General features: G+C 43.5%; 1 protein-coding gene across 5 annotated transcripts; it reads right to left on the bottom strand.

Moving 5' to 3' along the window:
* Nucleotides 1–37918: 37918 nt before the first annotated feature.
* On the bottom strand, nt 37919–65798 carry TCAF2 (TRPM8 channel associated factor 2). Of its 5 annotated transcripts, none has more exons than XM_058723982.1 (8): nt 65531–65797; nt 62399–63054; nt 47919–48910; nt 47524–47621; nt 46282–46495; nt 45738–45977; nt 44557–44894; nt 37919–42226 (listed from the first exon to the last, which is right to left on the bottom strand). In XM_058723982.1, exons 2-8 carry the CDS (start codon nt 63019–63021, stop codon nt 41972–41974), a joined length of 2760 nt encoding a protein of 919 aa, XP_058579965.1. In that variant the 5' UTR covers nt 63022–63054; nt 65531–65797; the 3' UTR covers nt 37919–41971. The 5 variants fall into 5 exon arrangements, 4 of the variants coding, with proteins under 4 accessions (XP_058579965.1, XP_058579963.1, XP_058579964.1 ...); XM_058723980.1 differs by having other exon boundaries at nt 62399–63035; XM_058723981.1 differs by having other exon boundaries at nt 62399–63032.
* Between the last annotated feature and the right edge of the window lie 6013 nt (nt 65799–71811).

The raw sequence follows: 71811 nt of genomic DNA, 5'->3' as shown, positions 1-71811 counted from the left end.
TGTCCAGTAGTAAAGAAAAGGGTAGAAAATGTGCTATCTGAAAAAAAATGAAATACTGCACAGGGGATTAGAAGTAAGAGCTAGAACTAAGTATTTTTTCATGAACAAATCTCAAGATACAATGGTGAATAGAAAAAATAAATGTAGCCTGATACCTGGTATGTTAATTAAGCACCCAAAAGTGAGTACTTGAGTATAACATTAATACTGTTATTAAATGTGAGAATATGAGAAGCAGAACCATGCATGGCTGACAAATGCTGTTTTGCCACAAAGTGATTATAGCCAGGTTTGTTTTTTGCCTCCCTCCCTGAGACTTAAAGTTTTCATTCTTCCTTTCCTGAAATCAGTGGGAGTGGAAGAGTACAGTTGGCTATAGCTAACTAGCTGAAATAATGGTCGCGGCTTCCCTTAGTATCCAGTCTTCTCATGTAAGGTCTGCAGTATCACCAGTTCACATCAGAAATGCTTGTCACTGTTGTTACATTTCTGATATTGCTTTTACCGTCTTTGTTGATTTCTCACAGTAAAGACTGAACAATGCAGGGAGGAGGGCTGTACTCCAACTTCCTTGCAGTCATCTAGTGTTTCCTTACATGAAGCGATTCTGCAGAGCCTGTTGTGGATTTCCCTGTCCATACTAATACACTAACCATACTTCTCCTCCTTGACGTTTCCACCCCTTTGCTTAACTAGCAGCAAGGAGATGCTTTAAGTTTCACCAGCCCTCCTGTAAGATATCATCCACTAAACCTTTGTTTGTGTAGCATGACTGCCTACTTATTCCAGTTGCATCCATTCCCCTAGCTTCCTTTCTGCCCAGACACCTCCCAACCCTTCCCAGTACCAGTGCCTGGCTGAGCTTGAAGTGAGTTCCTACAGATGCTTGATAATAACTTGCTCATTTCATGACAAAATCTCCATAGCATCTCTGCCAACCAACCTTCTGTTTTTCTCAAGCTTCTCGTTTTCTTTTTTCTTTTTTTTTTTGGTTTTAAAGTTTATTTATACTTTTATTAACTTTTTTTAACGTTTATTATTGAGAGACAGAGCAAGACAGAGCATGAGCGGGGGAGGGGCAGAGAGAGGAAGAGACACAGAATCCGAAGCAGGCTCCAGGCTCTGAACTGTCAGTGGGGCTCTAGAACCCACCTAACTGCGAGATCATGACCTGAGCTGAAGTCGGACGCCCAACCGACTGAGCCACCCAGGCGCCCCTTGACACCCTAGATTCTTCATCCTTTCTCTTTCCAGTGGCTACTTTCTCCTTCAGACATGCCCATGTCTGCCTAAGTTATCTTGAAAACCCCCAAGTTTGGACTTTTTTCTGTATAAGATTCTATATATTTTTCTCCTTCTCATCCTTGTATATATTCTTAGGTAAGTTTTCAGTCTATTGCATGCCTCCTTCCTGCCTGAATTCTATGCTCCTGGAACTCAACTTCTATCATTTCTGAACTTGTCACAGTTGGTAATGATTCCCTAGTTACCAAAACCCTCTTCTAACTACTTATCCTCCATAGATTTTTCTAGCATTTTGCCCCTTTGAGCACCGTATCCTTGAAATTCTTTCTTCTTTCGTGTTTATGATAAGACACATTCTCAATTTTGTCACACCTTTCTGTGCACATTCGCCTGCCTCTCCCTGCCTCTTTAATGCCAGATGGTGAGCATCATGTGAGGGCACCACCTGAGCAGGTTCTGGAATCAGAGCATGCACAGGAGAAGGTCAGGGCTGGGTCAGCAGGAAGGTCAGCATTCACACTGTCAGGAAGAAATCAAGAGGGCATACAAAGGCAGAGAGAGACAGAAGGTTCATATTCCTGGTATCGGTCGATAGCTGAGATATCTGCGGTTTTAGGTGGGATGTTATGAGGGCTTACAAGCCTGATGGAGGAAGGACGGGCAGGATGTGTGCAGGTAGCAGTTGGGTGGGATGGCAGGGAAGTAGGCAGGCTGGGAGGCGGAAGAACAGATGAACAGCAGGAAAAAAAGGACAGAGAAGGAGACTGGGCTCCATTTACATGCCTCCTCCTGATGGAAGTTAATCCTGGGTTGGCCTTTTCAGAAGGGGTGATGGTAGCACGAAGCCACAGGCTGGGTGATTGTGGTACTCGGGTCGGTTTGGTTACTGACAGTGGAAGGAGAGAAGCTGACAGAAGTGCAGACCTGATAAACAAGGCACTTGCACCATCATATCCTTCCTCTTTACTCAGCACCAGTCGTCCACACATTTGATGTTTCTTGGTCGTAGAGACTTTCACGTGCGTGTAACATCACAGAGAATGTTGTAACAAGCCTTCACGATCAGTTATCCAGCTCATCAGTTACCAACATTTTGCCAATCTTGTTTCATCTGTCTTTGCCTCATGTTCTTTGGACGTTTGTTTTTGTTGCAGTGTTTTAAAGCAAATCCAGAATAGTATATTACTTCACCCACAAATAATTTAGTGCATTCACTTGTTTTATATCGAAGCACCTGCATACACTGGTGCATTTCTGCTTTTGTACCATTATTTATGTACTTCTCTAGTTTTGATATTTGAGTACCAGGTGAGTCTTCAAAAGGAGCGGTGGGTTCTGCAAATGGATATAATAACGACTCTGGTCCTGGTGCCTCTTGTTTCCTTTAATCTTTGTGGCTTTAAGATGCCCCACTAAGGACTAGGCCTTATTTCTTTTTTTTTTTTTTTTTTTAATTTTTTTTTCAACGTTTTTTATTTATTTTTGGGACAGAGAGAGACAGAGCATGAACGGGGGAGGGGCAGAGAGAGAGGGAGACACAGAATCGGAAACAGGCTCCAGGCTCCGAGCCATCAGCCCAGAGCCTGACGCGGGGCTCGAACTCACGGACCGCGAGATCGTGACCTGGCTGAAGTCGGACGCTTAACCGACTGCGCCACCCAGGCGCCCCTCATGTCTTATTCTTAATGTTTATTTTTAGAGAGAGAGACAGAGCACAAGTTGGGGAGGGACAGAGAGAGAGAGGGAGACACAGAATCCGAAGCAGGCTCCAGGCTCTGAGCGTTTATGACAGCATAGAACCCCATGTGGGGCTCGAACTTATGGACTGAGAGATCATTACCTGAGCCGAAGTCGGTTGCTTAACTGACTGAGCCACCCGGGTGCCCCTTATTTCATTATTCTAATCTATTCTCTTTCATCTTATTTTATATTCTGGAGCTTGATTTTACAGTTGATTGATTGACATTGTCATTAACTTTTTTTTTTTTTTTTTGAGAGAGGGAGAGTGAGTTGGGGAGAGGGGCAGAGAGAGAGAGAGAGAGAGAGATTGATTGATTCCCAAGTCCATTGTGGGGCTTGATATAGGACTCCATCCCACAACGCTGGGATCATGACCTGAGCCGATATCAAGAGTTGAACGCTCTACTGACTGAGGCACCCAGGCGCTCCTACATTGTCATTAACTTCTAAATTCACTAAGCTGATTGCTGTGATTTTGATATATAATTCCAAGCCTTTTAATAAGACTTGGAAATTAAAAAAAATTTTTTGTAATGTTTATTCATTTTTTGAGAAACAGACAAGAGCATGAGTTGGGGAGGGGCAGAGAGAGAGGGAGACAAAGAACCCAAAGCAGGCTCCAGGCTCTGAGCTTTCAGCACAGAGCCTGACACAGGGCTTGGACCCACGAACCGTGAGATCATGACCTGAGCCGAAGTCAGATGCTTAACTGCCTGAAGCCACCCAGGTGCCCTGAGGCTTGGAAATTTTTATACCTGGGGTTTGAGTCTATGTAGGCTTTATGGACAGTGTGGTATGCTGGAAAGAAAACAGCGTCTAGAGTCAGAAAATGTAGTTTCTAGTTCTGTCTGTGCCACTAATTCTTTACAACTTTGGACAGATTATCTATCTTGCCTGAGTATATATACATATGCAACAACAATGCCTATCTCAAAGGATTATTGTTTGTGGAGTTGAATCAGAATATTTGTTCGGTATAAACTGTAAAGTGTCTTACCAATTTTAGTCGCTACTATGAGTGATAGGTCTATGGAGAGAGGAACCCGAAATAGAAATCTCAGACCCAGAGATCAATCCCAGAGTAAGTGGGTAGTAAGTAAAGACTAAGTTCATGTCTACACAGAGGCCCAGATGTGTGGGAATGAGCTAGCGTGGAGGAAGTCAGGTAGCATCAAAGTGGGCATTTTGCAGCAAGGGGTTCCCATAGCAATTAGTAGAGATTGACTCACTGGGAATCTGGGCCTGTGGGCCACACCACAGGGTACTCTGTATGAGGTAAGAAATCCGAGTCAGCAGCCCAGGGGGTGGAGGATGAGGATACCAACTCCTGAAGCCTGGAATGCCAAGAGCAGAGCAGAAACCAACGCAAGCCTGGCAATGCCAGCCAACCAAGCAGCAAATGTTAGCCTCAGAGTCTCGAGCAGGGCATACGGAAGGACCTCCTGGAGTGAAAGGACTGCAACAGTAGTTACCACTTGAACACTTACTGCTGGTGTTAGAAAGGAGAGGGGCAGGCAAAGTGTAGGCTGCCCGTTCCACTAGAGGGCGGGTGACCTGTTCCACACAGGCGCCCAGGGGCTGAGGATTTTACTGCTGACCTCCCATACTACATACTGTACGCCCCATACCCCGTATACCGTCGGTCAGTGTGTTCACCATCACCGTGAGTGTGAACCCGAGGACAGAGTGGCTTGCTTTCCTTATTCTGTTGGATTCTCTATTATGGAGGCAGCTCTCGTTATGCTATTAATGTAGCAATGCCTGGTGGGCTCTGGGCTCAGGGAAGGCTGGATTCGAGCGCTGGCTCCGCTCCTTGGTGGCTGTGCACCCTTGGCTTGTTTCTTGGATCCCTTGAGCCCCAGTTTGTGTTCTGTTGCTCTAGGCCAGCATTGCTGTGGACTAGCGCTCACACACCATCCCACGTACAGTCTTGGGAATCCACAGCCTTTGAATCCTGGCGTGGACTTTTACTAGCTGCGTGCCATGGGGGAAATGATGAATGCTTCCGTTTCTCAGTTTCCCCGTCTGTAAAGTAGGCAAAATAACACCTCCACCTCGACCAGGGAGCTGTTACGAGGACTGAATGGAATTTAATGTGATACCCGAGACGTGGCGAGGGCCCAACCAGTGTTCTCTCTGTGCCAGTGTAGAGCGCTGTAGCGAGGGCACAAAGGGACGGTTCTGTACAATGGTGAGCACGGCACATGGCACAGATAAATCCTCACTAAGTACCGTGTTTCATTATTTTCTGACTCATCCTAATGCATTGACCACAGAACAATAGCAGTGCCCGGTCCGCATTCTTTCCCTGCAGGATCGACCCCCTGTGCTTACTCAGGGGCCTATCTCCTAAGTTTAGAAGGCCTTTCGGTAGGTTCGAATCTGAAATTCAGTCTCGTTACTGACTCCCAGATGCCGAGAGGAATTTTTGTCTTAGAGCTACTGGCCGCAGGACAGTATCTTCCCACTTTTGTCTCCAGTCTCATCTGGAGGGTTCTCCCACCCTATGCAGCTCTGTGAAGCCTTCTCAGAAGGCAGCAAAATTCCCCAGGAAGAGCTGGATGGGGCATGGCTCTGGTGGCTTCGCCATGCATGGCAAGCCAGACACTTCTCCCAGCTGTTGGCAGTATGAGTCCCTGTAAGTCTGTGCCATGAATCTTACCACATACCCTGCTTCATCCTTAAGCTCCTGGCAGGAAAATATTCTTCCTTTATAGTTGAAGTTTTATTTTGATCAGTTAAAAATAACTGTGTAAGAGGGGTACCTTGGTGGCTCGGTCCGTTGAGCATCTGACTGGCTCAGGTCATGATCTCGTGGTTCGTGGGTTTGAGCCCTGTGTCAGGCTCTCTGCTGACAGCTCAGAGCCTGGGGCCTGCGTCCGATTCTGTGTCTCTGTCTCTCTCTGCCCCTCCCCTGCTCATTCTCTCTCTCCCTCTCTTTCTCTCTCTCAAAAATAAATAAACATTAAAAAAATAAAAAAAAAATTAAGACTGAAAAAAGTACCAATCCCCTGCCTCCCTCTCACTTGTCCTCAATGTCAACTCTTTTAATTATTTCTTCTGGCAATGTACTTTAAAAAAATCTTAATCTATTGTTGGTTGATTTTTTTTTTCTTTCAGTTTCACATACTGTTTCTCAACTTTCCACTGTGGAAGATGGGAATTTGGCTTTTTTATACTCCTCCCCTATACAAACATAGAGACAAACACAAGTACTTCCCTTCCCTATATAATAGGTTACATCATAATTCTGGCATAGAATGATATTCACTGTGTACATTATTGTAATTATGTTAATATTATTCATGGATGAGCCATAGATTATACAGTTATCACCAATTATTACATTTCCTTTCTTGTAAAACTTTTGTTTCCTAGAGTCAATAATTACCTCATCTTTTTGTTGACTTAACTTTCTATGTAGCTATCACTACTTCACCCTGGAACGTCAAGCCGAGAGTATGAATCTCGGAGTGCATTTGGACATACCAGCTCTGTGTCACTTTGCCGCGGTCATGGAGACATCTCTCCTGGATCCCAGCACTGCTCCAACGTGGACTGGTTCATCTTTGCTCTTGCGCACCTGTCTTCTTGGCATCTTTCTTTAGCACCATCCTGAACTTACCTTTCATTTTCTGTTGGATCCCTGTTGCCTGGATGCTGGATCTTTCCCTCCCTGCCTCCCTCTCTCTCTCTCTCTCTCTCTCTCTCTCTCTCTCTCTCTCTCTCTCTCTCCTTTATTCTCCTACTGGTTGGCAAATACTCCCTTGGAAACTTAACTTGAAATAGGGAATGTGGGAAAATAAAGTTGCTGAAGGCTTAAATGCCTGTTAATGTCTTTATCTGTCTGAACAATGGATTACTACTGTGGGTGGATATAAAATTTTCTGCCGAAAAACCTTATTCCTTAGACTTGGGAAGGATCATGCCATTGTTACTGGCTGCCAGTGTTGCTTTGGAGAAATATGGTCTTATTTTGATTTTCAGTCCTTTTCACCTAACCTATCTTTCTTTTTCTTTCTGAAAGTGTTTAGTGTCTTTTCTTTGTCCAGAGTAACCTGAAATATCATGACACGGTGCCATGGTGTTGGGCATTTTTAAGATGAATCATGAGTGCTTTGGTGGGTCCATTCAATCTTGAAGCCCATGGTCTTCATTCTGGGAAATATTTATTCATTATGTTTTGGATAATGTTCCATTTCCTTTGTTCTTTCTTTTTGGAACCCCTATTCAAGTATTAAATTCAGGTACCTTCTAGACTGCTCTCGTGTTCTCTCTTTTTTAAACTACATACATATTTTCTCTAGTTTTCTCACCCTGTCTTTTTGCTTTAGTTATGGGAGATTTTCTTGACTGTTTTCCAGTTCTTTCATTGAATTTTTCATTTCTGCTGTCAAAGTTATGATTTTAAAGAACAGTTTTATTCTCCGGTGTTCCTTTTTTTGTGTGTGTGATGTAATATTCTATTTGTTTTTATTTGGTAGATGCAATCTTTTCTCATTTCTCTTATGAAATAAATATTTTGTAATACCTCTTATGTATATTTTGTAATATCTTTTTTTTGGGGGGTAACATCTTTTTTTTCCCCTGAGATTTCTTTTTGTATGTATGTTTTTTCTAATAGTAGAGGCTTTTAAAATGACGGGTGCTTCCTAACTTTTTGTTCGTATTTGTGATACCAGTAAAAACTGTCTAGAATCACAATATGTACGGACAAAGCTTGTTGACTGATGGGAGTCAGTAAGTGACTGAGGCCTCGGTTGCTTCAGTGGGGGACCTCTAATGTCAGGATCTGTAAGCGTGTTCTGAGGGCTTGTCAGTGTCAGGAAGGAGTTCGCTACTCTCTAGCCTGTAGGGGATAAGCCTGGCCGCCAGCATTCTGGGAATCCAATAGGGAAAGTGATCTGAGGGTGAGAGGGCAAAGAAGCGTCACTCAGTACCCCTGTTTGCAGATCACCACCCCTGTTCTGGGACACGTATGGTGTCCTTGAGTCCAGAGCAATGCCGGTTCAACCTCTGCTATCTCCTTCTACCCCTTGGGGAGAGTTGGGCAGCTCACTGACTGTAGGGATCTAACTGCTTCTGTGCAGACGTTTAAGTGAACCCTCAAACCCCACTCTTCCTAATTCTAGAGACTTCCTAGTAGTCTGCAGTATAAACCTGGGCTTCAGGGTACTGTATTTCTGGCTTAGGTTTCTGTTTCCTTGCTCTGTGAAGTTGGTTACCCATCCATGCAAAGTCTAAAATTTCCTTACTCTTATTTTCTTGATCCATGATGATGTATACCTTTTAAATCCCTTCCTTGTCATTTTAGTGAGGTTTGAGAGGAAGCAGAAGTGAACTCATGTGGTAAATGGAAGACTCTTGAGAGGTACTTGTTTACCATCTTTTGCAAGGCATTTTTTTTTTCTTTTCATATATTTTCCTCCTGACAGCAGCCATACTTGGTTTTAGTATTTAATCCTTCCATAGTCAGATGAAACTGTGGCCACAGATGCTGTACTCTCCTACTCCCAAGGGGTGGGCATGTGACCCATCTGAGCCAGTTGGATTCTTCTCTTTGGGATTCAGATCTTCAGAAGATATAAAACAAGTCTGAAGATACTTGCATCCATTCATCCCATCCATGTATCCTAACGAGGTCCCTTCATCTGTTAAACAATTCCTGCTTTTCTTGCCTTCTCAACTTCAAAAACTACCTGTTGATTTCAAATCTGATTCTGTGGGTTCCCAGTTAATTCTGTTAGCTTCGGGTAATGTTTCACCCAGTTTTACTCTCGATTGGGTCGTTAGTCTGAGACGGTAGTAATTGCCATACCTTTGGTATAGTGAGAAATCACTTCATTATTCAACCCTGCACATTCACAACTCACTAAATCCCCTCTAAATTCTTAGGAACTGATGAGTTCCTCCCTCAGTTCAGCTCTTTCAGGCAGTACCTTACCAACATAGCTGGAGACAGTCAGCTCATCTGTCAACATTCTTCTTCAAAACCTCTTTGCCATGTGCTACAGTTTCATTAGCTACAGCTTCTGTCTTACAAATTATCACAGGCAACATTTATGCTAAATGTTTTGCCTCTATATAATAATGCTGGAAGTTTTTTCCAGCTTCCAGTAACAGTCCCTTTGCAGCCCAGAGCCAGTACTGCATATTTCAAGTGTTGGCTGTGTTATGGCACTACCCTACATCTCTGTACCAGTTTGTGTTCTAGTCAGCTCTTGCTGTGTAACAAACAGCCACAAATCTCAGTGTCATGTGCAAGAGTATTCTTTCTCCATTGAATTCCCTTTATGTTTTTTTTAACTTTTTAATATTTATTTATTTGTTTATTATTAAAAACATTTTTTAATGTTTTTATTTATTTTTGAGACAGAGACAGAGCATGAGCAGGGGAGGAGCAGAGAGAGAGAGAGAGAGAAAGAGAGAGAGAGAGAGAAAGAATGAGTGGGGTCGGGGCAGAGAGAGAGGGAGACACAGAATCTGAAGCAGGCTCCAGGCTCTGAGCTGTTAGCACAGAGCCCAACATGGGGCTTGAACCCACGAACTGAGAGATCATGACCTAAGTTGAAGTCAGATGCTTAACTGACTGAGCCACCCAGGCGCCCCTCCCTTTACATGTTTGTGAAAAATCTGTTGATATTTATGCATGGGTCTCTGTATCTGTATCTGGACTCTACTCTTTTACATTGACTTATATGTCTGTGCTTTCACCAATACTGTACTCTCTGGATTAATGTAGCTTTAAGGTAAGTCTTGAACTGAGGTAGTTTAAGTCCCCTAAGTTTGTCTTTTTCAAAATTGTTTCAGCTCTTACATTTCCTTTTATTTTTCCTTAGAGAGTTTGGAATCAGCTTCTCATTTTCTACAGAAATTCCTGCTACGATATTAAGATTGCATTGAATATGTAGAACAGTTGCAGGAGAGTTGACATCATAACAACATTGAGACTTTAAACTCACGAACATGATATATCTTAAATTTTTTGAGGTCTTTGACTTTTTTTTTTTATCAGTGTTTTAGAGTTTTCAGTACACAAATCATAAAAAGATTTTGTTAAGATTTTGGTGTTAAAATAGTCCAAAATATTTTTTATTTTTTGGTGCTATTATGATGATACTACTTGAAACTTTTCAATTTCCATTGGTAATATAAAGAATGTATAGGGGCGCCTGGGTGGCTCGGTCGGTTAAGCGTCCGACTTCGGCTCAGGTCATGATCTCATGGTCTGTGAGTTCGAGCCCCGCGTCGGGCTCTGTGCTGACAGCTCAGAGCCTGGAGCCTGTTTCAGATTCTGTGTCTCCCTCTCTCTCCGCCCCTCCCCTGTTCATGCTCTGTCTCTCTGTGTCTCAAAAATAAATAAACGTTAAAAAAAAAATAAAAAAAAAAGAATATATACAGAAACACAGTTGATTTTGTATACTGAACTTATATTGGCCTTCCATCCACTGTTAAACTTACTTTTTAGTTCTAATAAATTTCTCATAGATTGGAATTTTCTAAATATGTAGTCACATCATCTGTGAAGAGAAACATTTCTATTTGTTCCATTTCAATCAGTATGTCATTATGTCTTTCTTTTTTTAATGTTTATGTATTTGTTTTGAGAAGGAGAGTGAGCACACATGTGCGAGTGGGAGAGGGGCAGAGAGAGAGGGAGAGAGTGAATCCCAAGCAGGCTCCAAGCTGTCAGCACAGAGCCCAACATGGGGCTCGATCCCATGAACTGTGAGATCATGACCTGAGCTGCAGTCAAGAGTTGGAAGCTTAACTGACTGAGACACCCCAGCACCCCTATATCTTTCATTTCTATTTCTTCTCTTATTGCAACCAAAGAACTTCTAGTGTGAAGTCACATAAGGGTAGTGGGAGTGGCCCTCCTAGCCTGGTTTCTGATCTTAGAGGTAAAACATTCAGTCTTTCACCATGAGCTATGATGTTAGCAGCCATTTTTGTAGGTGCTTTTCCTCAGCTTGAGGACGTGCCTTTCCATTATTAACCTCTTGAGAGTTTTTATTATGAATAGATGCTGGGTTTTGTCCACTGATTTTCTGCATCTCTAGGGATAAGTGTATGGTATATACTTCCACTTTTGTCTACTGATGTGGTGAATTGATTTGATCAGCTTTTGAATGTTTAACTGTCTTGCATGCCGAGGTAAACCTTACTTGGTCATGGTGTATTACCTTTTTTACACGTTGTTGGATTGCGATCACTACAGTTTCATTAAAGATTTTTGTATCTATGCTCATGAGGGATATTTGGTCTGTAGTTTTATTTTAATGTCTTTGTTTTTAATATAAGGTAATGCTAGCCTCAGAAAATGATCTTGGTAATTCCCTCTTATTTTCTGGAAAACTTTGCATAGAATTGGTATTATTTTTCTGAAATGTTTGAGAAATCTTGCCAGTGCAACCATCTGAGCCTGAAGATTCTTCTTCTTGGAAGGTTTTTAACCACAAATTCAATTTTATATATATATAAAAGATTGTATATATATAATTTTATATATATATAAAAGATCTATCTATCTATCTATCTATCTATCTATATATATATATATATATATATATATATATATATATATATATAAAGATTGTTTAAGATGTCTGTTTTTTCTTCAGTGAGTTTTGCTAGTATGTCTTTCAAAGGACCTGTCTGTTTAATCCTTATGGTTATAAATATCTTTAGGCTCTGCAATGGCATCCCCTCCTTCATTCTGAAATTTTAATTTATGTCTTCTCCCTTCTTACCATGGCCAGTAGAGCTGCTCAGTTATTAACTTATTGACGTTTTTAAAAGGACCAGCTCTTTAGTTTATTGATTCTTTCTCTCTCTCTTTTACTGCTTTTCCATTTCATTGTTTTTTGCTGTTATTTTTACTATTTCCTGGGAATTCTAGATCAGTTTCCAAGAATCCACACTCTAGGTCTTTATGTTTGAAACTTTTAAAAAAATTATGACAACATAAATACATTGTACATCATACCCCTTTTTATGCACAAAACCCCACATACATGTAATTAAACTTTCACAAAATAACACGTAACTGTATTACATGTGATATGTTTTATTGTTTTCCCCAATCCAATTCCATTCTGTTCTGGTGTGCCTATATTCCCATGTGTTAAGAAAAAGCTGTTCACAGCCTGCTAAACTATATTTACTGCCTACTAATGGTTAGTGATGTGCAATTTGATAAACGTTGCTGAAGATGATTCTGGTAACAAGTCATTTTTTACACCACTTTGTGAAACCTCATACTGTTTCTTGATCCATCTCATTGATAAAAATGCAAAACAAGACAAGGTGCATAATCCAGCCTACAGAATATCCCTAAAAATCTCTCGCCGGGTTGAAACAGAGCCCTTAACGAGCATACTCTGCGTGTGATGGTTTGTCCATTCATTCAGCAAATGCTGAACCCAGGTATCAATTTAGGCACTGTGGATACAGCAGTGGATAGAACAAATGAAGTCCTTTCTCTATGAAATTGCTACTTTTGTGGGTAAAAAGAGTGAATAAAATAAGTCTGTCTAGTGCTGGCGACAAAAAGTAAAGGAAGATGCAGAAGAAAGACAGAGGGATGCTATGCGATTTTATTTGGAAGTGTTATATATCTCTTGAAATCTTTTTTTTAAAGTGTTTATTTTGAGAGAGAGTGAGCATGTGCTCAGAGGAGAGACAGAGAGCGGGAGAGAGAATCCTAAGCAGGCTCTGTGCTGTCAGCACAGAGCCCAGTGCGGGGCTTGATCCCATGAACAGTGAGATCATGACCTGAGCCCAAATCAAGAGTTGGATGCTTAACTGCCTGCGCCACCCAGGCACCTCTTTTTTTTTTCTTTTTTAAGTGAGCTCTAGGGGTGCGTGGGTGGTGCAGTTGGTTAATTAAGGATCCGATTCTTGCTGTAAGTCATGATCTCACAGTTTGTGAGTTCAAGCCCCATATTGGGCTCTGTGCTGATAGTATGGAGCCTGCTTAAGATTCTGTTTCTCCTTCTCTCTGCCCCTCCCCAGCTTGTGCGCTCTCTCGCTCTCTCGCGCTCTCTCTCTCAAAATAAATAAATAAACTTAAAAAACAAAGTAAGCTCTACACTTAATGTGAGGCTTGAACTCACCACCCTGAGATCAAGAGTTGCATGGTCTACCAACTGAGCCAACCAGGTGCCTCTGCCTTGCTATTTTATTTGGGATGGCCAGTGATTGTTTTTCTTAAAAGATACTATTTGAACAAAGAACTAACAAATGAGAAATAGCTGGGGAAAGAGCATTCCAAACACAGGAAAGAGCAGGTGCAAAAGCCCTGGGGCAGGATCACACTTGGAACTGGAGAGGAGAGGAACTGGAGGGAGTGGTAGAGATAGTGGAGGTACCAGTGTCCATGCTGGAGCTCCCTGGCAATGACTGGATTTTACTCTGAGAAAAGGGAAGCTATTTGAAGTGCCTTTGCAGCTAAGTTATAAGATCTGACTTCCACCATAAAAGACTCAGTAAGACTGCTGTGGGGAGAATAGAACACAGAGGGGTAGGATGAGCCAAAGGGGAAGGTGTTGGGAAAGTCCAGGCAGAAGGTGGTGGTGACTCATGTTAAGGAGGTAGCAAGAAGGTGGTGAGAGCAATTGAATTGTTTACGTCTGGAAGATAAAGCTGACCAAATCTGCTGAGGTGAGGGTCAGATAATTGTGAGGGTGTGAAAGATCGGAAAAACCCCATCCTTACTCTCCATCATCCCATGTTAGGTGTATTAATGGCTTGTTACCATTTCTAATTGTATTACGTATTTTTTTTCTTACTTGTTTGTTGTCTTCCTTAAGCATTAGAGCAGACACTCCATAAGATCAGAGACTCGTCTATCTTGTCCACAGCCATCCTCCAGCACCTGGAACAGTGCCTGGCACATACAGATGCTCAATAAACATTTGCTTCTGTGAATGAGTGAGAAGAAAGGAGTTTGGCATCTGTATTGAATCCTTGATATATTTCTGCCCTCCACTTTCTAATTCCACCCCTGGGAATCTATTTTGAGGAATTTTTCACAAATGCAAAGACTTGTCTCCATAGACATTCATCAAAGCAACTGATTCTAATAGTGGAAGATTAAACACATTCTAACCATTCAACAAGAGGAGAATTTGGCACCTTTCCTAAAAGGTTCAAGGAGAACTTTGCCCACTATCGGGGAAGGGTGGCCAGTGGTGGGGAGTAGCTCTCTGCCAGGGCTTTAGCACCCAGAGCCCAGCAGACCCGTGGGCACGGGGTTATGCCAGCCAGAAGTTCCTTCACTTCCAATCATGCATTTTAATTACAACTCTTAAAATCTCGAGGGTTTAATTTAAAAAGTTTTACAGCAGGCTTTAAACCAGTTCCTGGGGCCTCATTATCAGCCGCTCTCTTCATCCTGGGCCTGTGTGGGGGGGAGTTAAGAGAGAGGTGACTACGGGAGAAAGAGGGGAGTGAAGGGGTATACGCTAGAAACACCCAAGGGAAAGCGGGAGCAGAGCTTTAATTAAAACCCAGCTGGGCAATTTGCATCAGCGAGTTTAACCCGAGAGGGACAGGCTAGCCTTCGGAAGTGCTGTGGGGATACGGGGGTGCTGGACCCCGTGGAGGCAGCGTTTCAGTAGAGCCTACAGTACAGCACGTACTGGGCACCTTCCTGTGGGAACTCGTACCTGTGTGAGCAAACGCGAACGCGTTGGCTTGTGCAGTTTTACTAATTAATGAAGCCTACATTTACTCAGCCGAGTGCTGGGAAAAATAAATGAAATAAACCCCCCTTTTTTTCTCACCAAAGAAAGAATTGTTGTTGTTGTTGTTGTTGTTGTTGTTGTTGTTGTTTTTTCAAATTTGCACCACAGAGCTCTGAGTCCTAGTATCCAATCTTAAGTATATTTACTCCTAAATCAAAGAGTTTCTGAACTAAAAGTTACTCTACTACCTTGCCCCATTTTACAAATAAGGAAATTGATGCCAGAGATTACCTCAAGGTTGTAGAGAGAGGAAAAGAATGCTTTCTTCCTTGACCACTATTTCAGCTCTCTCTTCATGATTCTGCACCGTTTTCTAATATTTTTCTGGATATACTTATTTGACAAATACTGAAAAGCCATGTGCATCGCACTGGGTAGCCATTGAGGAAAGTGTCACACAAAGGTGAAACGAAAATGAATTCTATTTTCTTAAGATGTATACTCGGAATGTGAGTATCCTCATATTAATTCTTTCAGTCTTTGTCCTCTGCCTGGCTCTAGGACCAACCGTAGTGTCCAAGATTTAGATCCTTGTGAGCCAAATGAGACCTAATGCAAAGACGAAGATGTAGGTACGATTTGGGCTGCAGAGCTTCCAAGAATTGGGTGACTTCCCTGGAGGAAGAGGCTGTCAGGCTGGCTAGGGGATGCCACAGTTGGGAGTGTATGTGGTGTGGCACTCGGGGATGTTGGTTGGAAAGCAACAGAAAAGAAAGCCTTGGCTAACTCTTGGAGGGAAGGAATTTACTAGAAGTAATTTGGACAGCTCTCCAAATTAATGGCATGTATGGAGACCGGGGAGCTAGATGCTCAGAAGTGCAGCACAGTTTATACCTCAGGAGGCCACCAGCCACTGGATGCGACCAACGGAATTGGTTCCATACTTTTATGCTCCCCAGGCATCATCTGCTTGGTATTCAGTGTCCCAGTGGACGTGGCTGACTACTCTAGCTTTAGGGTTGAGAGGAGGAAATATATGTATGTGGCATTTTTACCTAGTGTGCTATGAAGTAGGACCCTGTCTTCCACCCAGACTCAGACTATTTGAGGGGGACCCCAAACAGAAACAGGATCACTGCTGAGCAGTGAAAACAAAAACACACACAAACAACACCCTTACAAAAAAAAAAAAAACCAAACAACACACAACTAAAATCCCCGTGTCTGTTTAAAATCAAACAGAATTGAATGAGTTGAGAGTAAATAGGCACTCTACAGGAAGCTGTTCAAATTTCCATTTTTTCATCTGGAGAAGGAATTAGTAAGTCTTTTGTCAATATAGGTTCATCTTAGATACCCAAAGATATATTGAGAGATAAGGTGCTACATACATACTGGGGGAAAAATCCCCAGATATTTTTTGTTATGAAAATAATCTCTGAGCGAAGCCATATCTTTAAAAGAAAAAGTATCTTTAGAAAAAGTTTTATTTATTTATTTTGAGAGAGAGAGAATGAGAATGAACAGGGGAGGGGCAGAGAGAGCGAGGGAGAGAATACCAAACAGGTTCTTGAACTCAAACCGTGAGATCATGACCTGAGCCGAAATCCAGTCCGATGCTTAACTGACTGAGCCACCCAGGCACCCCCAAAATACCTTTTTTTTAAAAGTGTATTTATTTTGAGAGAGAAAGCGTGTGTGCGTGCTCAAGCAAGCAAGGGAGGGGCAGATGGGGAGAGAGAGAGAGAGTGAGAATCCCAAGCAGGCTCTGTGCTGTCTGCTTGGAGTCTGGCTCAGGGGCTCAATCTCATGAAGCATGAGCTCATGACCTGAGCCAAAATCAAGAGTTAGACATTTAACCGACTGAGCCACTCAGATGCCCCAGAAAAAATGTCTTTTACACATTAGTTTCTTAAACATCAAGCATATAACAAATTTCAAGTCCAATTGAGATGACAGAAAATAAGTTTGTTTGGCTGAGCTATGGATTAATATTCTATCTAATCTCTTCCTTAAAGTTTGAAAACTACTTTATATAAATGAATTTACTTGCCCACTCCTTTCAAACACATAATCTCAAAGGCAGAATTTCTCACTCCATACTGGATTAGTCACATTTTTATGCCAGTATTCTCTAGTATCTCATTATCTTTTTTTAAAAAAAAAACTCATTAGACACATGAAAAAATGCTTCACATCACTAAATATCAGGAAATGCAAATCAGAACCACAATGAAATATCACTTTATACCTGTTAAGATGGCTAAAATAAAAAAGACAAGAAATAAGAAGTGTTGGTGAGGATGTGGAGAGAAAGGAACCTTCATGCACTGTTGGTGGGAATGAAAACTGGTACAGCCACTGTGGAAAATAGTGTAGAGGTTCCTTAAAAAATTAAAAATAGAAATACTGTATGATCCAGTAATTCCACTGCTGGATATTTACCCAAAGAAAACAAAACACTAATTTGAAAAGATATATGTACCCCTGTGTTTATTGCAGCATTTTTTACAGTAGCCAAGGTATGGGGAAGCAACCTAAGTGTCCACTGACAGACAAATGGATTAGGAAGATGTGATATACATTATTTATACAATGGTATATTACACATCCATGGAAGGATGAGATTTTGCCATTTGCAACAACATGGATGGACCTAGAGGGTATCATGCTAAGCAGATAAGTCAGACTCAGATACCATATGATTTCACTCATATGTGGAATCCAAAAAACAAAACAAATGATTAAGTAAACAAAAAGCAGAATCAGATCTGTAAATACAGAGAACAAGCTGATGGTTGCCAGAGGGGAGGGGTTGGGAATGGGCAGACGGATGAAAGAGTGAAATGGGTGAAGGGGAGTGGAAGGTACAGGTTCCAGTTATGGAATGAATAAGTCATGGGAATAAAAGTCACAGCATAGAGAATATAGGCAACGATACTGTAATAGTGTTGTATGGGGACACTTGTGGTGAGCACACCATACTTAACCTGTAGAGAAGTTGGATTACTGTGTTGTACATATAAACTAATATAACATTGCCTGTCATCATACTAAAAAACAAAACAACTCTTCCCTTAGTCCTTTATCCCTCCAGTTGTCATCTCTTTTTTTGTTTCTTTACCAAGGAAAATCTATCAGGAGCATTTTGAATATAGGTTGTCTTGAGTTCCTCATCTTCCATTCCCTCAACCAACCACAGTTGGGTTTCTGACTCAGCCGCCATATTCCTTGACATGATCACCTCCACAAGGATGCATCCTACAGTCACATCTCCACCCTCCTTTTACATGACTTTTTCATGAGCAGTCAACAACCTATGACTCTGGACATCTCCCTCCTCCTCCGCTTTTTAAAAAAATATTTTCTTTCCTGTAGTTCTGTGATACTATCAGAAGTTTGGGCTTTTCTCTTACCTCACCAGGCTAGTCTTTCCCAATCTCATTTGCTTGTCTCACAGTGTTGCTGGCAGCATTCTCCATGTTTTCCTAAGGAATTCGGTGTGGTCTAAAGCTTTGAATATCATCTATATTCTGATGAGTTCTAAGTTTCTATTTCAGACCTGATCTCTGCTCTGGAGTCTAGACTCATCAATCAAACTACCGTTGTGATATTTTCTCTTAATCCCATGCTATCATTTCCCACTATATCACCTAAAGGTATGAAAAACACTGAGGGCTCAAGCCGAGAACCCAGGTATCATACTTGCTCTTTCTTTACCTGTCACCATCACATCTATTCATCATTGAAGTCTGTTAGATCCACCCCCAAAATATAGATGGTCATATTTTCTGAAAATAGCAACTGTTTTGTTTCTTCCTTTCCATTTTGTCTATTTTTCTTGTCCTCGTGCATTACTTAGGATCTCCAGGGATATGCTGAAGGTATATCCCTTTTCATTCTTCTCATGGTTTTTTTTTTTTTTTTTTGAGAGAGAGAGAGAGAGTGAGAGAGCATGAGCGAGTAGGGGAGGGGCAGAGAGAGAGGGAGACACAGAATCTGAATCAGGCTCCAGGCTCTGAGCTGTCAGCGCAGAGCCCTACACGGGGCTTGAACCCACGAACCATGAGAACATGACCTGAGCCGAAGTCAGATACTTAACTGACTGAGCCACCCAGGCCCCCCCACTTTTTTTTTTTTTGAGAGAGAGTAAGCAAGTGCAAGAAGGGGACAAGGGCAGTGGGGGAGGGGGAGACAGAGAGAGAGGGAGGGAGAAAGGGAGAGAGAGAGAACCCTAAGCAGGCTCCACACTCAGTACAGAGTCCCAATGCAGGGCTCTATCTCATGACCGTGAGATCATGACCTGAGCCAAAATCAAGAGTCAGATGCTCATCTGACTGAGCCACCCAGGTGCTCCTCTTCTCATGTTCTTGAATTTAATGTGAATCTTTCTAACTTTTTACTTCTGAGTATAATGCTTTGCCAGAGGTTTCTGGTAGATATACTATTTGTTATATTCTTTCTTTCTTTCTACCTTACTGTGCTGCAGATGTTTAATCCTGCCTGGGCTTGGATTTTTCAAACTATTTTCTGTTATGGTCATGAAGTGTTTCTCTTATAATCTGTGAAGTCAGTGAACATATTAGTTATACTAGAATTGCACCATCCTGCATTTTTGAGATTTATCTGTCCCCCCAGTCTACTCCCTCTGGACTTGGAGAGTCCCCATGGCCACTCCTGCTCTGTTAAGCCCTGTGCACCAGGCAGGTTCTTGATTTTCTTTTACCGTGTAATACCATCTTCCTGGATCTTTTAGGGGAGCCAGGCTTCCAGCTTTCCAATGCTGTATTAGAGTTATAGAAGAGATCTGGTCTTTCTAGTAAGTTAGGACCCCGGTTTTGGAGAGGCTGGAGCCTGTGCTTAGTGTGCCATCTTGAGGACAGACAGGAAAGGACTGGAATTACTGTGGTTCATGATGTAAAGAGACTTGGGAATCATCCTGATTTAGAAGAATGCCTTTGATCCAGAATTTAATGACATATAGCAGGACCAAAGGAGGTGACAATTCAGAAAAAAGAAAAGCCTCTCCTAAATTAATGCTGGTTGAAGATCAAGTGAGGAGACAAAAGAAACCTGTGTGGGAAGAATTAAAGACAGAGACCGTAAAAATGTCAAGGCCTAAGGAATTTAAAACTGATTATTTCCAGGGCACCAGGGTGGCTCAGTCGGTCAAGTGTGTGACTCTTGATTTCCGCTCAGGGCATGATCTCACAGTTCAGTGAGTTTGAAAGTATGGAGCCTGTTTGAGATTCTCTCTCTCCATCTCTCTCTGCCCCTCCCCTGCTCATGCTCTCTCTCAAATAAATAAACTTAAAAAAAAAATAAAAACCTGTTTATCTCCCTTGAAAGTTTCCATCACCATCTCCTACAAAATTTTTACTGGAAACATTCCCATCAGTACTGAATTTTGAATATATAAAAGGGGGTGGGGGAGGAAACCAGTGGAAAGTGAACCTCTCACCCAGTCTGGCCACCAATGTGACCAAAATTTATGTAGCCAGTAATGAGGTAGAAAAAAATGGAGAAAAGACTAAAGTCATATCGCAGCTTCTTTCTGGAAGAATGTCTTTGGATTTCAGTAAATATCAGAGGCCCGTATAGGATATTTAGTTGGGGCAGGAGTTGGGAAACTCAGTCTTTTTTGTCTTTATCTAGTCCACAAATACCGTTTGGTGTGCCAGGCCTTGTGCTATGTTTTGGGGGTAAAGCTCTGAGAAATGCAGACATCAGCCCCACCTTCGTGCCATGTATAGTCCAGTTAGGGAAGAGAACATCGCCCAAACATTATTGCAAATATGATGAGAAGCAGGGAAGGAATCATGGGGTATGACCGCAGGTAACAGTGTGCATAGTCAGGACACAGCCAGGGGTAGAGTTTCCTGTAAGAAAGGATCTTTAAATTGAGACCTGCAAGAGGAGACAGAACTATTGGTCAGCCCTTCTGACCAGACTCCTGTCTTTCCAAAGCTGGAAAAAAAAACCCCATATTCTTTGCCTGTCTGAAGAATCTCTCTATCCAAGGGTACCTTTAAGATCAAGAATGTGTGGTTTCAGAATCATGGACTTCTAGAGGTGGAGTCCTTGGCGATCATGGAAAACTGGCTTGTGTTGTGCTCGAGTTCATCCACTGTGAATAGAGGGAAGAGATGTGACACCAGCGTGGATCCTCAGGGAGAAAAGACGAGTCACACTGCTCTAACAGCAAACTGGAGGAAAGGGAAAATATTTCAGTTGGGCTTTTCTGATGACAGGTGATTGGAACTCAAATGCGTAGAAGCAAAAGGAAGCAATTTATTGGTTTAGGGAACAGTAGGGGAGTTTCTGTGGAACTTGAAGGCACTACGAGTCCTAGACTGTTGAGCAGGGTCCTTAGGGACCTTGGAGAAGGACAGCCTTACGACAAGTGAAAGTAGAATGATTCGACCAGCATCGTTGTCATTTTTCATTATTGCTCAGCTGTGATCCCAGTCTGTGTCACTAGGAGATATCTCATCCTAATTATAACTGGGCATTCATTGAACGTCCACAGGGCACCAGGCACGGTGCTAAACACCAGGTCACAGAGATGGAAAGGAAGACTCTGTTCTGCCTGATAAGAGAGACACCTGCTTAAAGTAACTGACAACATGGTGTCATTAGGACACAGAAGTAATATGGGGGAACAAGCAAATAATATCTAAAAGGAGCACATTCGGGGAAGGCTTCTTGGAGAAGGCGACAAATGAGCTCCTCCTGAAGGATGAACAGGAGTTTTCCTGGTGTATAAAGAAGGCAACACTATTTCAAGGAGAAGGAGCACTGTATGTAAATGCGCAGATATGCAAACCACGGAGATGTGTTCTGAAGATGAGAAGCAATTTGGATTTGCCAGAGAATGAGTCAGAGGGTGGGAGCTGGAACTGGAGGAAGGGGAAGGGGTAGGGTAGAGCCAGAAAATGAAGAGTCTGGCATTCTCCCTGAAGACAACCGGGAGTCCCTGAGGGCCTTTTAGCTGAAAGGTGTGGTTTGTTTGGCAGTGCTTTGGAAGACGAGTCAGTTGGAATCATGCCTAGAAGTGGGGAGCCCAGTAAAGAGGTTAATGGAGTAGTTTGGATGAGAGATGCTGGGGACTGGAATTTTGACCTTGGTGGTGGGAATGCAAGGTAAGGAGTCAGAGAGGTGGAGCCCAGGGCCATGGAAGTCTAGGCAGAGGGCAGTGCAGCAAGTCCGCCCCCAGAGGCTTGGAATTGAACTTGCCTGTCAAGCTTCTGGCTGGGACTGGGACTCTCCTGCAGAAGCTCTGACAGATTCATCACCGCCAGGGGAGATGGTATAGTCTGAAGTCACCTTGCTGCCTGAAGTAATCTCAGCCTCTTTGAAATTGTGAAGGCAGTGAAAATCCAGAGACATTGTGCTGTCAGGCCAAAAGCACGGGGATCAGGAGTCAGAACACTAAACTTGAGTAGGTGTGACCCTTCCTGGTCAGTTAAAAGATTGATGGAAAACTGCTTATGCGGTTAACCTTCAGTTCCTGCACCTGCAAAATGAGGGTTGTATTTTCCTCACCTGGTAAGGATTGCATGGCAAAATGGAAAGGAAGGTATTCAAAATGCTGTAAAACACTGTGCACATATTAGCTATTTTATAGGGAAACCAGAATTTGGGATTTCAGTAAGAAGATACCATTTTGAGAAACTTGCTACCAGGTCACTGTCCCCAAAATATGCCCTTGTAATGCATTGTTACAAGGAAGTGAAGTCGTCATCTCTGAGCTATAAGGATAACTCAGGAGAAACCATTGATCTTGTATTTGGCAAAGCTGAGTGTCTATCTCAAGGTTGTTCAGACAGAGTTGTGTTATTATGGTATATTTGCACAATGACTCCACGTACTTTCATTTGTTTCCACAAAGTTTGGAGGCAGAGGAGAGGACATGTATCGTTATTCATTCTAGACACCTAAAATCTGAGCCACAGAAAGACACCACCATACAGCTCAGTGTCCCTCATCCAGGGGAGGTGGTGTGCCCATGGCTGCTGTGGATGATGAAGGAGCAACGAGTCATGGGGCTTCTGGGGTCACAAAGATGTTATACAACTTGAGGGGAGGCTTGGTGGTCCCCATCCCCCCCATTTCTGCTTAGTACCTAAAGATATGTTTCCAGAGCTTTCCATATGTTCCAGTCACGCAGGGGTCTCCCTTATCCATACACATGTTGATCCTCAGCTGCTGACTTAGTTCTCAGAGCAGAGTGGGCCTGAGCTGGGGATGTCCAGGACCATCTCATGCACATAGACTGACCAGAGGTTGCACACGGCCTCACTGCTGGTTGTGGCCCGGCTTGTGGAAAGGAACCCAAATGCCTTTGGACCTTATGATCACCTGACCTGGGAACATAGGCACTGACTGCACATGGCACATGATGCGGTATCCCGAATGCATCCAACCTAAAGAAGGCAATAGGAAGGAAGAGATGACGTGATGTCCAATATTCTTTATAGAGTACATCTCCCCCCACCATCCCAGGAGACCTAAAACATTTTGAGTAATCTCAGATTAATCAGAGAAACATTTGACTCTATCTCCTTGTCCAAGCTTATTTGCAACCTGATTGGTCTCCTTCTAGGTTCCTTAGAGTTTGATCCTCCCATCCTCCCTTGACCCTGAAGGGTATACAAAAGAAAGAATTGGGGTACAAAGAAAATCAGAAACAGGAAACTTCTCTCATGTGCTTTGGGTGCCTGGAGGCTCCAATTTAAACACGTACGTTTATGTCTTTCATCAGCACAAGAACCTAGTAGCTACATCCTCTCATTGTTACCGTTAGCCCTAGGCACACAACTCCAGTTCCAATACACAAGGAAGGAAGCTCAGTAACACCTCCCTCCTCCATGCCCAGGACAGTCACATTCCAGAAACAGTCAGAGAAGCTCACCTGATCATCTTGTGCCTACAGCTCAGGTCTAGTGTGAGGGAGAAGAGTCATTTGTGTAGAAGTGGAGAGTGGGTGGTCTGGAGATGCTATATATAAGGAAGAAGGTATGATTACCTTCACAATATCCTTCTTTCTGCCTCCTTTTGGGAGAGTGGTGCTTAGCTGGATGACTTCCCTGAACACCTGAGCAACACTCAAGTGATGCTTCTTGCAAACAAGCCCCTGGTCACTTCTCTCTGGATCTGAGTCTATAACTGAGAGGATTTAGGTTGAGACTGTCCCAGTCTCCTCAAGTATTCTCCACTCATCACTGTCACACTCTGCACGGAGGTGTTTCCCTGTGGTGAGCAGAGGGGTCTCTGCAAAACTATTGTTACCTTTAGTGAAAAACATGACCCAAGAGGACAGGAACCGGTAACAGGCTGAGGGAAACAAAAGGAGTAAAAGCAGAGGTCAGTGACTACTTGGGGATGTCCCATTAGAGAGCCTCCGTAGAGTGTGAGTTTTCATCTTTGCTCTTTGATCTTGGGTTAGGAGATTGGAACACCACTACCGACCATATGGGGCCAGACTGGACATTCTGTGTTGGGCAGCTTCTCTCTGGTGAGAGGCAAGGCAGTCAGTGTACCCTGATGCAGGGCCAGTCAGGTGCTGCTGTGAGGCCTCACAAGATGCCTGGGCTCAGTGCCGTTGATTTGGAAAGAGCCAGAGTGCTGAAAGCTGATTCACTAAGAGCTAATGTTTGAAGTGTACATTCTTCACTGGAATCCAGGGTGGCTAGTGATGAGTTTGCTGAATTTATTTGTTCCTTGTAGCTATTTGTATAGGGTACAGCACTTTGTACCAGATGGGGGTACAGTTTTAATTGATTATGAAGAAATCTGCCTAATTAAGGTTTGGTTAGTTTTTATTTTAGTTTATGACAGTGTCTGAAAGAATTTTCATGTGTTCTTTTTGCCAAAACTTTGCTACTGGTTGCAGAGGGAGATGGCAGAGAGAATGAATTGTCTGCTTCGGAAAGATGGAATGAAAAGTGATCATTGAAAAATATACATTCTTAAACTTTAGTATAAGAAAGACTGAAAATAAATTGAACTAAACATCTATTTAAGAAGTTAGAAAGTGATAGCAAAACAATGCCTCCGCCAAGAAGCAGAAAAAAGGAAATAATGAAGCTAAGAATAGACATTATTTAAAAAGAAAAAAAGTGTAAATAGCCAAACTCAAAAGTCTGAAAAGATGAGTCTCCTATGACACTGGTCAAAGACGAAAGAGGTGAGAGAAACACAAATAATAACATCAGAAATGAAAAGGGAAAAAAAAAGGACAGACGATGTAGAGATTGAATAATCACACAAGGATGTTCTAAAAACCTTGAAGCCAACACATTGGAAAACTTAGATACACAAATTATTGAAAAGCATCACTTTCAAATCTGAATCGAGAAGGAAGTTAATAATTCTGTAACCATCAAGGAAATTTTATCAGTAGGCAAAAATTTCTTATAAATAAAATGCCAGACACAGTGTCCAGTGAGTTCTTTCAAAAAATAATTTTAATCTTATGAAATCTTTCCAACGAGAGCAAAAGAAGGAAATGTTCAATACCTAACTTTGTGAAGAAGGATGTAACTTTGATATGAAAACTTGGCAAACACGTGTAAAAAGGAGAATTGTAGTCTAATATAACCTGTAAATGTAGATGTGGGAATCCTAAGAACAGTATTATACTTACAAATAATAACTGATATGTCTCATAATGCACGTGACTAGTTATGTTGCTCCCAGGACGCCATATTGGTTTAAACATGAGAAATTCAATTCATGAACCCACCTATGTTTACAGGCAAGAAAAGAAAAAGTGTGCAACCATTTGAGCAGTTGAAGAAATACTTTTTATGAAACTCAAAGTTTATCTAGTAAAATCTCTTAGAAAATAAAGAATAAAAACGAACTTTCCCAAACTGATCATGGATATGTATAAAACCTATTGTTAGACATTAGTTACATGATGAAATATTCAAACATTTCCCTTTGAGATCAGAATAAGATAAGGATGTGCACTGGTACCATTTTTATTCAACATTAAAAGTCCTTGCCAGCATAGAATGCTAAAGTGAAAATACACAAATAATAAAGAAATGAGTAAATGTTAAGAAGGACTGGAAATAAATTTTTAAAACTTTTGTACTTAAAGTGATGTGAGTGTGTAGGTGGAAAATATTTAAAGATTCCCAAAGTTTGGGGCACCTGGGTGGCTCAGTCGGTTGAGTGTCTGACTCTTGATTTCGGCTCAGGTCATGGTCTCCAAGGTTTGTGGGATTAAGCCCCATGTTGGGCTCTGCCTGACAGTGTGGAGCCTGCTTGGGATTCTCTCTCTCTCTCTCTCTCTCTCTCTCTCTCTCTCTCTCTCTCTCACTCTCTCTCGCTCTCGCTCTCGCTCTCACTCCCTCTCCCCCCTTCCCTCCCTCAAAATAAATGAATAAACATAATTTTTTTTTAATTCTCATAGTTTGAAAGCTATGGGGTTTATCAGTATTGCTGGAGTTAACATACAAATATTGTTATTTGATATTGCTAAAGATAACATACAAACATTAATTGCATTCCTATATACTATCAATATTCCAGGTGTGAAATGAATATTTTATTCGTTTGGAATAATGGGAAAATCCACTTGCATTAAAAAATATGGAGTCAAGAATGAAGTAACATATCTAGAAACTGTTCCACAACTTTGTGGGAAAACTAGGAAAATAAACAGGGGCACCTGGGTAGCTCAGTCAGTTAAGCATCCAACTCCTGATTTTGGCTCAAGTTATGATCTCATGATTCGTGAGATAGAGCCGCAAGTCTGGCTGTGTGCTGACAACACAAAGCCTGCTTGGGATTCTCTCTCTCTCTCTCTCTCTCTCTCTCTCTCTCTCTCTCTCTCTCTCTCTTCCTGTTTCTCTGCCCCTCCCCTGCTTGTGCTCCCTCTCCCTCTCTCTCTCAAAATAAATAAATGATAAAAAGAAATGTGGACAGAGAATCATTGGGGGGTACCTAAAGAGGTGCAGAGGTAAAATATGATCATAAACTGAAAAACTAATTTCTTAAAAGATATAAATTCCCCATAAACTGATCTATACTTAAAAAAGAAATCACTTAGAATCAAAATGTAGCAGGGCTTGTGGTGGTGATTGTTGTTTGCTTATTTGTTTTGGTGGAACACAATGAGCTGATTTTAAAATTTAAATATAAGCAACAAAGAGCCAAGAACAGTTGAGTGTTCTGGAAGAAAAATAAAGAAAAACAAGTATAAAAATCTTACACTATTGAACCATTGGCACAGAGATAGAAAAATAAATCAATAGAAAAAAACAGAGCGCTTCCAAAAGACACACATATATACGGGCAGTTGGCCCTGCAGATGAGGGGAAGGAGTAGACTTTTCAATGAACAGTGTTACGATAACTGGGAAGCCATATTTTTAGACACTGAAATTGTATTCCTACTTCACATGACACAAAAAACTTATTTAAAGATCTTCGCTTGAAAGGAAAATTGCAAAACTCTTGGAAGATAGTATAGAAAAGTATCTTCTTGTAATTTGGGTAAACAAAGTAATTTTTAATCAAGATGCAATTAGCATTACCCATAAGGAAAAGATTAAAAACTTGGACTTGTAATGTTTATCAGGAGAAGTAATGTTTCTCAAATGATACAAGAAAAAGAAAGAAAGGGCAACCCAGAGTGGGAGAAGCTATCAGAAAACATGTAACCAACCACAGTTATATAAACAGAATAATCATGACCTACAGAAAATCCAATAGAAAAATGCACCAAGAATAAAACAAAATCTAAATGTCAAGTTAATATATGCAAAGCTACCTAACCTCATTAGTAATCAGTACAGCATAAATTAAAACCACAATAATATACTATTCTGCACCCATCATTTTGGCCAAAAGGAAGAAAAAAAAGCCAATGATATTAAGTGTCCACAGGATCTGGAGCAATGGAATCTCCTCATATATTCAAAGTTGTCCAAATTTAACTTGCTGTTGTCTACAACTTGTTTTTATCTAGTAAGGTTGAGTTGTTCATATTTTATTTATTTTTATTTTTTTTAATTTTTTTTTTAAATTCACATTCAAGTTAGTTAGCATATAGTACAATGATGATTTCAGAAGTAGAATCCAGTGATTCATCCCCTACATATAACACCCAGTGCTAATCCCAAAAAGTGTCTTCCTTATTCCCCCTTGCCCATTTAGCTCCTCCCCCATCCAAAACTCCTCCAGCAACCCTCAGTTTGTTCTCTGTATTTAAGTCTCTTACGTTTTGTTCCCCTCCCTGTTTTTATATTATTTTTGCTTCTCTTCCCTTATGTTCATCTGTTTTGTATCTTAAATTCCACATATGAGTGCAGTCATATGATACTTGTCTTTCTCTGACTAATTTTGCTTAGCATAATACCCTCCAGTTCAATCCACGTTGTTGCAAATGGCAAGATTTAATTCCTTTTGATTGCCGAGTAATACTCCATTGTGTGTGTGTGTGTGTGTGTGTGTGTGTGTGTACACACACACACACACACACACACATACCACATGTTCTTTATCCATTCATCCATTGATGGACATTTGGGCTCTTTCCATACTTTGGCTATTGTTGATAGCACTGCTATAAACATTGGGGTGCATGTGCTCCTTCAAAACAGCATGCCTGTATCACTTGGATAAATACTTAGTAGTGCAGTTGCTGGGTTGTAGGGTAGTTCCATTTTTAGTTTTTTGAGGAACCTCCATATTGTTTTCCAGAGTGGCTGCACCAGCTTGCATTCCCACCAACAATGCAAAAGAGATCCTTTTTCTCTGCATCCTCGCCAACATCTGTTGTTGCCTGAGTTGTTAATGTTAGCCATTCTGACAGGTGTCAGGTGGTATCTCATTGTCGTTTTGGTTTGTATTTCCCTGATGATGAGTGATGTTGAGCTTTTTTTTTAAATTTTTAAAAATTTTTTATTTTATTTTTTTTTATTGAGCATGTTTTCATGTGTCTGTTATCCACCTGGATGTCTTCTTTGGAAAAGTATTCATGTCTTTTACCCATTTGTTCACTGGATTATTTGTTTTTTGGGTGTTGAGTTGGTAAGTTCTTTATAGATTTTGGATACTAACCCTTTATCTGATACGTCATTTGCGAACATCTTCTCCCATTCCGTTGGTTGGCTTTTAGTTTTGCTGATTGTTTCCTTTGCTTTTTATTTTGATGAGGTCCCAGAAGTTCATTTTTGCTTTTGTTTCCCTAGCCCCCGGAGACGTGTTGAGTAGGAAGTTGCTGTGGCTGAGATCAAAGAGGTTGTTGCCTGTTTTCTCCTCGAGGATTTTGATGGCTTCCTGTCTTACATTGAGGTCTTTCATCCATTTTGAGTTTATTTTTGTGTGTGGTGTAAGAAAGTGACCTAGGTTCATTCTTCTGCATGTCGTTGTCCAGTTTTCCCAGCACCACTTGCTGAAGAGACTGTCTTTGTTCCATTGGATATTCTTTCCTGCTTTGTCAAAGATTAGTTGGTCATATGTTTGTGGGTTCACTTCTGGGTTCTCTTTTCAGTTACAATCATCTCTATGTGTCTGTTCTTGTGGCAGTACCATACTGTCTTGATGATTATATCTTTGTAATACATCTTGAAGTCCGGGATTGTGATGCCTCCAGGCTTCGTGTTCTTTTTCAGGATTGCTTTGGCTATTCGGGGTCTTTTCTGGTTCCATACAAATTTTAGGATTGTTTGTTTTAGCTCTGTGAAGAATGCTGGTGTTATTTTGATAGGGATTGCATTGAATATGCAGATTGGTTTGGGTAGTATTGACATTTTAACAATATTTGTTCTTCCTATCGAGGAACACAGAATGGTTTTTCATTTCTTTGTGTCTTCTTTGATTTCTTTGATAAGCTTTCTATAGTTTTCAGTATATAGATTTTTCACCTCTTTGGTTAGGTTTATTCCTAGGTATTTTGTGGGTTTTGATGCAGTTGTAAATGGGATCAATTCTTGATTTCTCTTTCTGTTGCTTCATTATTGGTGGATAGAAATCTACCGATTTGTGTGCTTTGATTTGATATCCTGCAACTTCGCTGAATTCATGGATCAGTTCTAACAGTTTTTTGGTGGAATCTTTTGGGTTTTCCGTATAGAGTATCATGTCATCTGCAAAGAGTGAAAGTTTGACTTCCTTCTTACTGATATGGATGCCTTTTATTCCTTTGTGTTGGCTGATTGCTGAGGCTAGGACTTCCATACTATGTTGAATAACTGGATAGAGTGGACATCCCTGTCATGTTCCTGACCTTAGGGGGAAAGCTCTCAGTTTTTCCCCATTGAGGATGATATTAGTGGTGGGTATTTCAATTATAGCTTTTATGATCTTGAGGTATGATCCTTCTATCCCTACTTTCTTGAGGGCTTTTATCAAGAAAGGATGCTGTATTTTGTCAACTGTTTCTCTGCATCTATTGAGAGGATCATGTGGTTCTTGTCCTTTCTTTTATTGCTGTGATGTATCACTTTGATTATTTTCAGATATTGAAGCAGCCCTGCATCCCAGGTATAAATCCTGCTTGGTCGTGGTGAATAATTTTTTTAATGTATTGTTGGATCTGGTTGACTAGTATCTTGTTGAGGATTTTTGCATCCATGTTCATTAGGGAAACTCCTTTTTAGTGGGGTCTTTGGTTTTGGAATCAAGGTAATGCTGGCTTTGTAAGTGAGTTTGGAAGTTTTCCTTCCATTTATATTTTTTGGAATAGCTTCAAAAGAATTGGTGTTAACTCTTCTTTAAATGTTTGATAGAATTCCCCTGGAAAGCCATCCGGCCCTGAACTCTTGTTTTTTGGGAGAGTTTTGATTTCTAATTTGATTTTCTTACTGGTTATGGGTCTGTTCAAATTTTCTATTTCTTCTTGTTTCAGTTTTGGTAGTTAATCTGTTTCTAGGAATTTGTCCCTTTCTTCCATATTTCCCATTTTATTTGCATATAATTGCTCATAGTATTCTGTTATTATTGTTTGTGTTTCTGCAGTATTGGTTATGATCTCTCCTCTTTCATTCTTGATTTTGTTTATTTGGGTCCTTTCCTTTTTCTTTTTGCTCAAACTGGCTAGGGGTTTATCAATTTTGTTAATAATTTCAAAGAACCAGCTCCTGGTTTCATTGATCTGTTCTACTGTTTTTTGATTTTGGTATTATTGATTTCTACTCTAATCTTTATTATTTCCTGTCTTCTGGTTTGGGCTTTATTTGCTGTTCTTTTTCCAGCTATTTAAGGTGTGAGGTTAAGTGGTGTATCAGAGACCTTTCTTCCTTCTTTAGGAAACCCTGGATTGCTATATACTTCCCTCTTTTGACCACCTTTGCCCTGTCCCAGAGGTTTTTTGCTGTGGTGTTATCATTTTCATTGGCTTCCATGTAATTTTTAATTTCCTCTTTAATTTCTTGGTTTACCCATTCATTCTTTAGTAAGATGTTCTTTAGTCTCCAAGTATTTTGTTGTCTTTCCAAATTTTTTCTTGTGGTTGATTTCGAGTTTCATAGCATTGTGGTTTGAAAATATGCATGGTATGATCTCTATCTTTTTGTACTTGTTGAGGGCTGATTTGTGTCCCAGTATGTGATCTGTTCTGGAGAATGTTCCATGTGCACTTGAGAAGAATGTGTATTATGATGTTTTGGTATGAATTGTTCGAATATATCTGTTAAGTCCATCTGGTTCAGTGTGTCATTCAAAGCCATGGTTTCCTTGTTGATTTTCTGTTTAGATGATCTGTCCATTGCTGTAAGTGGGGTCTTGAAGGCTCCTACTATTATGGTATTACCAATGAATTTCTATATGTTTGTGATTAATTGATTTATATATTTGGGTGCTTCCATATGGATGTTTACAATTGTTAGGTCCTCTTGGTGGATAAACCCCTTAATTATGGTATAATGCCCTTCTTTATCTCTTGTTACTATCTTTATTTTAAAATCTAGATTGTCTGATATAAGTATGGCTACTCTGGCTTTCTTTTGACATCCATTAGCATGATACATAGTTCTCCATCCCTTTACTTTCAATCTGAAGGTGTCTTTAGGTCTAAAATGGATCTTTTGTAAACAGCATGCAGATGGATCTTGTTTTCATATCCATTCTGTTACCCTGTGCCCTTTTAATTAGAGCCTTTAGTCCATTGACATTTAGAGTGAGTACTGAAAGATAAGAATTGATTGCCATTGTGTTACCAGTAGAGTTGGAGTTTCTGGTGGTGTTCTCTGGTCCTTTCTAGTCTTTGTTGATTTTGGTCTTTTTTGTTTTGTTTCATCTTTTCTCCCCTCAGCGTGTCCCCCTTAAAATTTCTTGCAGTGCTGGCTTAGTGGTCACAAACTCCTTTAGTTTTTGTTTGTCTGGGATACTGTTTATCTGTCCTTCTATTTTGAATGACAGCCTTGCTGGATAAAGAATTCTTGGCTGCATAGTTTTCCGATTCAGCACATTGAATATATCCTGCCACTCCTTTCTGGCCTGCCAAGTTTCTGTGCATTGGTCTACTGCGAACCTGATCCGTCTTCCCTTATAGATTAAGGGCTTTTTTCCCTTGTTGCTTTCATGATTCTTTCCTTGTCTGTATATTTTGCGAATTGAACTATGATATGCCTTGTTGATAGTTGGTTTTTGTTGAATCTAATGGGAGTTCTCTGTGCTTCCTGGATTTTGATGTTTGTGTCTTTCCCCAGGTTAGGAAAATTTTCCACTATGATTTGCTCACAGAAACCTTCTACCCCTTTTTCTCTCTCTTCATCTTCTGGGAAGTGTATGATTTGGTTGTTATTCCTTTTTCATGGGTCACTGAGCTCTCTAATTCTTATATAGTGCTGTTTTGCCTTAGTTTACCTCTTTTTTTTTCTGCTACATGACTCTCCATAATTTGCCCTCTATATCACTGATTCGCTTCTCTGCTTCATCCATCCTTTCTGCTGTGGCATCCATTCAAGATTGCATCTCAGTTATAGCATTTTTAATTTTGTCTTGACTAGATTTTACTTCTTTTGCCTTCGCAGAAAGGGATTCTATGCTTTTTTCCACCCCTGCTAGTATTCTTATTATCATGATTCTAAATTCTTGTTCAGACATCTTGCTTATATCTGTGTTAAGTCCCTGACTGTCAATTCTTTCTGTTCTTTCTTTTGAGGTGAATTCCTTTGTTTCATCATTTTCAAGGAAGAAAAAGAATTGATAAAAAATAAAAATCAAAAACACAAAAATCAGATAAAGGATGCTAGATCCTAGGTTTGTTTTGGTCTGGTTGTTGAAGGAAGCTTGGTAGAATATAGGAAAAAGGAAATAAAAGAAAAGGAAAAAAAAGGAAAATGTTTGAAAATTAAAAAAAAGTGAATACAATAAAATAGAATAAAATGAAATGATTAAAGTGAAATAGAGTAAAAAAGTTACAAAAAAGTAAAAAATATAGTAGAAAAAAATTAAGGAAAAATCTCTTATAAAAACAAAAATAAAAATAAAAATTTTCTCTTTCTGTATTCAAGAATAAGAAAAGAAAAAGAAAAAAAAATGAATAGATGGACCAGCGAACAGAATGGAATACGATGGAAATTACATCCAGTTTCCCCTAGCAGTCAAACTATGAAGCACTTTATACTCCGTAAACTAAGCAGGTGGAGAGACTTATGTTCTTCTAGAGCATGGTTGACACAGTTGGATGGGGCTTGGTATAACGACTCAATTCTCTACTAGATGGCACTGGTTAACTTACCTGGGGTGGGTTGTTGTGGTATGTGTACATTCATGCACAGGAGAGGGGAAAATGGCATCACCCAGCTAGCTACCCAGTCTCTGGTATCAGAACTTTGTGTTTTTGCCAACCGGCAGTCAAGCACCCCTCCATTGTCTTTGGCCTCCACCCACTCCCCACTTCTACCCTGTCTGCTACCAAGACATCAGCCTGCCAGGTGGCACCTCCCTCCCGAGTTTTATCTCAGATGGGCTGTGTTGCCAAACCCCTCGCTTCTGAGGGCCCTGACCCTTTGACCCACTCCACCCCTCTGGGGGAGGGTTTCACCAAGCAATCGCTGGGTGCTGGCCCACTTCCAGGAATGCTCACGTGACCACTCTGATGCAGATGCTCAGAGACTGTAGCTGGGGGCCAGCCTGCCCCAGAAAAATTCTGTGTGATTGTGTAGCAGCAGCGTTTCAAGGATTATGGTAAATCACAGCACACATCTGGCACCTTGTTCTTGTCTCTTAATGTCCTTGTTCCAACACCAGCAAGTGTGGCTGTTCCCTGGGTCCACTGGGACCTTTGCCTGTGGGGAGGCTGCACAGCCTCTACCAAATGTCCTCTCAGCAAGAGAACTGCCTCTCCCCGTGTGGCCCAAGGACCCCTCAGACCTTGCTGTCTGCTCCTAGGGATTTGCCCTTCTCACCACAGCTCCACCAGGTATCAAGGTACAGAGTCTCAGACTCTGCACTCCTCTGTTTACATAGAGTCTTGATGGTATCCAGACCCTCTCCTTTCTCTTTTCTCCCTTTCTTTTTAATTCCCTTATGGGTGCTTCCAGTCTTTCTCTTTCTCTCCAGCTGCTTTCAGGGGCAGTGCATTTCCTGTACTCTCCCCTCTGTCTCTGTTCTCTCTCTGAAAGCAAAAACAGCTCCCTACCTTGCCTGGCTTCTCTCTCCCCAAGTTCACCTCTCTGTATCACGTATGAGTTCTGTGGTTCAAGTCATGCAGATTGTTGAGTTAATTCTCAGATCAATTTTCTAGGTGTGCAGGTTGGTTTGATGTTGATCTAGCTGCATTTCAGGGACAAGAGACACAAAAAATTTCTATGCTTTTCTGCCATCTTGGTCCCCTCCAACAGTGTTCTTAAAAATACTCCCCCACCCCCAGTTTTAAAGTCTATGTTTTAAGAAATGAATTATGGCCAGTAAAGTTCAAAGTTCTGCCTGTTTCTGAGTTGTAACTTACTGCTTCTTCCTTCAGATTGTCTGGCCTTTGCACAGATTCAGATAATTTCCATGTTACCTTTTAATTTGATCTTTAAAAACTTTAAGACAATGTTCCAACACCTACTGCAGAATCTCCTTATTTCTGGAGGGGTCCAAGAGGATGGAATATTTTTGATAGAAAATCATAATATCCTAGTCATGTTAATTTAAATCACTTAGTATGTTCAACTGAGAACTGCCTACACCAAGGAGTCTTGCTTCAAGTAAAGGCAAAGAAAAATAGGGTAGAATATCCCTCAACAATATCTGTTTTTCTTTTGTCTTTTAACAGCTGAATATAGGATGTGGATATAATTAAAGGGATATATTGGCTTAAATCCTTTTAAGGGCAACCATGTATCACATTCATAAACCAGTTTCCTGCTACTATAGGAGTAGCTTGAGGTCCCAATAGAACACCCACTCTAATTAAGGTAACCACTGCATAATTCTGCTTAGAGTCTTAAATACTACGTGGACACACACAGACACACACAGACACAAACACACACACACACACGCATTTAGTTGGCATAAACATGTGAGACTAAAACTTCACTCTTCAAAAAAAATTTTTTAATGTTTTTATTTATTTTTGAGAGAGAGTAAGAGAGAGAGAAAGAGTGAGTGAGGGGAGGGGCAGAGAGAGAGAGGAAGACACAGAATCCGAAGCAGGCTCTAGGCTCTGAGCTGTCAGCACAGAGCCTGATGCGGGGCTTGAACTCACGAACTGTGAGGTTCATGACCTGAGCTAAAGTTGTACATTTAACCGACTGAGTCACCCAGGTGCCTCTGAAATTTTACTCTTATCTGTATATTTGGCCAACTGGTTTCAGATTGGTTTGTTCTCTATTACTTTGGATCCAGTATACCAGTTGTCCCATGCCCCAGGGCTTGACCACAGCCAGGTTATTGGAGATGATGCAGAAATTCTCTGTGTGTATTTAAGTCTTCAGTCTTTCAAGATCTTGGGGCCTGACATAGTTGCTGATTTCAGAGCCCTCATTTTCTAGTCCTGCAGCAGGGCCAGAGTCCTTGACAGGAAGTTTGAGAACAGAGGTCCAAAATGAGAAAAGACCCCTGAGGTCTGAGATACTGGTCTTCAGGGTAGTCACAATTCCCTGATCATGGGTCCCATTTGGTAAGGTGATCATCGACACAGGTATGGGTGAAATCCCTGGTAAATTGAATTTTATTTTATTTCCTAATATGCTTTTTACGTTTTTATTTTGGGCAGAGCTCTTACTAGCCTTAACCATCTCATGGCTGGTATCCTATCATTACTCAATTTTCGATAAGTAATTTGTAACACTTGATGTCCTTCTGTGAGTAGATTTTTTTTTCTTACACCAAGTGCATAGTTCATGTGGTATAAACCAAGTGAAAGTTACACACTTAATAAGAGGTATCAACTAAAATTTCACATGTGTAATTAATAAAGGCAGTGATTCTATTGTATGCCAAGATTCTAAATCCACATTAACAATATTATTAGGTAAACAGTAGATGAATTTGTTTCTGTTTGAGTAGAGCAAATTGATTTGGGAGATTGTTCATGGATAGTACAAGTGAAACTTGGCCTCTTCTGTGTATCTTTAGTGAAAGATCAAAAGCCACAGTGTCTTTGGTGAGATGTTTGCCTTTATAATAAAGACAAGCTCTTTGAGACCTTAAAGAAAGATTTGGATGGTAGGTTTAAATTACCCCTTCAGGGAATTTGTGTATTTGTCCTCTTCTAAAAGTCATATTTCTTTGCTTTAAAAAATTCACTTAGAATATTTTTTAAGAAGTGAAGACCATACTGGGGGGCCTGGGTGGCTCAGTTGGTTGAGCGTCCGACTTCGGCTCAGGTCATGATCTCGTAGTTCATGAATTCAAGCCCCGTGTCGGGCTCTGTGCTTGACAGCTCAGAGCCTGGAGCCTGCTTGGGATTCTGTGTCTCCCTCTCTCTGCTCCTTCCCCGCTCATGCTCTGTCTCTGTCTCTCAAAGATGAATAAATGTTAAAAAAAATTAAAAAAAAAAAAAAGAAGTGAAGAGCATTTGACTAGCAATTTTATGGGAAGAGTCACGTGGATAAACTCGTAAACTAAAATGAAGGCACAGTCCGAGTTTGCCACTATGGGAACAATACTGTTGATAGCAAGGAGTTGTAATGTTTCTGAGTGGCCACAAGGAGGAGACAAAGAACAACATAGGTGGCCCCAGCATCTCCAATGCCTAAGTTCACTCAAGGTAGACATTACTTCAATTTCCTTTAGCAGGGCTTGTTATTTCATTTTAACAGTATTTGCTAGAGAAGTAGGAGATTTTATTGTTCTGTTCAGTGTGACCAACCATTAGTGCTTTAATGGTTTTGAAATTCATTGTCCATCCTAATAAGTCAGTGGCTATCTAGTGCTAAGGGAAGAAGATATAGGTAGAGTCCTTTTTATCACCTCAAACCCTGTAAAGCAGCCTTTACTACTTCCCTAAATTGCCCTAGGGTGATGTCTTTCCTTTGAAATTTGTCCAGTATTCTAGGAATTTGGGTATTTCAGATATTGGATCTAACAGGCTATAAGAACACATGCGGTTCCTTGTCCCATGCTCTGAGACACGAAGAATGGAAGTTGGGGTACCCTTAAGAATGAGCAAAGGACATGTGGATACAAGTCCTGTGTTTCAGACCAGCTTCTAGGACTCCACCAGGCTGTTATTTTAAAGCATCAGATCTTTAAAATCCTCCAGACTAGATAGGCCGGGGTCATGGTATTAAAGGATGTGTACCTTAGATGAATGACCCTTATCATTAAGTAGTTTCTTTTGAGTAACTAGATATAACGTTTTTTGGTTTTAGCAGTTTTGATCTGGTCATTTTTGGTTCAATAACTACACATGCAAGTTTTTTTTTAACGTTTATTTATTTTTGACAGAGAAAGAGAGAGAGAGAGAGAGAGCGCGCATGAATGGCAGAGGGGCAGAGAGAGGGAGGCACAGAAGGCTCCAGGCTCAGAGCTGGCAGCACAGAACCTGATGCAGGGCTTGAACTCACAAACTGTGAGATCATAACCTGGCCTAAAGTCAGACGCTTAACCACCTGAGCCACGCAGGCGCCCCTATTCATGCAAGTTTCATGCAAGAGGAGCTGGAGGTTGTGGCAGACCCAGGAAGCACGTGGTATGTTGGCTGAAGGTTTGGGCTCTGCAGTGCAACTTGGGCTTTACCACTTAGCTCTGTATTTCTACTTCCTTCTCTGCAAAATGGAAATAGTAATAGTACTTACTCCGTAGGACTGTTGTGAACGTAAAAAATAAAAGCACTTAGAACAGTTCCTGGAAGACAGCATTTATTGATGTTGAGACCTACATTGACATCCTTGTGAGCAAATGTACTTGGATACAGAATACCCTGACATTGTAACAGTTACAATTAATTGTGAACTCAGAAACAACCAGCAGAGCCATTTGTAAGAGGGAAGGGCTCCAATTTCCACTACAGAGTGTGTGGGGGAAGAGTCAGGGTTTGTCTTTGTCTCTATGACAACCTCTTTTTTTAAAATTTTATTTATTTTTTTAAATTTACATCCAAATTGGTTAGCATGTAGTGCAACAATGATTTCAGGAGTAGATTCCTTATTGCCCCTCACCCATTTAGCTCTTCCCCCCTCCTACAACCCCTCCAGTAACCCTGTTTGTTCTCCATATTTATGAGTCTCTTCTGTTTTGTCCCCCTCCCTGTTTTTATATTATTTTTGTTTCCCTTCCCTTATGTTAATCTATTTTTTTTCCTAAAGTCCTCATATGAGTGAAGTCATATGATTTTTGTCTTTCTCTGACTAATTTCACTTAGCATAATACCCTCCAGTTCCATCCATATAGTTGCAAATGGCAAGATTTCATTATTTTGATTGCTGAGTAATACTCCATTGTATATATACACCACATCTTTATCCATTCATCCATCGATGGACATTTGGGCTCTTTCCATACTTTGGCTATCGTTGATAGAGCTGCTGTAAACATGGGGGTGCATGTGTCCCTTCGAAACAGCACACCTGTATCCCATGGATAAATACCTACTAGTGCAATTGCTGCGTCGTAGCGTAGTTCTATTTTTAATTTTTTGAGGAACCCCCATACTGTTTTCCAGAGTGGCTGCACCAGCTTGCATTCCCACCAGCAGTCCAAAAGATATCCTCTTTCTCTGCATCCTGGCCAACATCTGTTGTTGCCTGAGTTGTTAATGTTAGCCATTCTGACAGGTGTCAGGTGGTATCTCATTGTGGTTTTGGTTTGTATTTCCCTGATGATGAGTGATGTTGAGCTTTTTTTTTAAATTTTTAAAAATTTTTTATTTTATTTTTTTTTATTGAGCATGTTTTCATGTGTCTGTTAGCCACCTGGATGTCTTCTTTGGAAAAGTATTCATGTCTTTTACCCATTTGTTCACTGGATTATTTGTTTTTTGGGTGTTGAGTTGGTAAGTGCTTTATAGATTTTGGATACTAACCCTTTATCTGATATGTCATTTGCGAATATATTCTCCCATTCCGTTGGTTGGCTTTTAGTTTTGCTGATTGTTTCCTTTGCTTTTTATTTTGATGAGGTCCCAGCAGTTCATTTTTGCTTTTGCTTCCCTTGCCCCCAGAGACGTGTTGAGTAGGAAGTTGCTGTGGCTGAGGTCAATGAGGTTGTTGCCTGTTTTCTCCTCGAGGATTTTGATGGCTTCCTGTCTTACATTGAGGTCTTTCATCCATTTTGAGTTTATTTTTGTGTGTGGTGTAAGAAAGTGACCCAGGTTTATTCTTCTGCATGTCGTTGTCCAGTTTTCCCAGCACCACTTGCTGAAGAGACTGTCTTTGTTCCATTGGATATTCTTTTCTGCTTTGTCAAAGATTAGCCATATGTTTGTGGGTCCATTTTTGGGTTCTCTATTCTGTTCCATTGATCTGAGTGTCTGTTCTTGTGACAGTACCATACTGTCTTGATGATTACAGCTTTGTAGTATAGGTTGAAGTCCAGGATTGTGATGCCTCCTGCTTTGGTTTTCTTTTTTAAGACTGCTTTGGCTATTCAGGGTCTTTTCTGGTTCCATACGAATTTTAGGATTATTTGTTCTAGCTCTGTGAAGAATGCTGGTGTTACTTTGATAGGGATTGCATTGAATATGTAGATTGCTTTGGATAGTATCAACATTTTAACAATATTTGTTCTTTCTATCCAGGAGCATGGAATGTTTTTCCATTTTTTTGTGTCTTCTTCAATTTCTTTCATAAGCTTTCTGTAGTTTTCAGTGTATAGATTTTCCACCTCTTTGGTTAGATTTATTCCTAGGTATTTTATGGTTTTTGGTGCAATTGTAAATGGGATAGATTCCTTGATTTCTCTTTCTGTTGCTTCATTGTTGGTGTTCTATGGCAGCCTCTTAAAGCTGGTATTATCCATCCATGTAGTCTTCCTTAACATCATCGATAAGAATACCAGTTCTGGAGTTGAATTTCCTGGGTTCAACTCCTTTCTCTACCTATATGGAAGCTAACTAGTCACATGCTGAGACAACCAGAAAATCAGGTACCAATACTTTTTGGAGGTTAAATTTGATATTTAGTAAAAATTCAGTAGTTAACATGAAGTAAGTCAGAAGTTTGTTGAACTTCCATTTTCTAGGTAGATTTTTGTTTAAATTATAAATCTTTCATGGAGGAGTTTTTCACTGCCAGGGGTTTCACTCAAGCCCTGACTTTTCCTCTTATTATCTGGGTGACTTCAGAAGTTATTTAATATTCATTAGTATCTGTCTCCTCATTTTTGATATGGGAATAATAATAGTACCTACTTCAAAGGTCTGTTGTGTAAATTCCATGAGATAACTCACATTAAATACCCCACACAGTGCCTGCACGTACTGATCGCTCATTGTGAGCTGGGTGTCATCACTGTTCTTTGAACTCACAAATGTTTATTGAGCACCTTTCATGTGAAAAGCACCTGAGAAAATATAGTAGTGAAATAAAAGGAAATTAACCTAGAATCGGGAGGAGGAGGATGGGATTCAAAAAAGGCATTTCCTAAGTCAGTTCTTCTTTGGAAGAGCTACTCTACTCTGAACGCAGTTCATGGAATGATATTCAAACCACAAAATATGGTTTAAAAGTAAGCTAGAGAAAAATGGCCACACCCCATTAATCCTGGAGATGTAGTTCCATTTAGAACTCCACCTAGCCAAAGAGTTGGGATGGGCTGGAATGCATTATTAGAAAGCTCAGGGTTAATTTGGTCTGCTGCATCCAGTAATCCTGCTCCTGAGTAAAGGCTGTCATGCACAAAGACTTTTCATTCAGTACAGCTGTTGTTATCACCGGACAGCGCCTTGATTCTTTGGTGACCAGAGGAGTCAGTCACCTGTTTTGTGCTAAGAACAAACAGGCTGGTGGACCTGGTAGGGGTTACTGCTGTGACTTTACTTTTGGTTGAAACACAAGTACTAGAAGATGGAACTAACCAAACAGACCAAGTGGCTTTGTAACATTGAGCTTGAATTTATACCATCTTACTTGAATTTATACCACTCTTTGGGTTAGGTCATACCCACGAGTCCTTCTAGAGGTGGGAGAAAGGACGTAAGACAGGCTAGGATCTCAGTAACTGTCATCACCATGTCTGGAAAGAACACCTGTACTCATTACATAGTCTTACACAGAGACTGCATGCCTACCTCAAGTGGCCAACTCTGAGGTGGGATTCAGTCTTCAGGTTGTCCACACAAGACTGGATAGACAGGCCAGGCCACCATGGGACCTGGCAAAAGCTGAAGAATGCCCTTGCGTGTGTATGCATTTTGCAGTGGATGAACATGTTCACCATTGTCAAACAGTGGACTTTTATCCCCAAGTCATGGATGAGAATACAGAAGCACAGAGAGTTGAAGAGATTTCCCACAGAACCAAACAAGTCCAGGGCTCTCTATACCAGCCTCTCTTGCTATTAGAAAACTTCCCAAAGCATAAGAAATTTACAGTCATGTTCAAGGCTGGCAGGGGTGAGGGAGTGTCAGATTGTTATGGTAACCCATAGTCGTTGGAACTGTTGGTCAAAAGTAGAAGCCACGAGACTGCAGGACCTCAAGATGCGCAGATAAAAGGTCCTCTGCTGGAGAAGGAGGGTGGTGAAGCAAGTCGGTTGAACAGGGAAATAGTAACAAGGGCATTTTCCTGAGAAAGTTGGGGTCATTTTATCTTATGACCTTAGCTGCCTTCCTGAAGACAGCTCAGGGATGGATGTGGGGCTCAGGCTCAAGAAGCTAAGCTGGAAACATGGGTGGTGGCCTTGGCGAGTGATCGTTCCTCCCCACCACCACCACCCCACTGCCTTGCTGCACATCCTTTATACCTGAGGATGCACGTACACCCGCATGGGGTTTTCTTGCCACTCAGGCAGACAGGACAGGCTGGCGGCCACTTCCTTCTGGACAGGCCAGCCCCAGGCCTCAAAGAATGGAGCCAGATTCTTCTGCACCTTTTCCGAGAACTTCTTCACCCACAGATTCATCTTGCCAGCCTTGTCTGTGGGGGTGCCAGAGAGTGTCTGGTACTCAGCAAATAACTGGGTGAATGGCTCCCACCCAAAGGCTTCCTGGAGCTGAGAAGAGAAGGAAGGGGCAGAATCAGGTACCAAGTTGTGAAAGCACCGGCAACATGCATGTTCAGAAGTATATTTCAGTTACAGCGATTTCTTCTCCTTGACCATTCATGAGCCTCCCTCCTGTAGTCTTGGCTAAGACTACAGAGGTATAGAATGTGCAGGGATCCTGGGGTGTCCCAGACCACCCTTCTTTTGTGGAGGAGAATTCTGACCCTGGGGTATAAAAGCCAAAACGGATAACATCCTGAAGTCAGACCTCCTTCTGATCTTATTGCCCTGGCCTCTGACAGTCCTGCTCATCACTATTAATTAATGCATCAACAGACACTTATTACACATACAGCATTTATTAAATACCTATAGCGTGCCAGGCATTGCACTAAACAAAAGTGATTAAGAGCTCCTGTCTTCCAGAGGTCACGGGTCAGTGGGAGAGACAGATGTGTAAATACATGTAAAAAAAAAAAAAAGGAGGCTTATCAAGGAGATAATGTCAGGAGAGGAGGGCAATAGAATGAATGTTGACAGGGGACCTGACTTGATGGGTACACAAGATGTTCAAGCACATTTCAGCCACAGGAAGGAAGGAAACCTGGGGACTGGGGGACGAGAAGCTGAAGCAGCAAGATGTGTTCATAGTGGGAAGGAGTTTGGAGTACCGGAGGGTAACTCGAGGGGCACGGGAGCTGGGCGATGAAGCTGGTAAAAATCTGAAGCTGGCAGGGTCTTGTACACCCTGCTAGGTGGCTTTGACTTTGTATGTAGAGGAGATCACTTTAAGAGTTTTAATCATGGAGTATTAAAATTATTTTGGAAGTAAAGTGGATGAGGGACAGTAGGGGGTTGAGGCAAGGAGGCTGTTGTCACAGAGCAGAGACGAGCAGTGAGCACCTGTACCAGGGCAACAGTGGGAGGAAGGGTGGCGAGCAGGTAGAGGAATCAGAAGGTGCCTGCCCATCCTGAGACTGAGTCCCAGACCCCAAGATGATGGGTCTTTCCATAACTTCTGCAAAATGATCTTCAAGGCTCCATGGTGAGTGGGTAGGCGGGTAGGGTGAAATTATGGCTTTAACTTCCACTTCGGTGGCAAGCTACTATTTAAGGTCTGTCTCCATGTAGACCCTCAGACCGGCCGTGTAAGAATACAGAACTGAGGCAGTGCAAAGTCATCTCATTGAGTGGTGCTGTCTTCATTCACTCTTAGAAAATAAGGGGAAGAGGGGCGCCTGGGTAGCTCAGTCGGTGTCCGACGTTAGCTCAGGTCACGATCTCGTGGTTTGTGAGTTCGTGCCTCACATCAGACTCACGGCTGTCAGACTGTCAGGGCAGAGCCCACTTCGGATCCTCTGTCCCCATCTCTCTCCCCCCTCCCCTGCTTGCACTCTCCCCAAAATAAATAAATATTTTTTTTAAAGATAAGAGGAAGGGAAGTGATTGAGAGGCAGTGCCAAAGCTTGAGTTGTGTCATTAACTTCTGATTTTAGGTTCCGGGTCCATCATTTAAATGAGTGATATGGGAGAGGCTGCTGAACTTCTTTAATCTGGTATTTGCCTCTGTGAAAAGCAGGCCATACCACTGCCATATAGGGCTGTGGCAGGCAGCATAAGAGATGTGATCTGGGGAACAGACTTGAGAACTCTGAAACATTAATATTCAGAGCAGGTTGGGGAGGGGACAGGGCTTTGTGCTTATTTCACAGGAAGTCTACCCGCTTCAGGACTTTGGTATCCTTGGGAAGTGGGGTTGGTTGGTTATTCCTTTATTCGTTCTAAAGACATTTCAGGTTCAAGTGGTGTGACTGAAGTCAGAGAGCCTTGATAACAGTTATCTCCTAGAAAGCTCTTGTAATGCAGTTGTCCTGGACTCATACCACTGTTTTTACAAACGGATGGATGAAGGGATGTAACATTCTCTTAATTCACAGAACTAAGGTTAGGAAAAACAAAGAAAAACAGAACGACACCCATTTCTGGAGCACTCATTAGGCAACCATGGTCAGAACCAGTAAGTGGAAGTGCTTGGCTCCAGTCTCAGGAATGCCTCAGAACTTCTGCTCATGACCAGCAGACCAGTAGGCTGTATTTTGTCCGCTTACTTTGTTTTTCATAATACTTTTCATTTCCTCTTACTTAACACCGCAAAGTACAGAAGGCGAGTGGGACAGGTGTCATTATCTCTATCTTAGACATATATAACCTGGGAAGCCCCACCATGTGGTCCGGTCCCCCCCTACCTGTGCCCATTCTGGAGAGGGCAGTGAAGGGGATCCAGGATGCTACATGGTGGAGGGTTCTGGTGGCTCTCAACTCCCTGACCTTCTCCGTACCTGTAGGTATGTTTCCAGAGCTGTCCACACATTCCAGTCGTGCAGTGGGGCTCCCTTTCTTACGTGGGTTTTAATTCTCTTCTCTCGTTCTGAAGGGCTCAGCGCAGGATGGGCCTGAGCCCTGGGGATGCCCAGGACCGTCTCATGCACATAGACTGACCAGAGGTTGCAGGTGGCCTCAGTGGTGTGTGGGGGGAACTCCCACTTTTGTTGCTGCTGGTTGTGACCCAGCTCATGGATGGGTCCCCACAGACCCCTGCTCCTCATGCCTGCCTCATTGATGAGCTCCTGCACTGACTCCAGGTGGCACATGATGGGGTATCCTGAGTGCATCCAGCCTGGGAACGCAGAAGCAAGAGATGAGGGGCAGGGGGTACCCAAACCCATCTCCCTTCATTCCTCTCTGCCAGGTAACTTTCCCTCACCATCCGGGTTGCCTTCCACAACACCGGAATCTCCATGTTGATCGGAAAGTAGATGGCTTCCTTTACCCGGGCAGAAACTGAACGGTCCCTGGCCCCCTGCCCAGCCTCTCACGCCAGAGTTATGCCCTCCACCTCACTGTGGCCCTGAAGGATATGAATACACTTTACACAGCCATTCTTGCTACAATTCAGTGCTTCACTTTGTGTGATTTTCCTATCCTGTGAGTCTGTGACACCATGTCCTGTGTCTGGATTGGAGAACAGTGTCATTTCTTCTGCCACGTAAACCACTGTCGTGCAGATTTATACTCATCAGCAGAGGTCATCTTCTCCTTTTTTAAAGAGAAGAAAACCAAGGTCCAAAGGAAATGTCAATATGTCAGAACCAGATCTCCTCATTTTTCTTTCATGTAAACCACTCAATACTGAACATAAACTGCTCCTTTCCATTGCCAACTCACTTCTGTTTGGAGGAATATTTCTATTTTAACCTCTCCTTGAAATAACAAAGAGATGGCTTGTCACTATCTGTGAACCCCCAGGAGCAATTTTTTTTCTGAGATTGTCCTGCCATCCTGTGAAATCTCACCTTGTAGATGTTCACCTTTTCACACGTGAACATCTCTGCATCCCCATCAAGGTCTTTTTTCCTTTATTGGTTAGATTATACCCTTCACATACTGGACATGAAAAAAGGCAAAACACTGAATAAATGGTGTGCGCTGACTAGGAGGAGCACAGCCCTGGAGTACCCACCGGCTGAGATCTGCACGTCGGCAACAATCCTCTCGGGACGGCAGAGAGGGAAAGGCTGGGCTGCCAGCTGGGCTATCGCCTGCATCATCTCGTCCCAGAGGTGGAGTGCAGGCTTGGGGTCCTCCAGGGTACGGAGGTCTGCCGTTGGCACCGTCAGGATGATATTATCGGTGGCCAGCTCTCCCCAGGGAGCCAGGCTCTCCTGGACACAGTTCTTCCACTCCTGCACCGATGTCTTACCTGGGAACAAATATCATGGGCATGTCTCCCCACTTCTCCAGCTTACCTTGAACTCCAGGAGGAGGTCACTGAAATAATGAACTGGACATGTGGGTCTATGTGCCATGAAGTGAAGGACGGGCCTCTAGACCCTCCCCTTAGTTCTGCCCGGAAGTCTCCACAGCCACAGGGTGTTTCATAGCCCCACCCCACCTCTACTTACATCTTGAACACTTCTTCCCCCTTCTGTGTGCCAGTCCCCGCCCCAGCCCCCCTTAGCAACCGGCCTGCGACTCTGGTAGCATCCCCGGCATTGTCTCCTCACCCAGCTTGTAGTATGGGGCAGGCACGGCCCTCTTGATGGTGACAGGTATGGGGCCCAGTTTGCTGCCCTTCGGCACGATGACATAGAGGAGGCCGCCCCAGAGGCAGGAGAGCGACCGCGTGGTCCTGTCCATGCAGCACTGGTGAGTCACCACAGGGGCTCGGGACAGCTTTCTGGCCTCGGTCAGGTTATCAGTGTGGCAGCCAACCTGTATCTGGGGAGGTGAGTCCATCATGCGTAGCAGGAGCTAGGTCTCTGTGGTGAGTGTGGGGGGCCCTGTGTGTGCTGGCTGGATGGCGGGTACCCGACAAACACCAGCTTCCCCCTTCTGTGAGCTACCCGTGAAACCTATGAGGTTGTCCTTCAGCAGTCATAGGGAACGAACGGTATGTGGGATCATTCTTCTGGGGGTTTAAACAGCCCAACGATGGAGTGTCACCAGACAGACCAGGCACAACAGCCCTGAGGCAGATATGGACCAGGGCCCTGCGGTGTCTCTGTACCAGTGGGACCCGGGCTCTCGTGTCAGGGCCTACACCGTGTGGTGATTCCAACACCAGGATGAGCCAGACGGGGTCCTGGGCCGCCTTTTGTGCACAGAGGGGGCCAGCCGTCCAGAGGTGGTGAGATGTGGCCCGAGGCGGGAGGGCTAGTTCTTACTTCCCCCCGCCCTTGTCCAGGGCCCCCCCACTCCCCTTTCTGGTCACACGGGTTGAGGTTTGTTTTGTCTGGAGTCCTGGGGTTGCTTCTCTTAGGTGGAACGTAAGCGAGCTCCCGAAAGGCGGACACAGAAGAGCCCCTGACTGTGGCAGGAAGTGACCCTCAAGTTGAGGCAGGACAGTGTTAATCCTGCCTGTAGGGCCTGCTTGTGTGAGTGACCAGATGAAGCACAGCCTCAGGGGTCAAGGTAATGACGTAAAACACAGAAAGGCCGTGTGCTGTTGGCGAAGTGGGTGAGGTTCTGAGGATGTGATGGGGCTCCTGGGGCCCCTCACATCCCTGTGGGGACGTAAAATCACCACATGTGGAAGTGCGAGGGCTTAGGTGTGAGTTCTATGCGTGACAGTAGCTCTGGCATCTCAGTTGCTCCTTCAGGCCCCCTGAAATAGATCTGCTTCGTCTATGAAACCTGTGAAATGGGCAGAATGGTCCCTCCTGGCCTCCCGGGAGCGCTGCCGAGACCCGAGGAAAGCCAAGCAGCTCTGGGGTTTGGGGTGTTGGCAGTGCCTACTCTGGTCTTACCTTCAGACCGGCGCAGGCCGCAGCTTCGGAGAGCGAGACTTCTGCACTTTGTCCGTGCGGGAGGTAGAGCCCGGTACTCACCCAGCGGTCCTCGTTGCCTGACAAAAGCCACAGGAAGGGCTGAGTTCTTCGCCCAGCTGACTCTGGGGCACCCTGGAGCCTCCCGGCCCCTCCCAGAGGCACAGCCCCTGCCCTGCAGACCTCAGCTCACCCATGCTTCTGGCATGCATGCCCGCCAAACCCTCATTGGAACCCCGACCCCATCTTCCCTGAAGTACGTGATAGGGAATGATGCTGGCCCACTGGAGCTCGGTACCTGCAATGTCCTGTGACACTGAGGAACCCCCCCACCCCCCCGCCCCAGGGCCTGCTGCTCTGGGCATCTCGCTCTGTACCTGGGTTGCTGCCATCGATCTCCACAGTGATGGGCTGATCTGAGGGGGCCAGAAGGGAGCCGCAGGTCCCCGTCCCAAGCTCGCGCACCAGCTGGGAGCAGTCAGTCCCAGAGCGTGCCAGCTCCGTGGCCAGGCAGAGCACTGCGGCCTCACAGGAATCGCCAGCCACTGGGTGCTCCCGGCTCACGGCTGGGAGGCCTGACAGACGCAGCATCTTCCTCAGGAGCCGGTGCAAGGAGGCGTAAGCCGGGACCCCCTCCGCGGGAATCTGTAGGAAGGCCGCACCATCTGCTCCCAGCTTTGCCAGCCAGCGCTTTTCCAGGTTCCCAGCCCCACGGTTCAGCGTGGCCTGGAACTCGCACAGCGCCGTGCGGATGTGGTAGCTCTGCATCTCGGGGGTGGGGACAGGGAAGCAGCCCGGATCGAGGGTCTGAGCCAGGATGCTGAGGCCAAAGCGGTTGAGGATGACGTTGCCGGGGAAACTGGCCAAAGTGGAGCGGCCCGGGTTCCGGGAGGCCCACCACCAGGCCTGGCCCCCGATCAGCAAGCCCCCACCCTCGGCCACGAACTCCTGTAGCTGCTTGGCCTCCTTGTCACAGTAGGCCTTGCAGCAGTAGACACGCAAGTCGTGCGTCAGATGGGGCTGCAGACCGCACTCCAGGCCGTGCTCCGACAGGAGGGCGCACAGGTTTTTCAGCTCTGTGTTCACCCCACATTTGCCTGTCTGGCCTCTGGCCAGCCAGCGCACAGCATTGAGCCAAAAGGGCCCCATCTTGGGAGCCCAGAGCATGCCCTCGTGGGCGGCGAGGACCACCCGGCCCCGGCCATAGCGGGCGGCTGCCAGGAAGCAGCCGAGCGAGGCGTCTAACCCCAGCGGGAAGGCCAGGGCCCCGTGCACCAGCAGCTGCGAGGGGACTCCCCCCGTCTTGATGTCCAGCTCTGAGATCCCTTCCAGGAGCTGCTGCTGATCCCGCCTGAGATCCTCCCCGCACCTGGAGGGTGACACGGGGACAGAGGGTCAGAAGCACCGAAAACAAGCTTCTAGATAGGGAGTTCTCGGTGTGGGTGCAGAGGGGACAGTTCGTGCCAGCCTCCTGGTTCTGACTGATAACTGCTAGGATTCAACTATGGAATACCATTTACCTTATCGGATCTGAGGCAGATTTTTTCACCTTTGAACGACTAACTGATTGCATATCGCTGTTTAATTGGCAGTGTTGACTCTTACTTCGTGACACAAAAATGGTGCTTATCTTATAACTGACATTGTCGTGGATTTGATGAAATACTGAGGAGTGACATAGTGGCCTTATCTGTACATATTAAAGTCCACCTTCTCCAAATAAACACTGCCAGGAATTCTTCCCATGTTAGTCAACTGGTTGAATATTCTGGCTTGAATTTCATATCTTTTTAAGTAATTAAACATATACATAAGTTAGTAAAAAAATAGTCTATTCCTAGAGAAAGTAGTCCTACTGTATTTCTCAGAGCTAATTTTCTGCCAGAAAAAAAGCTGTAAAAACATCAGATTGCTAGCTCTGAGCTAGAAACACAAGTAAATTGTTTAATACTACAATTAAAGATTCATACACACACACACTGTAAAAATTCTCAAATCTGATGAGAGTATTTGTCACTTTTTATCGAGAAATGGTCTAAACGTAATAAATTAAAAAAAACTTTTGTATTTTAAACCAATTTGTAGATAGATTTGTGAATGTCAAACAACGGGACATTGGTTAAATAAGTTATGGTTAACTGTAGATGGCATACCATATGATAATTAAAATAACTGTAAGATAATATTGGAAAATGCTTCATGGAAAATATTTAAAAATCAGATTCCAAGATACTGTGCCCTAAATGAGCTAAATTTTTGGAACAAACCACCAAAAATGAAAAAGCAAATAGAAAACATGAAACCAGAGGCAGAATCTAAAGTCTGTTTATCACAACATCTTCAGTGACCATCTTGGCTAGTGGGATTATAGGCAATTTTAATTATCTTTACAAAACTTTATTGTCTCATCATAAAAATCAAGTGTTGTTAAAAAATAGTTTATCCATTTAAGTTGCAAAACATTATGGAAAAAAGTACCTCTTGCACAGCTTCTCCTTAATTTCTCTTCAGCATAAAGGAGGAACAAATAAAAAAATGGCATTAATCATACCATGGCTTGCTATTTATCAGTTAAAAACAACAGGTAAACCCATGCGAATTAACATGGGCAGATGTCCAGAACATTTTGCCGAGCAAAACAATTTGCAAAATAGCAGAACTTGGGGATGCAATTTATATAAGACAAAAATAAAACAATGTTAATATATGTCAATACATATGTCAAAAAGTCAGGATAAAACCACAATAAACTTTTGGATCGTGGGATGGAGAGAAAGGGCTGATTTTGAAAGGGATGGTCACAGGGGTTTTTCCTCATTGGTAGTTTTCAAATAGGGAGAATATATGAATGTAATTTCTGTGGCAATTAAAAATTAAATTTAAAGTGCTAAGGTAACTGCTGGAAAAATAGAAATAAAATGTATAATCTGCAAATGTGTTCGGGACTTTAAGGAATAGAGAAAACTTAGTCAAAAAAAAAAGAATGCAGAAAGAAATAAAGCATAAAAGCAGAAAATAAGGCAAGAGGAAGAGATACACTGAAATTATTATTTTATATAAATGGGTTAAATTTCTATATGAAATGACTGAGCCTCTTAGCTCAGGTTAAAAATATCTAGGTATAAGCTGCTTGTAAAAGACATACTCAAAACTGACACAGAAGGACTGAAAATGAGGAAATCTGTGTATCAACAAAGCTGTATCGGAAAAAACCACAACAAAAAGAAGGCAGAAGTGCCGGTATTAATATGAGATGCAACTAAATTGAAAGAGGAAAGAGTTAAAATACACCAAGTGAATATTTTCCATGGGTAAAAGTTACACTTTACCAAAGATACAATTTTCATCAATTTTTAGGGTCCTAAAAACAAAATGCTGAGAGCAAAAACTTGGCACAAAACAAATTAAAATTTGATGAACTCATAATTGCATTTGGGATGGTAATGGATCTGTCAGCATCCAGTGGGTCAATTACATTAAAAAAAAGAAAGGAGAGAGATGATTTGAGCAGAACAAAAAACACGCTTGATCAGAGAACACTGGTGCAATATCTCCCAGACGCTGAGGACGATGGGGAGAGAGCCTAGGATGCTGCATTCCACCAATTTGAGGCAAGAATATAAGGAAGAAAGTAGACTTTCTTAAACATGATGCATTAAATAACATACCAGTTTTCAGCACACAAGCACATGCACAGATGAGCAAATTAGATTATCTGCATCAAGCTTTTAAGAGCAGTAGCAACCTCAGTCCAGAGGCGTCCTCTGGGGATAGGGCCTGGCAGTGTGGGATAAAAGACAATCTACTATTCTGTATATATTTCTCTGTGGTCTGTATGTTCTTGACAATAAGCTTGAATTCCTTTTCAAAGAGTTTTGTAAAAAGATGGGATGTTTCTCGAAAGACAAAGGAAAGATGGAAGGAAGAGCAAACATAGTAGATGGGATACCAAGTAATTCTCAGCAGAATGCTTGACAGTGTTATGAGGGCAATATTAATGATCTCAAATATCGATTTACCAATATTCAAATCTTGCATACTATCAATGGTATTGAAGTCTGGAAAATAATGAACGTAGCTATTGCTTAACGAGGCTTAATATATACTAGGTATCCACACACATGGATTCTCTCCTTTAATCATGATAAAACTGAAATACATTACTCTCGCTTCACAAATGAGGCTTAAAAAGTTAAGCAGTTTGCTCCATGGTTCTTAGCTAATAACTGGCAGGGACAGGAAGCAAATCCAGGGTGGTTTGCCTCTAGCCAATGTTGTCCACACAGTGAAAACTCTCCTTCAATTGCTTGAGTCTTTGGATTAAGCCCACAAGTGGGTATATGGCAATCAATGCATATAGTTTGTGCAAAGGAGACTTTAAAAAGATGTGAAGGTGCAACTAATACTGCGTTTATGAAAAATGAAATATGTGTGTCCCTTCGGAGCTGACAGTGAAGGGAAGCGAGAGGTGATAGTGTTCAGGTAATACACTAGGTCACACCTAAGCAGACAAGTGATAGGTGCAGTGGCTTTTTTTTTTTTTTTTTTTTATGTAGACTTCACACCCAGTGTGGAGCCCAACGCAGGGCTTGAACTTACCCTGAGATCGAGACCTAAGTTGAGGTCAACAGTCAGATGCTCGCTCAACTGAGCCACCCAGGCATCCCATGTAATGGTTTTCTGAATGCAGCTTAAAGAACCTCACAATAATGACAACTATGAAGAGAGGGCTTAGTGGGAAGTGAGCCACTGTCCCCTTAACCATACATTGGCCTTCCCTATCCTATTCCTTATGATGCCTAATTGACTTTTTTCCTGAGGTGTTTGGTTCTGAATTTGTTTTCTTTGCTCTGACATCCTCCTTTTCACTTCATTCTGTTACTTGTTTAACATATATTTTTGGAAAGTTCTAAATAGAACTTCAATAGCCTGAAACATTCTCAGGGAATCTGCTTCTGTTCACTGGGTCGCATTTGTCTCCCACGCCTGATTGATACTGTCGTCTTTCCATACTAAATTTCTGTCTTTTCTGTATTTCCCTTTCCAATGTATTATGGTGTTTTTATAGAGTTATCGTACAGATTTGTTCCCCCAATTAGCTGCTGCAGATCTCTTGCATGTTCTGAAATAGTTTGGTTCAGTTCTCCTTCATATGCTCCGGGACCCGTTTGCCTATACACACCCCCCACATCTACCCACCTTCCTGGATTCTACGGAGGTTGGGATATTGCTGCTTTCCACTTTCTTGTTGTCTGAGGTGTGTAGCATGAATCAAACGGCAAAGTAATCACCTGGGGCTACTGCCGTCCTTGCTGGGGGCTAGTCCCTGCACTTTGGGGGACTTAAGGCTATGCCTACCCCACCCAAGCAGGTGTGTAACACACCTGAGGGGTTCCACCCACCACTGTGCATGGAAGGTGGCAGCTCCGGCTTCCCTTTCTGTCTCCACCAAGTCCTGCAGTGGCTCTGGTGCTTTTATATACTCCCCAGTGTGTTCGTTCTAGAATATGAGAAGGCATTAATGATAATTCTTGGATTTGTGGTGGTAGCTTTCTTCTTGCGTCTGGGTTGGGGGTGGGGTCAGGAGATGGAAATACCGTGCCGCACATCAGTCACCTGCCAGCCTTGAAGCCTCCCGTTCAGCTGTCTACTTGGCATTGCTCATTCATTTGGTCAGATTTGGTGGAGAGGGCAGTTCTGGGATCTAGCCCCATTGCATAGTCTTTAGCTGGAAACTCTTTGGACCGTGGTGAGGATCAAATGAGAGAACACAACACCTTCAGAAGATGCATAAGCTGCTGGCATGTGTTTACTTTCACGTGAGCAATTCCTAATATATTCTAGACCTTCTAGGTTACACCACGTATAAATGTCACGAGCTATTGTTCTGGGAGTTGTTTTCCCTAGCAAGTGCCTTTGGATCTGACTTTGTTCTTTGTTTTTGTTTTTTTTGTTTTTGAGAGAAAGCGAGTGTGGGAGGGGCAGAGAGGGGGACAGAGAATCCAAAGTGGGCTCTCTGCTGACAGCAGAGAGCCAATGCAGGGCTCCAACTCATAAACCATGAGATCATGACCTGAGCTGAGATCAAGAGTCAGACCCCTAACAGACTGAGCCACCCAGGCACCCCCTGACTTTGCATATTAAAGTAACTTCAGTGTCTCTCTCAGTTATATAAGCATGGGTGTACAGTCAGCGCTTGCCCTTGGGGACAAGACATTGAGAGTATCTTCTGTTTTGGTTTTTGGAGAATGCCCCTCCCCTTGGCAGAGCATTTCCCTTAAGACGCTCCAGGGCCTCCAGCAGGACTTTGAAGTCAGCGAACCTGCTGGGTCAGTCCAGGCGCCTTTGACCAAGATTTGCCAGCAGGAAAGTTCCCTAAAAACCTCTAAGGGGATGCCAGGTAAAGGAGGCAGGAATCTGAGCTGAGGGCCTGGGCTCAACATTATCAGGTCTTCTTAGACTTTAGACGTGACCCTCTCAGCCAGCTTCAACCCAGTTTTTGGCTGAGCTACCCTGGCAGAACATTCCTTAACATGAACTTATCTGTGGGGTTAACACTAGCATACTAGCCACCCTTTCTCCTTCATGGTTTTGGGTGTGTATTCACCTACGTATCCATTAATTTATATGGTATACAAACATTTGTCGCTCTATACTGTGTTTCACACGGCAGGCGCTGTGAAGAAAGCAGCAGACATGACAAGCAAGAGCAAGGCATTGGTGCAGCTTAACGTTCTGGCTGGCTGGACAGGCGCCAGCCAGTGCACAGGTCGGGGGTGTGCAGGTTGTGATCACTGATGTCGAGGCCATAAATGCAGAAGAGTGACACGGGGAGGTTAGTCTTAGATTCAATAGGGTCATCGGGGAAGACTCCTCTGAGAAGGGGGTTTGAGCTTGAAACTGAATAAGAAGAATAAATTGTCTGGTCCAGAGCTTCCCAGAGTAGGAAGAGAAATTTGAAAACCAGGTCTTAAAATGAACTTTGCCATTGAACTACTAGTGTTATTTTTTTTGAATAACTGGATTTGCAAATGTCTTTTAAAAACTTCTTTAAAGTTTATTTATTTTGAGAGAGAGAGGGAGGAAGAGAGAGAGAATCTCAAGCAGGCTCTGCACTGTCATGTGAGCACACAGCCGGACGCGGGGCTTAATTTCATGAGCTGTGAGATCATTACCTGAGCTAAAACCAAGAGTCAGATGCTTAACTGACTGAGCCACCCAGGCACCACCACAAATGTCTTGAAACTTTATAAGACGAGAAACCTAATGTTACACCTTGAGGTCTTTGAATTTGGGGGGATTATTTTAGAAATTTAAAGATGTGTGTGGCTGATGTACAAGCTCTACCCCCCCTCGAAATACTCAAGTTAGAAAATGTCTACATACTCAACAAAAGGACACAGTTAAACCAACTGTGGCATGTATATTGTGACTAAAAATTCTCATTAAGAACATTACTTTTAAAAATAGAAAAATGTTCTTAAGCAAATACAAAATAGCAGTACATAACAACAACTAGCAAAAATGATGCATGATGACAGAAGATGTGTAAAGGTCAAAATTTTGTTGGGGACACAATGAGAAGCTAAAAATATTCAGATATTTCACTGTCATGTTGTTATTTCAGTAAAAGTTTTACAAATAAGGAAATCTGATAACATGGAAAACTTATTTTCATACATTACCTGAACATTCCCAACACTTCTGTTGGTCAATCAAGTATGGACTTCAGTTAAACACTACTGTAGGCCCAGAGCCCAAAATAGTGTCTACAGTTTCACAGGCTCTCAGCACATTTTAGCTGAGTGAAAGAATGGATTGACAGGTTCTAGAAAGAGGGAAGGAAAACTGATATGGTAATGAAATTTGCATCTTTACCCATTTTGTTGCTGCATTAATAGAACAATATAAGACATAAGGTCAAAGAAAGAATCTTAGTATAATTTGAGGAAAATTTCCTATTGTGTAAGGGTTTATACAAAGGCAGAGGAGTGATATAAAATTTTTTTCAGGTTATAATTATAGACAACTTGGAGATAACAAATGTTTAAAGAAGAAAATAATAATCACCTATCAGCTTATCTCTAGAGATATACTATTAATACTTTTATTTTCTATCTGTACACATCTTAACTAATTTGGCATCATTTAATGTAGTTTTATATATTAATTTTGTCTATTGTATCATCAGTATTTTCTTACTCCTTTAAGTAATAAGTCTTTAAGGAGTTAAAGAGTAAGATATACCATAATTACTATTTTTTTAAAGATTTTTATTTTATCTTATTAAAATTTTTTTTTTTTAACATTTATTTATTTTTGAGAGACAGAGACAGAGCATGAGAGGGGGAAGGGCAGAGAGCGAGAGGGAGACACAGAATCTGAAGCAGGCTCCAGGCTCTGAGCCGTCAGCCCAGAGCCCGACTCGGGGCTCGAACTCATGAACTGTGAGATCATGACCTGAGCCGAAGTTGGATGCTTAACCGACTGAACCACCCCAGTGCCCCTATACCATAGTTATTTGAGCAATATTCCATCTGTTAGACACTTATAGTTTTCCCCGTGTTTTACTTACTAGTGAAACACCATTAAAATTTTTGCTACTAAACTTTGCCCCATAGACACATTTCTCTTTTCCAATCCTTCCATCTTCCCTTCCCCCATAGGTGCTGATTCGGAGAGTCCCTCCTAGTAAACTTTCTGCTTACTCTCTCGGTCTTTGAGTTGGGTTCCTGGGGAACCCAATTCTGGGATAGTTGGTAATGTTTAGCAAAAATTACATGTGCATTTATCCTTTGACTCAGCAATCCCATTTCCAGCGATATGCAAAATTACAAAGACATATGCACACAGGCATTTACTGCAATATAGATGAAATAGTAAGAATACTGGAAAAAATTTTTAAATACTACAAACTCAAATCTGTCAGTAAAAAACTATCTGAATAAACTATACTACATCCATACATTTCAGTGTAATAAAATATATAGTGCATATCTATAGGTTATTATGGAGCCATATCCAGAAAACAATATTAAGTGAAAAAGTAAGGTGGAGAAAAATATGTATCATATACAGTTGCTTTTTTCAAGAAAAAGGACACCAGTGTGTGTGTGTGTGTGTGTGTGTGTGTGTGTGTGTTCATACATATACTAACAATGGAGTAAAATGATTTTTTTTTTAAAAAAGCGAGAAAAAAAATTATATAAAGGAACAGGGATAGAATATTGGCTTCTTAAGATTTTACTTTAGATCCACATAGCTATGCTAAATTATTATAAAATAAAATTAATTCACAAAAGCGCTTCCAAACAGCAAAAGTAAAATATCCAAATGAATCTACATGTGTATCCATTTATTTATTTATTTATTTTTAATTTTTTTTTTAACTTTTATTTATTTATTTATTTTTGAGACAGAGAGAGACAGAGCATGAACGGGGGAGGGGCAGAGAGAGAGAGGGAGACACAGATCCAAAGCAGGCTCCAGGCTCTGAGCCATCAGCCCAGAGCCCGACGCGGGGCTCGAACTCATGGACCGCGAGATCGTGACCTGAGCTGAAGTCGGACGCTTAACCGACTGAGCCACCCAGGCGCCCCTACATGTGTATCCATTTAGTGGTGTAACCACAAAGAGAAGAACTAGTCTAAGTGACTTTAAAAGATGGTAATTTGACTTTATATACCTCATAAAATATATCATAAGGATGAAAGGAACTGAAAATAATCTTTAACTGTGCTGGTAGTACTGTTATTTGGCAACTGTTATGTGTGTCTTGTGGGATAAAACAAATGAGTTATTAGGGTGCTTTCTTTCAGAACTAGGATTATTTAGCATGGGACAAAAAGGAGGCAGATGTAATAAGATCACTGAAAGGAAATAAAACCCTATAGCTCTGAAGTTGAATTTGAAGCATGAGAATGAGCTCTTGATGTATTTATCATTTCAAAATCCTTATTTCTTAGCTCTGCCCACTCAAAAGGCCTGGAAACAATGATCAACCCAAGAGCAGTGAGCACACCACTGTGTCTCTGGCTCCTAAACACCATTTCCCACTCAAAGGAATAAGGGCTCCTTGTAGAAATGGCTGACGTTGGGTCTGGGGCAGGAAATGTGTAACATGAGGCTGAAACAAGGAAGTCCATTAAGGCTGGGTCAAAAAGTTTTAGTTTGACTTGAATAGGTTCATGATGGAACATGTTTATTAAGTGAGTGTTCCAATTCATGAGTTCATAAGGACAATTTAAGAAAAAATAAGACACAGTGGAGACCTTTGGAAGATTCTAGGGAGTCCAACTCAGTGCTTTGGAAAATCCAGCATTTATCCTGCCTTCCCTAAGCAGACTATGCCAGGGTATGCAAATAGTAGATGAAGGGAATTATGTTTTTATAGAAGTATTCTAAATACTGGATAAAAGGAATGCTAGAATTTTAAATTTTTTTTTCAACGTTTTTTATTTATTTTTGGGACAGAGAGAGACAGAGCATGAACGGGGGAGGGGCAGAGAGAGGGAGACACAGAATCGGAAACAGGCTCCAGGCTCCGAGCCATCAGCCCAGAGCCTGACGCGGGGCTCGAACTCACGGTCCGCGAGATCGTGACCTGGCTGAAGTCGGACGCTTAACCGACTGCGCCACCCAGGCGCCCCGGAATGCTAGAATTTTAAATATACCATCTTAAGTTTATTTTTATTTATTTTGAGAGAGAGAGACACAGCAGGTGAGAGAGGGGCAGAGAGAGATAAATAAAATAAATAAAAGAGAATTTCAGTCAGGCTCAGCTGTATCAGTGCAGAGCCCGAAGTGGGGCTTGAACTCACGAATGGTGAGATCATGACCTGAGCCAAAATCAAGAGTCAGACACTTAACTGGCTGAGCCGCCCAGGCACCCCTAAATCTACCATTTTATAGCCACTGATGAATTAATGGATCTAGGACTAGGCAATGATTATTAATGACTTTTAATATCACAGTGAGAGAAACAGACATTATGTTCCATTCTGTGGACATACACACATTACCACGTTTAAAGTGGTCAGGCCAAAAATTCAAACATGAGGCTCATCAAGCTTCTAAATTGGGGGGTGGGAAACTTTTCCAGCAGGGTAGATAATAGACATTAGGCTTGTGGGCCACATGGTCTCTGTTGATCCTACTCAACTCTGCCATTGTAGCTCGAAAGCAGCCACAGACCACATGTACACAGAGGGGCATACTGTGTTGCACTGAAGCTTTATTTACAGAAACAGGGCATGGTTTGCTAATCCCTGCCATAGAATCTACATCTAACTTCCAGTGTACAGGAAATACAGGGAACAAAGGAATATATTACATGACACCGTAAGAATGCAATCTAAAAATTCAGACTGAAGTGAACTGTTCAGGCAGGACAAAGTGCCTAGTTTCTTCAACAACAACAACAACAACAACAACAACAACAACAACAACAAAACAGAACAAAAAAAAAGCAAGAGATAAAAAGAATTGGGAAGGAAACTCATATCTTACAGGAGACGTAAAAGTCGTATCAGTCAAAATATTTGGGTTTTAATAAATACCAGTTCCAATAAACTTTGAAAAAAAAAGATAATCATGGAAATAAATGATGCCATTAAGGAATGACAGTGGTGCCTTGTGGTTGTTTTTGAAAGAGTTTATATGTTTAGACATACATATTGAAACATGATGGGAGCACCTGGGTGGCTCAGTTGGTTGAGTGGCTGGCTTTGGCTCGGATCATTATCTCATGGTTTGTGAGTTCAAGCCTCACATCAGGCTCACTGCTGCCAGAGCGGAGCCTGCTTCGGGTCCTCTGTTCCCCTCTCTATTCCCCTCCCCGGCCTGTGCTCTGTCTCTTAAAAAAAAAAAAAAAAAGAAAAAGAAATATGATATGTCTGCAATTTACTTCCAAGTAATGGTAGGGCTGTGGGTAAAACTGACTATGAGTTGGCTCTTCTGAAGGTCAGGTCATGGCTGCATGGGGCTCATGGGACTGGTCTTTTGCATGTGTGAAGTTTTCCATAATTAAAAGTTGAAACAAACACAAAACATAACTCAGGTTCAGCAACAGAGATGAAAAAAATGTACGTGTAGATGAAGAAAAATCGCTTTAGTTTGCCGGACAAGAGCCTCTGGAACAATTAAGTAGAATCGGGCTCATGGGATTTCCTGTTTGTCCCATAGAATTAGAATCAAAGACAAGCTGGAGTGGGTCAGATCCACTCTGAGGTTTCTGAGTGACCCGTCCCCTCCCATCCCCTCCCGCCCCTCTCGGAGGGAAGGAGGTCCCAGGGCACCAGGGCTTGGGGCTGACGGCCCAGGGTGCTGCTAGCTGCTCACCCAACAAGCGTATGCTCTTCCTGGCATCAGCAACTTGATTTCTTCAGAGTTGCTAGTGCGCCTTTAAAAATACTCAGCAGGGGCGCCTGGGTGGCTCAGTCGGTTAAGCGGCCGACTTCGGCTCAGGTCATGATTTCGCGGTCCGTGAGTTCGAGCTCCGAGTCGGACTCTGTGCTGACAGCTCAGAGCCTGAAGCCTGTTTCAGATTCTGTGTCTCCCACTCTCTGACCCTCCCCCGTTCATGCTCTGTCTCTCTCTGTCTCAAAAATAAATAAACCTTAAAAAGAAAAATTTTTAAAACACTCAGCCCCTCAGAGCCTCTGGCAGCAGAGCTGGCCAGGTGAACAACAAGTCTAATGGTCGGGGCTTCCAAAAATATTTTATTTTCTGAACTAAAAGGGATCTACTCATCAGGTGTGGATATCCTAGCTTATCCTAGGTATACTTACAGTGCCTGAAGTAGTAGGGGCAGCCTTGTGACCATAAAGAATAAGGTGATATGCCATGACGGGAGGGGTGGAGGTGACGGTGCAGAGACAGAGAGAGAATGAATGAACCTGGCACATCACGGAGTGTCTGCCACAGGCTTATCTACCTGAACTTTGTGCTACACAAGAAAACTTAATCCTGCATGGTTAATCCACTGCGGTAAGGCTTCTGTGACATGTCACCGAACACAGTCACTGGTTTCACCGTTACCCCAACCCCCAAGTATCCAAAATTAAACTTCCTGGTCTCCTCTGAACTCCCTTCTCAGTCTTCCTCCACTTCATAAATAGCAACTTTGGTCTTTAAGGCATTCAGATCCAAACTCCTGTCGCTTTTTCCCTTCTCGCTCCATTTTCATCCATCAGCCATGCCTGTTGGGTCTCCAGTCTCACCTCCAGCTCCACTGCCGTCACCCTGGTGTGAGCCACGGTACCTCTTAGGTAGCCTGTTTCAGGAGCCTCCTGACTGGTGTCCTGCTTCAGTCCTGCCTCCTACAGCCTATTCTCCATCAATCAGAAGGCCCCTTTTGAAATGCAGGTACTTCCTGTCAGTCCTCTGACCCAAATCCTCTCACTTCCAGTAAGACCCAGAGCGCTGCCAAGGACTACCTCACGTCCTTTTACACCAGCCCTCATTCACCCAGCTCCGGTCACACCAGCTTCCTCAGTGTTCCTGCAACAAATCAGGCGGGCTTCTGCTTCGGGCTTTCACCTTTGCTCCCCTCTCCGCCTGAGTTCTCTTTTCTTTTTAAAAGTGTATTTATTTTGAGAGAGAGAGAGAGAGAAAGGGAGCGCATGCAGGTTGGGGAGGGGCAGAGAGAGAAGGAGAGAGGGAATCCCAAGCAGGCTCCACGCTATCAGCACAGCCCGATGTGGGCCTTGATCCCACGAACCATGAGATCTTAACCTGAGCCAAAATCAAGAGTAGGACGCTCAACTGACTGAGCCACCCAGGCGCCCCCTCAGTTCTCTTTTCACGGATGTCCATATGGCTCATTCCTGAAATTCTTTCAGATCTCTTAGCTGTCACCTGACCAGACCAGAGAAGCCTTCCAAGGTGGCCGTTTTCTTGTTTGCACTCCTACCCACTCCCCACGCTCCTCTGTCATGCTCTCCATTTTAGGGAATTGTGTTTCCCTGGCTTCCTTGCCCTTGGGCTTCTGGTGGGTACACCCACGGGAGGCAGAGGCAGAAAGAAGACTGAAGGAAGGCAGGCAACAAGAAGGAGACGAGGTCTGTGTCTCTCTCTTCAGGCTGTGTCTCTGGCACTCACGGTGTCTACTCTGAGATGCCAGGTCCCACAGACACCCCTCCATCTGGGGTCCCAGCTCCTGCTACACAGGCTCCTACCAGATGACTCAGAACCTGGGCTCCAGTGACAAGGCCACCTCCCTCTGTTGGTCATGCTGTCACTAAGCCCTCCATTACTGTGCTGTCTCTTGTGTGGCTTTCCAGTTCCTCCCTCACCTGCATAGTCAAGTTCTTATATTAAGTCCTTCTGTTTCAAACACCAACTAGTCCTGACGGGGCCTGACCGATAAGCCTTCCCTGATGACCCTCAGTGCCCTCCACTCCCCTCCCTGTCACTGTCCACTTATCCTGCATTACTTTCCCTGTAGCTCTTATCAACATGTGCTAGAGTTTATATTTATTTGTTTTCTTAATTGCCTAACTCTTCACCAGCATATAAATGAGCAGGTAGTAGGACCTGGTGTGCTGTGTGGGGCTGGCAGTGGGCTGAGCTCACACAAATAAACCAGTGTTCTTTGATCTGTTTAGGAGATCTTGATAAGCACTCTCCCCATCCTGGACACTAGACATGGGAGACGGAGAGATGAATAAAGCAAACACTTCTATCTGGACATAGGACAGGGTGACGGTGAGAACCCAGCCTCCCTCCCTGTGTTTGCCTTGTGGTGCTTCCAAAACAGAGTGGAGAATCACGTGTGTGAAAATGGAAGCTCATCCAAGAGGGAGATCAAATGTATTGTTACCATGTGTCCGACTCCCCGTAGGGAAACACCACTCACCTGACATGGAGTGGGATCTTGGGTACCTTCTTAGAGACCTTGAACCGTCCTCTGTCCCCATAGATGTCGGTGAAGTACACTCCAGCCACACTTGTCACCTGGTTCCCGGGGAACCTGGACAGCACATTGTCACGACCATGCTGACTGGCCCAATACCAGGCTTGGCCCCCGATGAGCAAGCCACCTCCACGTTTCACAAACTGGATCAGCTCTGCAGTCATCTTATCATGGTAGGCACTGATGCAGTAAACCCCCAAGGGGGCCCCCAGTTCCGGCTGAATCTGTGCCTGAACCCCACAGCCCTGCAGGATACTTACTAGTGATCCCAGGGATGGGTGCACTCCAGTGGGAGCCCCAGGTGAGGGACAGAGCCAACCCACTGCATTAAGAAGAAATGGAACCAAGCCAGCATCCAGCAGGTAGCCTTCATGGGACACCACCACCAGGCGGCCTCGGCCGTAGAAGGAGGCAGCAATGAGGACCTGGCCCTTGTCATTCACCATCACCGGGAAGGCGGCCTCTCCAATAAGAAGAAGTTCACTAGGGATGGGGTCTTTGGGGACATTCCAGCTTGTCACTCCATCCATGAGGGCCTCGAAAGCACTGGCAGGAGTTGTCGCCATGGTTCAACCAGCTGCTGCAGAGGAGATGAAAGGCTGCGCTTGGTCAGAACTGATGAAGCATCAAGTGAAAACACAACTAAACGCATTCAAACTAAACCATTCACTGGGTTCCCCACTGTGTGCCAACCACTAGGGGGCCCAGCAAGGCACACGGGGACAAGGCCTTCATTTTCATGAATCTGATATTTCAGCAGGGGAAGGACAATAAATAAATCGGTAGACAAACATAAACACAGCAATTCCTAACCATTAGGATGAAAATAAGAAAGTGATGTGATATCAAGAGTAACTGGAGAGTCCGTTGAGATTGTGTGACAGGAAAGGCCTAGATGAGGAAGTGACTTTCAAGGTGTAACCCGACGTTTCAGCTGAGACGTGGCATGTGTAGGAGCCCAAAGTAGCCCTGGGCAGGGCAGAACACGACCTGAGTGGCTGAGGGGGGGCGGGGCTGGGTCCTGCACAGCCTGGTACAAGGTGACAGCCATGTGCGTGAGCTGACTTAGTATTGTGCTGCATCTCTATGGACAAAACGGTCAAGTGACCTTTCAGAAAACTGCATTTTGGGGGACAGTTTTGACTAAATGAATTGAAATGTCTCCCAACTTATCATGGCTGCCCTAACTAGGAGTTCCCTACCTCTGTGTGGGTAGCTTTCTTTTTCCAGGGGTCTTTTAAAATTCATTGTGCCTGGAGAGCCTGGGTGGCTCAGTCTGTGAAGCATCAGACTTAGGCTCAGGTCATGATCTCGCGGTTCAAGGGTTCAAGCCCTCTTTTGGGCTCTGTGCTGACAACTTGGAGCCTGGAGCCTGCTTCAGTTTCTGTGTCTCCCTTTCTCTCGCCCCTCCCCTGCCTATGCATTCTCTCTCTCTCAAATATAAATAACATTCTTAAAAAGTCAGTGTGCCTAAAATTCAGCTATTTTTTCCCTTAAAGCAGCTTCTCTTGGATAAATTACTTAAGCCTCAGTTTCCCCACTTATAAAAAGAATAATACATCCCTTGGAGGATCGTTTTTGGAGATTAAGAGAATGCATATGAAAACACCTTGTTCTGGGTACACAGTGAGTGCTGAGAAAACATGAGGGTCTGTCCCTATGCTGACCTTTCTAACTTCCCCAAATGACAAGGGCCATGTTCTGGGTGCCTGTCTGCTCCCCTCGGCCTACCCCTGACTTCAGCAACTGCCATGGAGGAACTTCCTGGGCACTCGAACGCCTCCTCACTTCCGCAGGTACACAGGGGCAGCCCTGCAGTGGCCCTGAGCGGGGAAGTGGAGGGCATGTGGACTACGTGCCACAGTGGCTGTCCTACATGTGTCCAGGAGTCCCTCAGCAAGCACCTGAGGGGCTCAGCTCCAGCTGCCCCAGTGGTGAGCAGCTCAGCCCTTCGCTGCCTTTCCCTCCTTCCTGGTCTCCCCCTCCCCACTTCCTCACCTGCATTCGGGGCTCACTTCCCAAATAGGCTACCGGGCTCCAGTCCTTGTAGCAGGCCTCGCTTTGGGGAAGAATTGAAACTAAGACACCAAAGTTTTCCTCTACCTTTGCCTCCTTCCTTCCTCTCTCCTGTTTCCATAGACAGTCGGCTACCTCACTTTGTTCTTCTTGCACCGGGTCTCTCCAACATGAGTGAGTGCCTTCCGCTTGTATTCACATCCAGACTAAACCCATCTGGCTTTAGTCCCAGGATGGATTCTCATCTACCGTCTTCTCAAGCCATCCTACCCACTTCACTTCGTAATAAAAACCCTCTGATTTCATCCACTCTCCATAAGGTAGAAGCTGAGTGCCTTGCCCTGGATTCTAAGACCTCCATGGTCTGGGCTGTTCCAGACTTTTTTTCCCTGCTACATACATTCTCTGCAAACCTCTAGCAGGCTTAGCATCCCTGAACATGTCCTGTATTTCCTATAGAAGTCCAGCTCCTGATCACCCTGTAACTTCCCGGCCCATCTAACCACCTCTTTCTCAGTAATGCTCCCAGGAAAGTGAATTCACAAAAGAGAACCGGTACCCACGTCGAGCATCGTGGGCCATGACGGCGAGTGATCTCAGCTTTCTGGTTTAGGACTAGGGAAAAAGCAGCGAAAGAAGTCAGGCAGCCTGAGATCAAGATCATGTTAACTACCTTGGAAAGGGAAGTCTTTCAGTACCCTGGGCCTAACAGGAAAAACAGACAAAAAACCCAAGAGATGAGTAATAGTTCCTCCGAACCCTGACCTCAACTCTCAAGAAGTAGGTGCGCGCGTGTGCGCAGACATGCGCACGTACATGCATACATCTTGGTAAGATTTTTGATTCACAGGTTCAAAGAGGCGAGAGAAAAGTGTTTTCAGAAAAATAGCAAACAGCACCAGACTGGGTACACGAAAGGAAACCCGGGACCCAGGCAGAGAGAAACACCCTGAATGAAGGAACATTCCTGGGCATGCTTCCGGCACCAAGCGGCGCCCCAGCGAGCCCAGGTTCTCGGCCCCCGCCCCACCCGCAACGCTCTCGGATTGTTAAACTCACGATCGGTAGCCGGGTCCGTGGCGCTAGCTCCGAGCACGGGGAACTTCTGCGGTGGCACAGCAAGCGGTCTGGGGTGGGGCCTGATGGAGGAGGCAGGCGGGGTGGGGCGCGGTTGGGGCGGTCCGGGGCGCGGTTGGGGCGGTCCGCGGCGCGGTGGGCGGTCTCGGGGCCGCATGGAGAGGGCTCGGAGTGGGACCCAGAGGCGGCGAGGATGCGGCGAGGTGCTGGGGGTACGGCCCGGGGGCAGGGCGCGGCGGTCGGTCTGGGCGCCTTGTGGAGGGGGCGCGGCTGGCGACCCAGGGGGGCGGGCGTGCGGGGCGGGGCTGGGGTGGTTCAGGGACGGGGCTCAGTGGGCGGTCTGTGGGGCGGAGCCGGCGGGGCGCGGCAGGCGTGGTGGGGCGCCGCCGGGTTGAGGCGGCCCGGGGGCGGGGCGGCCCGGGGGTGGGCGGGGCGGGGCGCGGTTGGGGCGGTTCGTGGGCGGGACAGGCAGGAGAGGGGGCGTGGCGAGGGGCATCGCGCCTCCGAGAGGCCCCTCCCGGCCCGCTGCGCTTGAGGTGGTGTCGCAGTTTGCGGAGCTCCATCAGGGTGCGTGACTCATGCTCCCAGGAGGTGGAGTTCCTCGATCTGCGGGGTTCGGGCGGAAAGAGGCTCTCTCTCAGGCCCTCCGAGAGTTCTGGGGTACGAGAGGGGAGCTTTGCCGGAAAGCAAACGCCAGGTCTCTAGTAAACCAGATTCGGGGCAAGCAACGCCCGACGACAGCGTAACCCAGCGCCTAGGGGTTTTGGCGTGGAAGCGCCTCCCTCCCCTCCAGTGGTGGGGTGCAGCGCCAGAGAATAGTTTCCTGCGTTGAAAGGCTGCCTCCTGGTGGTCAGCACCCGCCCGCGCAGCCCGTGCTCGTGGGGTTTCCAGGCTGTGCAGGACACTCAAGCTAGTACTGCGCCTGGGAGTAGAAGAGACATCGGTGCCAAAGATATTCTTGTTTCAGGGGTTTTCTTTAAGTGTATTCAGTGTGCAACACTCCTTCCTAGGAAAGTGAAATTTTCTTCTCTTAGAAAGCGACGCTTTTTCTTACCTTAGCGCAGCAGTCACTTGCCTCGAAAAGAATTTCCTAACCTCCAGATTCTACCAAATCCTGCTCCCGACCACACCAGACACCTCTCTTTCTTCTTCTTTCCCAGGTTGCCACTCCACACTTGCTTGTATGACCACCGATTACCGTTGGTTTCTCCCATAGGCTCTCTTGCTGAGTGTGCCATCTGTCTCCGTCGTGTCCGTCATTGCATCCTCACTGCCGAGTTTCATTTGTCACGTAGCAGGCTTCCGTTTCTTAACAATTGCATGAAAGTGTGTGACTGAATAAGCGAATAAGCATATAGTGAATGTTCAAGAAATGTGTACTGAACTAGTAAATAACCGCGTCTTTGGAGGACTAGCAGAAATTTGTTTGGTAGAGGACCAAATGCAGTCAGGTTTCAGATGGAAGAGGCAAGGAGAAACCTATACAAGGCACGCGATTTGGCTAAGACCTATCCGAATTTGAGAATACTTCAGGGTGGAAGCCCAATGTGAGCTGGGGTTAGTTGAATTCATAGGTTTCATACCAGGAAACAGACGTTGGAGAAGTAAGGTGGGAGCCAGCCACTGAGGGAGTGTGTCAGGAAAGTTCCATGTCAAATGCGGAGTCTAGGGGCCCTTTTGTGTTTGCGCTCTAAGGTTTTAACCAGTCTCTGCCTACATCAGTGTCCCACTTTATGGTCAAGTGCCACGATTCTAGTAAGACACCTGTGAGTATTTTTGGTGTTGATCTAATAGAAGAAAGGGCTTCAAATAAAGGTGAATTTTTCAGGGCCAGCGAGCAAATGGTACCTGTGGTCATTAGGGTACCTCCATTTGGGAACAGAAGTTGGCTGAAGAATGGAAACAAAACAACATAAGAAACAGCACAAAGGTCCATTTAAAACCTAGCAGATGAAAGATGGTGGCCAACACGGGTCAGACTAAAGGGTCATTGCTCATGTGCAGACCTCCAGACCCTTCCTCCAGCCTAGGGGAAAACAGAGACTCCTCCATGAAAATCAGCATATTCTCACCGGCACATACTCTGTGGGGTGCTCTGGGAAATGGAGATGATACTGTAGTCAGTAAATCTAAGAAGACAGTAGACACGAAAGAGCTGTAATACCATAAGGGTTTATGTAGGTGTCATAATCAGCTGAAAAATCAGTGCCAGGAAAGAGAAGGGAAGAGGCCATTAGTTGTAGTCATCAGAGATGAACTTACAGGGACGGAGCCACTAAAACTTAGCTTTGAAAAACATAAATGTGATTTGTGAGCAGACAAGAGTCAAGGACATTATAACATGAGGCCACATCGTAGTCCACAGCATGGAGATGTCCTTGTGAAAGCTTGGTCTGAGAAAGACAAAATGTTCATTGTGACCGAAATTTGTGAACCGTGCTTGTGGGAGTGAATTTGAGCGGCAACCCAGGAGTTTGGATTGTAGTCTGAAGTCTGGAGGAAGGTTTTTAAGAAATGCCGTGTCGTAAACATGGAGAGTCCCTCCTCCACATCACTCCCTACCCCACCTCTACTGCCCTTTCTCAGCAGATCCCATTTTTGTTAGATAATCTCCTTCTCCCTCTCCCTTAAGATTCAGGGGGAGATGGAGCCATTTCCAGGTCCAAGTGTGGGTCTGTCCTAGCTCAGGCCAAGCATGCCAACCCCTGTCCTTTGTGCTACAATGACTGACTCCTTCTGGGTTATACCTAATAAGTATACACGAGCAATATGATACTTAATTGTCTAGCACATGCAAGGGGCATAGGGATCAGAACTTTTACTGTTAACCACTGGTACACCAGCCCGTTTTTGTCAAACAGAGGAAAACTCTTGCAGTAATTCCATTTTCTCACAAAGCCAAATGCAGGGGTTACTTAATACCTAAGCTTTCTAATTATGGGCTAGCATTAATAGTCACTGACTTCCTTCTTCAATTATTTTTAGCTCTGAGTTAAACTTAATGTGGTCCCATATATTCTTTCCCTGAAGGGCCTCAAGAATCTGGGAAGGATTAGCCATGGTCTAATTTAGGAATAGAGATGGTTGAATGCACCTATGCGCATTTATTGGTATGAGTCGCTGGGGAGGGTTACTAAGTCACTATTTAAGATGATCCAGAACAGGTGTCCGCAGCTGTTTGAAGAATAAGTACTGGGCCATGAAAAGGCTCCACTCCAATCTCCAACTGCAAGGAGCGGGTATGTAAGTGACAGGCGGCCACAGCTGGTGCACCCTGGAATCCTGGGTGCTGGGCCGTGGATTCTCCTGGCTGGTGATTAAGTGTACTCGGGCTATTGAGGCAGGCCCATTCCTGGGGTACATGGGACTCTTCTGATGGGTGACTTTGGCTCAAGGACTCCTATTGGCCTTGACAGGACTTTCTCTGAGACCTGCCCCACAGAAGCCTTTCCTGCGTTTGCTCTCTTCCTTCAGAGGATGAAACCTCCCTCACGGTCCCATGGCTCTCCCAGCCTCTTCTGGTCCCTCTCCATTTTCTCTCACAGATGTTTCCCTTGAGATAAATCTCTTGCGCATCTGACCTCATCTTGGCTTCTACTGCTTGGAGGATCCAGGCTAACACATGTACTGTTACAAGGATATCTCCTAAAGTTAAAATGCTCAAGTGCACTTACCAAAATTGTGCCTTAGTGGGAGTAAAGAGCAAAGCCGTTAACTTGAGAGCATGTAGGAAAGCCTCACCGACTACATTTTTTCATTCTTTAGTACATGTATGATAACCCTCATTCAGATTATAGCATGGTCTATCTCTAGGGCAAGTTCCTGCCTGCCTATTTATTTAAAGCAGTGAGGCTGGAATTTGCTGATACTCTTGACAGATGGCCAGCACTTAATCGCAGTTAGAAGAGCTTTCATTTTCTCCTTTGGCGTCTTTGTGAAATTAACCTAGGCCTATTTTTAAAAATTTATTTATTTTAAGTAATCTCTACACCCAACACACTCACAACCCCGAGATCAGGAGTCACATGCTTTACCGACCGAGCCAGCCAGGTTCCCCAACCTGGGCCTATATTTTCTTTTTGGATCGTAAGGATGTGGGACGTATGTGGCAGGAGCAGTAATATTGCAGTCACAGGGGGTGTCTTGGAACATACCACTACCACTCCACAGATATCCATTCTGAAGATGTCTTCTTCACATCAGCAACAAGAGAGGAGTCTTCATACATTTCCAAACTTGTCCCATCCCCATAACGGTTGGTTTTGTACTGAAGATTTCAGTTGTCCCGGAGCCAGTGGAGCTGACTTAGCCCAAGGCTGAGTGTGGATGTTTTTCCTCTGGCTCTGAAATATCAGACCCATTAGGTAGGTATACAACAGACCCAGTTTCTATAATTGTATCCACACCAGTGTGGTTTATCTGTCTTCATGCACAAACCCACAAGGGTCACAGATGTCAAGATGCCAGAGGGGCTGCTGTATGGGAATTGGGAGTCACTGAAGGCCAATATCTCTACAATAAAATCCACATAGAGAAGGAATATCAAAGCTCCCAGTCCTGTGGGATCAACAACATTATTTTTTAGATTTTTCTGCAAGTATAAACAATTATTTCCAAATTGATTTATTCTGAGAATTACTGTAATATCAAGGTTTTCCTTCTCAAGGTTTTTCATTTTATATCGATACTTATGATCCAGGTATCTTTTCATTTTTTTAAGTTTATATATTTACTTAGAGAGAGAGAGAGAGAGAGAGAGAGAGAGAGTGAGAGTGTGTGTGTGTGTGTGTGTGTGTGTGTGTGTGTGTATGTATGTGTGTGAGTGGGGGAGGATCAGAAAGAGAAGGAGAGAGAGAATCCCAAGCAGGCTCCGTGCTGTCAGTGCAGAGCCTGGTGTGGACCTCCATCTCACGAACCGTGAGCTCGTGAACTGAGCCGAAACCAAGAGTCAGATGCTCAACCTACTGAGCCACCCAGGTGCCCCCATGTGTCTTTTAATTTTAACCAAGATCAAATGGATATTATACAGCTTAGCAGGGGAAGAGGGATATGGACTAGGAGGCCAAGGATAACTGAGGCTGTTTCCCATGACACATTTGTCCTAATGGACATCAGTATGGAAGTCTAAAACTTGCACTGCTGTGCAAATTTAGTCATTTGCTTCCAAATCAGTTTTCTCCCATGAATGTGGTTCCAAAGTCCACTTGTTACTGGATCCATCAGGCCATCAACAGGGACCCAGGACTTTGTATATAAAAGTTAAAGGCATGTCTTCATTCAGTACCTTTGGTAGAGGTCACAGCAGCCACTAAGATGAGCCCCTCATACTCCTCAGTCACAGGGATATTTCAGAGTGAGAAGTGTGCTTTGACTTTGAAGTTTGAGGAGAGATACTCAAAAGTTGTGAGTTTCCATTAAGTCAGTGGGTTCTGTCATAAGGCTAAGGTCAGAAATTAAAGCTTATATCCAAGAAATAGCTATGGACTCTTACGGGGATGAAACTCTTGTCTGTCTTGCTGCTCTCAGTATGCCAAGTCTAATTTTACCTCTCTTTGCCTTGAAGGATCTGCATGCTTTGCTCCCTCATTTCCTTCAAGAATCTGCCACATGTCCCCTTTATCAGAGAGGCTTTCCTGGACCTCACTGCATAAAACAGCAAACACACCCCTTGTCCAGTGCCCTCCTCCCCAGAACACTCCTCTGTCTTAACTTTGTTTTATACTTCAACATACTCGATATATGTTTATTTGTTCATTTTAATGTTCAAACTGGAACATAAGCACTATGAAGACAGGTGCTTTATTATGTTTATTGTGTATTTCCAGACCCTCTAGCTAGCATTGTAGTAGGTGTTCAATAAATGTTTATTGAGTGAATTTATAGGTGACCCAATGGCCAGATTGGAAGGAGATGCCCAAATGTGGGACATGCATCTTACAGAAGCCAAAATTTTATAATGATTTTATGAATGTTTAGGGAACATTTCTTTGAACATTTCTTTTTTTAAAACTTTTTTTAATGTTTATTTTTGAGAGAGAGAGAGACAGAGTGCAAATGGGGGAGGGGCAGAGAGAGAAGGAGACACAGAATCTGAAGCAGGTTCCAGGCTCTAAGCTGTTAGCACAGAGCCCGATGAGGGGCTTGGACTCACCAACTGTGAGATCACAACCTGAGCTGAAGTCGGATGCTTAACCGACAGAGCCACCCAGGTGCCCCTCTTTGAACATTTCTTAAAAGAGGGCAGATCAAACACGAAGAATTTT

The sequence above is a fragment of the Neofelis nebulosa genome, chromosome 4 (assembly GCF_028018385.1).
Source record: "Neofelis nebulosa isolate mNeoNeb1 chromosome 4, mNeoNeb1.pri, whole genome shotgun sequence".
Taxonomy (NCBI): Eukaryota; Metazoa; Chordata; class Mammalia; order Carnivora; family Felidae; genus Neofelis; species Neofelis nebulosa.
Note: the sequence above shows the minus strand (reverse complement) of the source record. Positions and strands in the feature narration are given on the sequence as shown.

What these genes read in the sequence shown, in the direction of transcription:
- TCAF2 (XM_058723982.1), bottom strand. Translation starts at nt 63,021, where the DNA reads ATGGCGACAACTCCTGCCAGTGCTTTCGAGGCCCTCATGGATGGAGTG. An exon ending in AAGATCCCACTCCATGTCAG is followed by an intron (nt 48,911 to 62,398) that starts GTGAGTGGTGTT and finishes GTCACCCTCCAG; the next exon opens with GTGCGGGGAGGATCTCAGGC. An exon ending in TGCCCCATACTACAAGCTGG is followed by an intron (nt 45,978 to 46,281) that starts GTGAGGAGACAA and finishes ATTTGTTCCCAG; the next exon opens with GTAAGACATCGGTGCAGGAG.